The sequence below is a fragment of the Papio anubis genome, chromosome 1 (assembly GCF_008728515.1).
Source record: "Papio anubis isolate 15944 chromosome 1, Panubis1.0, whole genome shotgun sequence".
NCBI lineage: Eukaryota > Metazoa > Chordata > Mammalia > Primates > Cercopithecidae > Papio > Papio anubis.
In genome coordinates, this window is record NC_044976.1 from 190882302 (window position 1) to 190943274 (window position 60973).

Consider the following 60973-nt stretch of genomic DNA (forward strand, 5'->3'; position numbering starts at 1 on the left):
TTGTTTTTCCCATTTACTAAATGGTCACTCACAGGTAGCCTCTCCAATGTCACTTGGCCTAATCCATGAAAATCTGGGGTCCTGAGACTCTGAACTAAAATTAGAAGAAGAAAAAATATGAGACTTTCAGAGGAAATGGTATCAGCCAACCTGAGTCTTTTACTTGCTACGTGGTTTGGCTCATGCTTTGCAGTAGGGCTTAAGGTGATAACCTTCAAAGCTCCTCTCAGCTCTGAGGTTCACTAATGCTCAGCTCTCACATAGTCTGGAAAGGAAAGTCTTGGACATGGTAGAGTGGGCTGGGGTGGAGGCACAGGGCTTCTCTCAGAGGCAATGGGCATCTGTCTCTCTGGAGATCAGTTTATATTCACAAAGCACCAAGCAATACAGTGGAAACAAGACCGTTTGGTGTTTTTTTTTTTTTTTTTTTTTTTTTTTGAGATGAGTTTCGTTCTTGCTGTCCAGCCTGGAGTGCAATGGCATGATCTCAGCTCATTGCAACCTCTGCCTCCAGGGCTCAAGTGACTCTCCTACCTCGGCCTCCAGAGTAGCTGGGATTACAGGCACCACCACATCTGGCTATTTTTTGTATTTTTAGTAGAGACAGGGTTTCACCATGTTGACTAGGCTGGTCTTGAACTCCTGACTTCAGGTGATCCACCCACCTCAGCCTCCCAAAGTTCTGAGATTACAGGCGTGAGCCACCACACCCAGCCAACAAGACAGTTTTTAATGAACGTAAGTCATTTTCAGGCATTCAAAGATCAAGACCTTTTGGCAAAGTTGCCTTGGGCTCAACTCCATTATTTAGAATGATCTCCGGAGATATTTACTAAATATGGGGTTATCCCCTGCAATAACAGCTATACTTCTTTATTTTAATTTAGGGGTCTGAAGAAAGAAAGAGATGTGCTTTAACATTAGACTATCAAAATACTAATAATAGTTTCTATGACTCAGGCAATAATGTGCTAGGTAAAGCATTAGCTTATTTAAGGCTCATAATAACCCTATAAGGTGAGCACTGTTCTCTGTATTTGAACCTCATGGAAATTAACTTCCATGCCCAAGGTGGTTTTAGAAAATGGAGGGTCTAGGACATGGGCTCAAAACTTTCTGACAGTTGGTGGTCTTTTGCCTGCTACTCTGTATTATTTCCCCAAATGGTTAACCTTTTATTATTATACTGTCCTAACATTGACTCTAATTTATTGTCCTAACATTGACTTTAATATCTGCATTACTTACATCCATGACACAATTCTGCTTATTCAAGGTCAGGGTCAGTGATCTTTTCACCTCCTAAAACAACCCCTAGCATACTGCCTTCCCTGGCCTCACATGTTCCCCAGCTCTGAGTCAGGAGTGTTTCATCAATATCTATTGAGTGAAGGAATGAGTGAACGGCATGTAACAAGCCTTGGAAAGGTGCTGGAGCCTAAGGCAACAATATCTCTCAGTTTCTGTAATGGAAGTCTGCCGTGGGACTCCCCCAACACAAACAGGACACTTTCCCAAAGCAGCCAGGGGATTCAAATCCTTTAGTGCTAGGAATCCAGAAATCCTTCCCTGACAGCATAAACTTGCAGGCTTCTTGCACCTCTTTCTTCCAATGCCACAGGCTCTGAGCTTTATTGGCCTGCCAACAATTAGGCGCACACACACACACACACACACACACACACACACACACACACAAAATGGATCAAAGAGGAGGACATTGGCTTACATAGTTTGTCAGAATAACTTTGCTGTTTGTATTTACTATGCACAGTGTCAAAGTCTCTTCTACAAAATAGGGCATTTGCACCCTTGTAAACAGCCTCACTGAGAAGAGCGACAAAAGGGAGAGAGTTAATAGTGCTTTGTTGCAAAGCTGTCTTATCTTGTAAGCTATTCCCAGGAGGGCTGCTAGCATGGGATCAGAGGGGTAGACCATGTTTTTTTGGGGGGCGGGGGGGGTTTTGTTTTGTTTTGTTTTGTTTTTTTTGACGTTGGTTGGAATGAGAAACCTTTCCAGTCACTGTGTTCTGGAAAGAAAATATTTGATACAGAATAGTGTCCATGACATGTGATCCCTAAAAACTCCACTTGGACCAATGCTTGAATCATGTTTTCAATCAAGAATTGCTACCTTCAGTTCCCCCTGGCTTTCAACAGTGCAGACCCTGACCCAATAACGTCCTAAAAAGGCTTCTCCCTTTATATGGGTCTCTCTCCTTAGCACAGCTTATTTATTCTGTTTCCAATGTACCAGAAAAGAGATATGTTTTTCTGTTACTGAATGCATTAATCCAAGTATTTTTATTTGTCTTAGAGCAGAGCTGGCAGCTGGTTCTCACAGGAGAGGGGATTGGCAGCTAAATCGATTTTAAATTAGGCATTTGTCATTATTTAGCCTACTCACAAACCTTTAAAAAATCCCAAAACTTAAAGGTCAAAACTAACAGAACTAAGATCTGCCTGTTTTGTTGAATTAATAAAAAGAGTTGGTGGTTCTTTGCCTGCTAATCTATATTATTACCCAAAATAGTTAACCTTTTATTTATTATTTTTATTATCCTACATTTCCTCTACACTTTCAAATTGTATTTATGTCTTCTCTTTCTTCCCTTGTTTCATATTTTCCCCTGCTCACTGACTCATATCTTTCACTTTTTACATCCTCTGTGTTTTTGCTTACTCAATATTGTGTGTTCCAGATTAGCAGTAGGGTGGGAAGTCAGTGGAACATAATACACTGTGGAAAGGAGAGTGTTCATTTCCAATCTCTATCTGTATCATTGTTCACTTCTGTCTTAGTCTATTTTGTTTTGCCATAATAGAATATCTGAGATTGGATAATTTGTAAGGAAAAGAAGTCTATTTAGCTCCCTGTTCTGTAGGCTGGCAAGTTCAAGATTGAGTAGCTACATCTGGCGGCTTCTGATGAGAGCCTCACGCGGCATCATAGCATGGTGGAGAAGTGAAAGGGGAAACAAGCATGTGAAAGAGAACAAACACAAGAGGCAGCCTGGCCATATAACAGCACATTCTCAAGGGAGCTACTCCATTCCCATAAGAACTAACCCGGTCTCAAAATAAAGACATTAATCCAACTTAAGGACCTAATTACCTCGTAAAGGCATCGCCTCCCAACACCATGACATTGGGGGCAAAGCCTCAATATGACATTTGGTGAGGACAAATCATATTCACACTGTAGCAATGTCCACATAAGAAATTCCTCAGCAGCCTCCACCTGAGCACTAGCCTTTCTGTTGCTATTGCTTTCCTTCTTTATTTTCATTGTTTTCCTCTTTTTCTTTTCTCTTTTGCTCCTCTTCAATTGTCTCTGTTTCCATTCCAGAGGAAACAAAAATAACTATTATTTATTGAGTACTGAACATAAGCTAACCACATATTGCACACTTTTAAATTATGTCATTTATTAATAACTAGAATCCTAACAGTTAAGTGATTCTCTTACCATTGTATAGATAACAAATCAATGCCTTGCCCAAGCCAGTGAGAAAATGGAAGAAGGACCACACCCCAGCTTGCCCCAGTACATGTTGCCTTTAGAGATGAGTTCATTCTCCATTTTTCTGCTGACCTCAGGCCTGAAGGTTCCAGTCACCATAAGGGTGCTGGGTTCAGGCCATTTCATTTAAGATCTAGATTCCTGGGGCTTGAGACCTTGACATTTAGGCTCAAGTTTCCTTTATGTATGTTTCAGCAAGGATGCCCCAAGGCTAATGGGAGTGTAAGAGGAAGAAGGAGTCCTTTGGTTTTCTTTTATCAATTGTTATTCATTTAGATAATTTTTATTTTTTAACTAGAAGAAAAAAGATCTAGTGTTTGGTAGCATAATAGGGTGACTATAGTCAAAAACAAATTATTTGTATATTTCAAAATAACTAGAAAAGTGGAACTAGAATGGTCCTAACACACACAAAAAATGATAAATGCTTGAGGTGATGGATCAGTTACCCTGATTTGATCATTACATATGGTATGGTATGCTTGTATCAATGATTCACATATACTCCATAAATATGTACAACTATTATGTACATACAGAAGTACAACTATTATATACATACAGAAGTACAACTATTATATATATAAAAATAAAAATGTTTTAAAAAACCCAAAAAATGAAGTTTGCATTTATCACATTTTAATTCTACATTAGGATGTAACTCACTAAAAATGAAAATAAAAAATATTTTTCAGTAGGAAAACACATTAATTTTTTAAAAAGCCTAGTATAAAACCTAAGCATTGTGATCATCGTTGAAAACCATTTGATTGCCACAAATTCAAATGAAGTAGTGAATAAAAACCAAGTAGCATTTTATACCTTAAATAAATGAAAATAGGACCATTTCGAGTTTAAAGGCAATAGGTCAAACATTGTAGAAGGTGACAAGAGTTAAATCTTAGGTCTAGGAAATGGTTCAAGAACCTCTCTTCTTTTCACCATGAGAGCCTCAGAGAGAGACAAAGACATCTACACAAAGAACTATCTACTCAACCTCCTTTTAGAAAAGTTACATTGATAATAGCTTTACTTGTAAAGATTTGGTGATGACTTTGCCTATTATAGTATGATAGTCTGCAAAAATTAGATGGTAGAGTTTCCTTCCTAGCTTGAAGCAAGTTATTGTTCTTGATTTCAGTATTGATAAGGAGACTTAAATAGGAAAATGAATATTCCAATGACCTAATTGAATCTCAGATATTATTCATTTTTCTCTTCTATTAGTTTGGTGGGTCAAGTGAATGTGAGTAAAATAATGATAAATTTATTTTATAAACAAGGAAATATTCATTTGTATATCTTAACTTGGTTCTGAACCTTTTTGCTACTTCCACCAAAGTCAGCTTGATCAAGGATGGTTCATTTGAAGAGGTTCCATTTGAGGCAATATATATTTATCTGTGACCCACATGTCATCCTGTGAGAATTCCCCCATTTGGGGGAAATGCATATTTCCCGCTCCTGGTGTTTCCTCTTACATAAAGGGTATGCATTAATACAACACTTGTGGCCTCTCTCCATATTTTTGCTCACTCCTGGAAGGGCAGCAGTAGAGGGGCCAGGAAGTAGTAACTCAGCTGGTTGGTGCTCTTTAGGAGAATTGGGGATGCTTAGCCCTGTCTCTTCCTTTCTCCTTCTCAGAAAAGCAATGTTCACAGGGTATATGTATTTATCTCTTTATCTCTAGGAACCGGCTTTGTTCCTGCAGAATAGGAAAACTGGTCCCAGTCCAGTGCTGCAAATGAGTAAGTTGGTACAAGTTTAGGGTCAAGACCAACTATCTCATTTTGAGGTCGCGGTGAAAGGTGAAAATGTGACTTCCTTTGTTTAAAGATCAGGAAAAATATGCCATTAAAGGAACACATAAGGCTTTTCTTTTTTTCCGCTTTCACTCTCAACTTGTCATGGTGCTTTTTGTTTGCTATTCCTTGTCATTCTAAGTAAACTGAAAATTTTAAATAATTATTACCATGATTTTTTTCATTCATCTTTATATTCTACAGTAATAGTTTTAAGCAAAAATATCAGAGCATTTAACTCCTATGCAAAACCACAAAAATTCTCAATTTGTATTTATTGGCTTATTCTTGAAGGGTGCCTCAAGCCGGCCAGACGAGATAAACATTCCAACTAGCAATGGAGAATGCTAGCAAACTAGAAATAAAGGACATTTTCTCAACCCGATAAAGGTCATCTATTAAAAAAACAACAACACAACTAACATCATTCTCAATGGTGAAAGACTTAACGTTTTGCCCTTAAGATCACAAATAAGCAAAGAAAGCCTTCTCTCACCACTCCTTTCAACATTGTAATGGGGGTTTTAGCCAAGAGAATTAGGCAATAAAACAAAATAAAAGCCAACCAGACAGGAAAGAAAGAAGTTAAAAAAAAAAATCTCCATTTGCAGATTACATGGTCTTATATGTAGACAATCCTAAGGAATTCACCAAAAACAATTCGAACTAAGAAATGAGTTCAGCATGGTTTCAGGATATAAAATTAATATACAAAACAATTATATCTCTATACAGTAGCAATGAACAAATGGATATGAAATTAAGAAAACATTATTTTTGCAATAAGATTGAAAAGAATAAAACATTTAAGAATAAATTTAACAACAAAGTGCACGACTTGTACACCGTACATTGAAAACTGCAAAGCATGGTTGAAATAACTTGGAGATATAATAAGCAGGAAAACAGCAACAGCTTAGGTCTAATATCTCCCCTTCTCACCAGTCACTGGATTGATACATGAGGCCTTAGACAGGGGGTGAGGCCTGAGAAAACTGATCCAAGAACCTCCCCTTTCTACAAACCCACAGTCCTATCTCACAGCAGATGGGTTACTCCCAAAAATCTTTAAACCTTCGCACTGGGTCATGTTCAGTGTTTTGATTGGAGTCAGGGAATGATGGAGAGAGATTTGAGAGGTTCACCCCTCCTGAGATACGGCCTCCTGCTGGTCACCCACCATGCACACCAAGCTGCTGCCAGCTCAGGGTGGGAACAGTCACTGCCAAACCTCTCCGAAAGATGCCATGGATATATGCACTCACTCTTGATTCTTTCCAAGCTCACATCTAGGCCCCTGCCTGGGTAGAGGTTGGCAGTGGTTTTAGAGTGAGGAAAGAGAAGACAGGTGGGCGGGGAATTGGGAGCAGTCAGCTGAGAACTCATTCTGGCAAGGAGGCAGAAGTAAAGACTGGGTATGAGACAAGGCTCCAAGCCCCAGAGCATGGTTCTTTGTCACATTGAACTTCACTTGCAAAACACAAATTCAAAGATAAAATTGTTGAGAATTTTAACAATGTGACCACAGAACATTTAATCCCAACTGTGGGACTCTTAGCATGGGGCCTTATGCCACCTGAATGCATGTCCACAAAGCCAACTATGTCTAGGATTCAATACTAGGAAGTTCACTTGTCCATCAATTTAAGTTACTACTTTAACATTGGCTTTACCATTAATGGAGGTGATAGTTTTGCCCCCATTTGACTTGCCACTTTGTCAAATAAGACAAATCTCAATTAGTTCAGATTTCTGGCAGAGATGGGGACTCCTCAAAGATTCTAACTTCACCTACCCAATTTTTGCTTCTTGAAGGAAATCCAGAGAAAGCAACAATTAGGTCATATATATCTTAAGGTCGTGTTATATGCTTATAAGAGGTAGTATTAACTAGTAGTTAAAAACAAGGGCTTTGGAATCAAACCCAATTTAGTTTCAACTTCAAGTTCTATCCCTTTTAGTTAATGCTTCCTGGTGAATTATCTCCCTTCCTTTGCCCCATATATAAAATGTACATGACAGTAGTACTTACTTCTAAGTATTGTTGTGAAGATTAATGAGATAATGTAAGTAAAGCATTTGGCATACACAAGCAATCAGCAGTGCTTGTTTTATTATGTAATCAACTTAATATAAACTGTATTCTAGCCAGATTAAAGGTCTTTTAAGACATACTGTTTAATAAAAACCACAGAAGGGTAATATTGACATGTAAGGGAAAGAGTTCCAAACCATTTAATGTCACTAAATAATCAATACTTTGGATGTTCCCCTCCAAGTCCCCGGGCAACTCTCTAAATATTCATGATGAAGCATCATGAAGCAGAAAGTGCCTACCTGTAGCCATAAGTGTAACTAAATTCATTCATCAAAGACAATTTTAAAAGTGTTCAAGTCTATTGCCCACTTACGTTTAAAATTATATCCAATACTATAAAATAGATTAATATTTTTAAAGTTTAAATTACAATGATTTTTGCTAATGAGTTTATTTTTTTTCTCGTTTTTCTTTGTGTAAGCTGTCATCTAGAAGACCCAATTATTCCCAAAGAATTGTTTCCTCTGGTTCTTCCCAGGAAGCTAAGAAACATGTGTTTTAAGGGAAGTATTATTATGTAGTGATATTGTGTACAGTGGACTCTGAGGGCAGCATAGTCTGATACCAAGCCCAGCACTACCTCCTAGTTTTTCTGTGATACTAGACAAGTTCTTCAATGTTTCTGAACCTTATTTTCCTCATTCGTCAACTGAAAATCATAACAATAACTCACAGAGTTGTTAAGAAGAGTAAATGAAATTAAATATGTATATATCATTATGTATAGTATTATACATATTTATATAGTTTTATATATACACACATATGCTATTATTACTATTCCACTGCTTGTTTTCACTAATGTCTCAAGGTTTCTCTGTGCTTTAAAAAAACTGATTCCTACTAACACAAATTTTTGCCCAACATATGTACATTGTTGGAACAATAAGATTTGCAAAGTTGCTATCAAACTACTCAGGGATTTGTCATTCAACTGAGAACTTATATTGGGGGAGCTAGGGTATCAAATCTGTGTGCTGATTCTCTTGAGAGTTAACAGTGCCTTTTATGGTCATTTCCTATTGTTCTTAAAATTGTAATAGTGTTTAAAAATTTTGCCATGCAAAAATGTAGCTACTACCACAAGAAGTTAATGAAAATAACTACCATATGTTGTGCAGTTTTAATGTCTGACACCATATTGTGCTCTATACACATTTAAAATGACCCTATAAGAAAATGTTAGAATTTCCGTTATGAAGGCGATAAAATGAAGTTTTATTGGGGTTACAGAAACTGACGAAGGTTTCATGCCTGATAAGTGGTAGAATTCAGATGTGATCTTCTGACTTCCAGAATTTTCCATTGTTACATCAGAATCCTTCGTAGTATTTGAGGTGTGTAAAATATGTCAATTAATAGAGGTCAGCAAAGCTTATATTTTAAAAAACTTTAGCCAGTTGCAGTGGCTCACGCCTGTAATCCCAGCACTTTGGGAAGCCGAGGCAGGTGGATCATTTGAGGTCAGGAGTTCAAGACAAGCCTGGCCAATGTGGTGAAACCCTGTTTGTACTAGAAATACAAAAATTAGCCGGGCGGTTGTGGTGTGCACCTGTAATCCCAGCTACTTGGGAGTCAGGCAGGAGAATCACTTGAGCCTGGGAAGCGGAGGTTGTTGTGAGCCAAGATCGCGCCACTGCATTCCAGCCCGGGCGACAGAGTAAGACGCTGTCTCAAAACAACAACAACAACAAAAAAAAACTTTAAGAGCCCCTATATTATTAACATATATTTGAACAGCTGTGTGAAAAAGGGGAAACTTGTTACGTCCTGAGGCAACAGTATAAATATTGCTGGTATTTATCCTGATGAATATATATATATATATTCCACAATACCAAAAATATTATATGTGCAAATGTGTTTATATAGTGTTATTTAAATTTTTAAAGTACATATACATGCTAGGCACGCAAGGTTGACTTAACAGCTGGAAATAAATCAGTATAATACACCATAGTAATAAAGGACAAACACTTCATGTTCATTTCAGTATACTCAGAAAACGCAGCTGACAAAATCCAAGAAAACATGATAAATTCACTCAACAACCTAGGAATAGAAGGTAATTTTTGCTAACTGCATCAAAGGTAAAAAGAACTTTAAAAAGAACCGATAGCTACTCTCATACTTAATGGTGAGAGACTGAACGCTTTTCCGTCTAAGCAGGAAGAAGAGGGTATCTATTCTCACTATTTTCACTCAACATTGTGTTAGAGGTTCTAGACAAGGCAATTATGCAAGAAAAGAAATGAAAGACAATCAGATTAGAAAAATAAGTAAAACTACCTTTATTTGCAGATGACGTTATCTTACATATAGAAAATCATAAGGAATCCACAAAAAACTATTTAAAATAATAAGCAAGTTCAGCAATGTGGCAGGATACAAGATTGCTATTAAAAATCAATTTTATTTCTGTACACTACCAATGAACATTCTGAAAATAAAATTAAGAAAGCCATGTCATTTATAATTGGGGCAAAAGAATAAAATACTTAGGTAGACAAAAGGAACACATATATATTATCATATTTAATTCTCTCACTAAGCTTATTAGTTATATATTCTTTGCTTCATTTACAGTCAAAGAAACTAAAGCTTTTCAAAGTTACAGCCTCTGTTCAAGGTTACACAGCTGGTAAGAGACAGAGCTGGGCTTTGATCTTGGAAGATCCAGTACTGAAGCCACTGGGCTGTCAACTGCCATGGCAGCTTTCTTTTGGGAAAAACCCTGTTCATAGAAGTAGAGGATCTCACTAAGCCTACCCCACTTTCAGAACAGTTTACCCATCCATCAGATGTAGGGAAGAGATGCACTGAATGGTATCTAGTGTTTCTCTTAGTTCTGGGCTTTTGTTTATTGTTGTGAATAAAACTCAGGGAAGAAAAAAACAAAAATAAGTAAGAATTATGCAGAAAATATTAGACTTTCTTTATTTCTCCTTTTATCTTTAGGACTTTCAACCAGACTTAATCTTTGCTTTGTATTTTTATCTTGAGTATACTGATGTTTTCTTAAACAAGATTACCTACTTACCATGCTTGGGTGCTTATGCATTGAAGAAATATACTGTAGTGATTAAATATATAGGATATATATATATATCAAATGTTGATATATATTTATATATCAAAGTTTCTTGTACTATTTTTGAAATTTCTATTCTTGTTTCAAAGTCACATATTTAAAAGTCTATGTCCAGAAAAGCAATTTGAAATATTATGAATGTTTCAAAAATTATATTTACAAGACTAGCATAATAACAGAGGAAAATGAGTGTTATCATACTAGGTTTAAAAAGCAGTATACAAATTTTAATATGCAATATTACTATAATTATATACAAAAATGCAAAAACTAATGATAAATTTTTTAAAGTGAAAGGAAATAAAATGTGAACATCTCCAGATGTTATGGCTAATAGATAACTTATTTTATTCTACTTTTCTCTAACTTTCAAGTTTTATGCAATAAGCATGCATTTCCTTTTTTCCCTTTTGGGTTCACTTTTTCTTTTAATCAAGTTTACCCTTTAAAATTCTTTCAATAAAAATCTGTGGGTGCCCAAACAGACTTCATTTTATATACCTAAAAATATTTTTATTTTCCTCCTCATTCAAGAACAATAGTTCATATATATACACATATATATATACACACACACACATATATATAATTGGAAGGGGATGTTAATAGAGTACCTCAAAGTTTGTACTCCTTTGTGTTCTGCATATATTGTTGCAAATGAGAAACTTACTGTTAGATGTTCTGTCATTCCTTGGTAGATAGACTGTTCATTCTGCTCAATTTTTTTCTTTATTTTTTGATGATCTGAAGTTTTACTACAATATGTTTAGAATGTGAATTTATTTCTAGTTATCTTGCATAGCATTTGGTATTCACTTTAAATCTGGGGACTCTTCTTTAAGACTAAAAAGTTTTCTATGAATATGAATTCCTTTGAATATTGTTTTTCCATCTTTTCGTTATTCTCTACTTTTAGAAGTTTTAATAATGAGGCATCTAATTTTATCCTTTATTTATTCCTGTGCCACATTGAGAAAGTTTCCTGAGTAGTATCTTCCAATTCATTAATTTTCTCTCGTAACCTTACATGAGATATTTACTCATCTTTTTGATATTTTTGGTCTAATTATTATATTTTCAATTCCAATAATTCAATTTTCTTCTTTTATCTACCCATCTTTCAGTATTGTCTCTTGGTTTTTATTTCATGATTAATTATTCTATATTATAAGGTTATTATGCCTTCTGATATATGAGAATCTTAAACATATTATTTAAAAATCATTTTTAGATTGCTCTATTATATTCATTTACAGATGTTTCTAGACTTATGATGGGGTTACATCCCAAATAAACTCATCATAAATTTAAAATATCCTATGTCAAAAATACATTTAATATACCTAACCTACTGAACATCATAGCTCAACCTAGCCTACCTTCAATGTGCTCAGAACGCTTACATTAGCCTACCGTTGGGCAACATCATCTAACACAACGCCTATTTTATAATAAAATGTTGAATACTTTACATAGATGGGCATTTTGTAGACACAATGGGATGCAAAAATACAAAGCACAATATCAAAACGTGCTGCCAACACGGTACACTGTAGAGTAGTGGTTGTTTACCCTTGTGATGTTGTGGCTGCCTGGAAGCTGTGACTCACTGTCACTGCCCAGCATCACAAGAAAGTATTGCACTGCATATTGCTAGCCCAGGGAAAGATCAAAATTCAAGATTCAAAGTATGATTTCTACTGAATGTGTATTGCTTTACATCATCATGAAGTCAAAAAATTGTAAATCAAACCATCGTAAGTCAGAGACTGTCTGCAGTTGAGACAGAATTCATCATTTGATTACTGAATATGTTTGCTGCAAATATTAGTTTCTTCATGTGTTTTAAAATTTTAGTTTGTGAGTTTATCTTGAATAAAAGTTTGAATTTGTTTTGTTTCTTGAGGGCATTTTGTTTTGTTTTTAGTCTGCCACAAGATTTGTGCAGCCTTCTGTTTCTCACAGTGAGCCTGGCTCTCATGCTTTGCCACGTGTGGAACATGTTATGTTCCCCATTACCTCATGGGAGTCCAATTTCTTTCAGACCGTTTTTAGTTCCAGAGCCTGGCAGGCCCTTGTCTTCTTTGCTTGCTTATTGTTTTGCTCCTTATTGCCTATCGGATCAGCAAATATATTTAACATTGTTTTATTGTTTTAACCATGTCTACGCCTTTTAAATATACACAAATACAAACCTTTCACTGCTAAGTCTTTGAAGTAGAGAAGAAATTTAAAGTGTGACTTCAAAGCTCCATCCTGATTATAAGTGCATTTATTATTTTTCTTTCATTTTTAGTTTGTAATCATGAAATTTTAGAAATACATTAAGGTTCAGAAAATATTGTATTCTCCAGTATACCACCACCAAGATAAAACAGATGTTAACTTTTGGCCATGTTTGCTTTAGATCTTTATTTTTTGAAAAGTAAACTATTTCAAATTATTCTGAAATCCACTTGTTCTTTTCCTGTCTTCTCCCAAAGGTAATCGTTACTTTATATATCTTTATAATTCTTGTGTATTTAATATACATGTGTGAAACGTACATTCCTATATGTATACATACATGTCCCTATGTCTTTAACAAAGATGTAGTGTTGTTTTCCCATGTTTAAAAATTTTGCAAATAAAAGCATTTGATACAAATGTAAAAATAGATCTTATTGTGACTTGAGTTTTCAGTATCATACGTCAGGTTCATTTATGTTGACATTTATCTAATTAGATACTTTATATTACTACAATACATTACTCAATTGTATACATAGTTCACATTTCCCTAATGCAGAATAGTTAGGTTGTTTTGTTTTGCTGATGTTATAAACTGAGCTAAAACAATCATCCTAGAACTTGTCTCCTTGAACATATGTGTGAGAGCTTGTCTAGGAGAGAAACAAGAGAGACACAACTTAAATGAATGTTGCAGTTTCTTCTCAAGGTCATTGTAACAATGTGGAGTTCTACAGTCATGTGCTGGGGTTTCCATTTCTATACATCTTCACAATCATTTGGCGTTATCATACATTAATTTGGTCAATATGATGGTCATTTAATATTATCTACTTATTTGTAATTGTAATTTCCCTGATTTGTAATCAGGTTGAACTTTTCTAATACGTTTAATGGCCATTTAGGTTTCTTCTGTGAATTGTTTTTTCAAACCCATCACTCATTTTTTCTCTTAAATTTTAATTTTTTCTTTTTAATCTACATTAGTTAATTATATATTCTGAATACAAATACTTTGTCAATGTGACAGTCAGTAGGGCTACTTACGGATATCCAGTTCTCCTTCCTTTTTGGGCACATGAAAGATTTAATGTCCTGGTTCCCTTGGGAATAGATGGATCCATCTGACTAATTCTGCCACATGAATTATGCATAGAAGTGACATAGGTCAATTCCAGGTTAGAACATTTAACTGCCAGTGTGAATCCTTGAAATTTTTATTTCCCTCTTTTATGGTCTTAGCAATAACCAAAGTGTGGGTGCTCCATCAGCCTGGGTCTCTGTGTAAATTGAAGTGCCTACTGCTAACTCAGTGGGCATGTAGCACGACCAAGATATAAACTTGTATTGTTTTAAGCCACTGAAATGTTGGTGTTATGTCATAATCTAGCCTATCCTGATGAATAAAATTGGTTATATGTGTTGCAAATAACCTCTGTCCATTGGTTGTACACTTTATCTTTTATTTTAATGTAATTACATTTATCGATGTTTTATAATGTTTGCCTTTAATGTCTTATTTTGTAAATTCTTTTCTGTTGAAAGACATTTTAATCTAACATTTTTAAAGTTTTCATGTTTTGGAATATATTTTTGTGTGCAAAACAAAGTAAGACTAATTTTATTTTATTTTTATACATAGACGACTAATTTTATAAGGTCTATTTATGAAACAGCTAAAACTTTTTCCCCCACTGCTTTGTCTATTTGTCAATCCTGCATCATTACCTTGCCATCTTAGATTTTTTTTTTTAGTGGAAGTCTCTGAGTGATAAATTCTCTCTGTTTTTGACTGAGAATATTTTTATTTTGCTTTCACTCTTAAATGGATAATTTAGCCAGTATATAGAGTTTTAGATAGCAGTTATTTTCCATCAGTGCTTTAAAATATTATTACATTATCTTTTGACCTCAATTGTTCTTATGAAATAGTCTTTTCTCATTTCTATGGCTGTTACTTTATAGGTAATCTATCTTCTCAATCTGGTTGCTTCAAAGGTTTGGTCTTTAGTGTTCGGCAAATTCACTACAACATTCACAATTGTAGATTTATTTTTATTCCCCTGTTAAAATTTTTGTGAATCTTACATAGAAGGATTCATTTTAAAATTAATTCTAGAAAATTTAAAAACACCATCTCTTTTATATTTTCTCTTCACCATTTCCTTACTCTGTACTTCTAGACTCCAATCAAGTAAATGAGTCTTCTTGACTTATTTTTTATACATAATTTTTGTCTCATTATTTTTCATTCTGTGTCAAATTATTTTGAAATTTTCTTATTTCTGATGTTTACTAATTTCTCTTCAGATACTTCTGATCTACTGTTTAAACTATTTACTGAATATTTAATTATAACAACTTTAAAAAATTATTGAAGTAAACCATTTTTTAAAAATATTTCATTTTCATGTCTTATTCACTTATTTGATTTCATTTGGTATGCTTTTAGCATAATCATTTTAAATTCATATTTTTAATAAATTATCTCAGATTCTTGGAGATCCCTACCTTGCTTTTTGTCATATTTGCTAACTTTCACTCATGGCAGATTACTTCTTTCAATGCTTTATAATTTTTAACAGAAACTTTCCTTTAAATGAGGTAGATTTTTTTTTTTTCTCTGACAATCTTTTGTACCTATGGGTGAAATTCCAAATTAGTTTAATGTTTGCATCTCCCAGTGACCCAGGAGTATTACCAGACACAGGCCAATTTTACTGTTATTTTCTAAGCTTATGGTTTTCTAGATCAAGCAGGCCATGCAACTTTAAATCGCCAAAGAGAGTACCATATTTATAAATTATCAGAAGACATCCTTTTCATCATCCTCTAAAAACCCAGATAGTGGTATACAAGCTTCCTTGCCATGTCTGTATATCATTGGTAGGTAGGTTTTTTTTTTTTTTTTTCTTTCCATCTCACACGTTAATTAAAGATACAATCTTTTCAGATCCTAGATCTATATAGATGGTCTTTGTTCTAACTCTCTGCCTTCCATGCTCTCAAGGAATCACCATCTGTGTCTATAAGGCCAAAAGTAACTATGTCCCTAGTTTAATGACAAACACACCTCATATACACACATTCCACCATTTTTTCCTTCCCCACTTGTTTTCAGTCTCCTTTTTGAGTTTGGAACCTGACACTTGCCCATTCTCAGCTATGACTACAAAAGAATGTTTGCTATATTTTATCCAGCATTTCTAGATTTTTGTATGAGAAAGGTGTATAGACTACACAGTATATCAGTTTACTAGAACTGTAAGTATATTATCCAGCCATTTAAAAGGTATTTTTTTAAGTTGAGAAAAAGGAGAAATGTGCATGAATTTCATTTTGTGTTTATTCTAAAAATAAAGCAAAAGGGTAAAGCTTCCCTGGCCTACTTATTTCTGACCATATTTATTTTCCATAAAGTTTACACACACATAGCTAAGTTATTTCATTTCCTACTGTTAAAAGAATTTCCAAAGCTTTGAATTTACCACTGTAAAGACACTTTCTAGAATACCATCACTGAATATTGCTCTATGTTGATACCCTAAGGCTGCCTAAGTTAATACCTGCCTGTTACTAGTTATGTAATCTTAAACTAGTAATTTAATATAGGAATAAATACCATATCTACCCCAAAGAGTTGTTGAAAGGGATACATGAAATGAGAAAGTAATATACTTATTTCAGTGCCTGGTCATAGTAGGCTCTCTGCTGAGTTATATTATAAATAAATGATGACAATAATAACATTGAATATGTATTTGATCACCAAATTCCAGATGACCCTGAAGCACCAACCACATTTGGTTCAAAACAGATCTTTTGTGGCATCTAATTATCTACACATTTTAACAAAAATCCCAGCTGTCATTGTGAGGTATAAGAAGATCAAACTCTATGCTTTGGCATCCTTTCTAAGGCTAGGCTGAAACACTAAATTCTACCATTATGTATGTAACTCTGGAATTCTTTAAGTGTTTAAATTAATTAATGTAAGAGATAAACACTGAACATGGCACCTGGTGCTTTGTGGGCATAAGTCGGTTTTCTTCCTATCATTATTATTTCATGTCTTGCCACAAATCTAGAAGAAAAGAATGGAATGCCAAAGCTTGAGAAGTGTCTGCCATGTCAGTGTCAAGATTGCTGGATGACTGTTTATTGAATATGTAAGCGGAAAACTTCCTTGAACACCCCCACCCCCACTCCCCTTCCAGTTAATCAAATTTCAGCATTTGTTAAGTAGAGTTCCTGCACTGGTCTATGTCTTAAATTAAGTGTACAGAAGAAAGTTTATAAATAAATTCAAGCTATTCAAAAGTAATCACTATGAGTTATTTGATCATACAAAGAAATTATACTGATTTTCCAGAAAATGGTCACCACATTTTCTTGGCCATGCTACATACAGCACACTTGGAGATTGTTCACATGAAAGTCTTGGCTAGTAGCTTTTTTCATTGGCCTGGAACTGATTCTGACATCGGAAGAATTATAAACCAGGATTGTCCATGCGAGGCTACTCAGCATAACTAAGCAAAAGTACCTACTTTTCTAGATGACAAGGCCAAAAATCTTGGTCAATAATCTATGTTGATTTTACATTTTATCTCATGGATGATATTGATTTCAGTATGTTTTATTTCAAAATACTTTGTAAAGTTTCCATTTACATACCTGGTAAAACTGCCAATTTTTTTTTTTTTTTTTGCAATAGCAATCTCTAGGTACATTTGTGAAGGGAATAATGACAACTTACAGGAGTGTCATGTCCCAAATTAAATCTCATCACTTTTGAAAAAAATATATTGGGATAAAAGAAAGTTGTATAGAGTATGGAACCCAGATACAACCACAAAATGTTTTGGAATTCTTCTTGTACAGAGTCTGGATAAATCTGTTATCGAAAAGATTTTTTTTCTGCCCCCTGGGAAGTAGAGGTTTGACATAAAGTCTGAGGCAGTGCATCACTTTGAGCTGGAATAACCTTCCCAAGGAGGATTTCCTTAAGCAGATGAATAGAGAGGTTTGAGTCACTGTGACTGGAATGAATTAAACTGCTTTTCACAATAATGTAAAAGGTTAGAATTAAGAGATGACAATGTATTTCAGGAAATTGTTTCCTTTAGAGGAATATTTCTTTCCTACGTATATATTTAGATTACACTGCTCAGTCTTAGACTCACGAATGTCTGTGATGCTAAATTGTCCTTCCCACATTGCTGGCCATGAGCGATCAGGCCTAGAGAAAGTTAAAATTTCGGTTTGCCCTTTATTACTTGTAAGCTGTCTTGCCTTCCCTAGGAACTTAGTACGAGCAGCCACTCCAACTACATCAAATCTCTAATATATATGACCCTATATTAAAATATTTGCATAATTTATTCTACCCTTGTCTTTCTTAACACTTCCATTGACTTTTCCTCTGTTTCGTTAACACCAGCTGCTGTAACGCCAAAAGTAATAGAAATATACTACATAAAACCTGCAATAAGTCTTCCTAATCACTGGCCAGTTCTCCTCCACATTGTGATTTAAGGACCCAAGATGCTTTTGTCTTGTGGTTCTGTCATCCTCAACATGTGGCTTCATTTGCATCAAACTGTTCAAGGAAAAAATCATGGAGTTTGAAGCACAGGAAATTTTTACAGGGCAGATATTTCAGTAGTACATATTACTTCTGCTCAGATTACACTGGTTAAAGCTAGTCACATTACATGGATTTAATAGAGGCTGGAAAATGTATTCTTACTACATGCCCAGGATGGAACATAAGTGAGTTTGGCAAAGAACTGACCAGTAATAAATCACACTCTCTTTGTTTCTTCATCAGTCTAATATTTTTTTTAGTTGAAAGGTTACAGTTGTCCTTAGGAAGCTACAGTTCTACTAATTTCTAACTAATTGCAACCTGAGGGAAGTGAGAGATTTTTATATTCTAGAAGTCAGAGGAGTTAATTTGCATGCAGTAGTGCTTAAACTCCATGTGTGTTCTAGTCTTTACAGTCACTTGCTGTGGATCAGGAGGAGCCAAGACCAAAAAATACAAAGACAGACATGGAAGCTCGATCTTCACCATATGTTAGTGGAGGAATGAAAAAGGGACGCAGACCAGGATTGCTAAAGTCCAACAAGGACTTGGCTGTTGATTTTCCACCCATGGGTATGAAAAATAGATTCAAAAATAGGTCCAATTGAATCCATACAAACAAACCTCAATTATCTCCATATAGACTTAGATGAACACTTCTTTTTTTTTTTTTTTTTTTTTTTTTTACCAAAAACGATGTGTTTAGTATACACAAATAGCTATACTTGGGGCATGGTGATCAAGTAACAAGACTGATTTATTACTTTGCAGTCATAGCACATTAAAAATATATTGCCAGAGGGATAATGGTCCCACATACGAAAAATGTCTATGGGGAAAAGGCTGTGATTTATTGCAAAGCACAATATATAGCAAATTCCAAAGAAGGGCAAACACTTTTTAAAAACAAATTTTTAAATTTAATGGCTTAAGCCAAAGTCTCAGTTACTTTCTGGAGAATTCAGAATTAGGTGTAGAAGACTGCTTTTCCTTTTTTCTCTTCTTTTTTTCCTTTTTGTGATGTTTCCCTTTTTTTGATTTGCTCTTTTTTTCTTTTTTCTTTTCTTTCTTCTGGTATTTTTGTTTCTTTTGTTTTGAAGTGTCCTCTTCAGTGGAACTGGATGAGTAAGACCTTTTCCTTTTTTTTTTCAATTTGATTTTTTCTTTGCTTTTTTCTTTTTTCTTTTCCTCTTCTTCATTTATTCTTTTTTCCTGTAATGCCTGCAATTTATTCAGTTCTTCATTCTCTTCATCACTATCTTCACTACTTGTACTGCTGACATCCAAAACTATGTCCCTTTTAGGGTCTACTCGGAGAAAATTGCGGCATTCAAAAGTCAGGTGACCAGGGTAGCCACATTTTTTACAGCCTGCTCTGACACTGTCCTTGTTGCAACCTGGGACTGCCATGACGGTGGTCAGATGAACACTTCTAATATTTACAAATTAGCAGAAACTTATTCTGGATCTCTGTAAATATCTACTCTAGGACATTTTTTTTTTTCCTGCAAAAGTCAGTTTTCAGAGGGTATGCAACTGGATTGATGTGACTTCCTGTCAATATAATTGAGTTAATTGAGCCTAGATCATATAAATTTCAGAGCACAGATAGGATGGTATGGCATTGCAGTATTGAAGATTCGAAAGGTCACCCTAATTGAGGATTCATTGACTAAAGGTGTATCCAATTGGTGCTATCTGACATTGTTTTTTTCAGCTACACTTCCTGACACCTCTCCAGAAGTACAAAAATAAAGATGCAATATGCCCTCACTTTCCTGACATACATTAATTGTGTATAGAGACAGATACTAAACATTTTAAATGACCAAGAGAGGTTAATTTATATATTTGGGCTGAGATTTAATGTTTAGCTTCTTAAATTCAACAAAACACTTTTCCAGGCTCTTTGGAGATGTAAAGAAGGAATGACAATAAATGACTTAGCCTAGATAGTTTTAGTGATGTTGTAGGAGGAGATAAGCAATACATATGTTTAACTATAATATATGAAATCATAGTAGTACTGAAGCAGAAATATAAACAAGATATAATGGCAACACAGAAGATGAATGCATTAATTCTATTTTGGCAGTATCTTAAAGGGCTCATAAGAAAGATATTTAAGTTAAATCTTGGAGGAAGATTGGATTACAGATGCTAGAATGATGCAAGAAAATTTATGTGAGCAAAAGTGCAGAAATAAGGTCATATGGTTAGGGAGTAGAGCATAATCTGATTTCACTGGAAGGAATTCGTTCATTATTCGATAAATATTTATTGAGTGCTTATTATGTGCCAGATACTATTATAGGCACTTATGATACATCAGTGAACAAAAACAGATTAAAACATAACAAAAGAAAAACCCTGACTTGGATCCTCTTATGAGAAGGAGGAGCATAGAGAATGTAAGAGACCATAAGATATGAGGAAAAAGATTGAGGCCATTATATTGAGCACCTTAAATTATTTCCTAATAAGCTAAAGAAGCTGAGTTTAGAATGTGGATTTGGAAGTCCTCGCATACATGTGAGAACAAAAGTCTCTGGGGATAAATTGGGTTTCCTAGAGAGAGAAGAGACCTGAGGAGAGAATTTTGAAGAATGGCAACAGTAAATCAGGAAGGCAGAGAAAGAGCTGGTACAGCAGACTGCAAAGGAATTTTCAGAACATAAGGTTTCTGAAGGAAAGGAGAGCACTTTTCTTTGCACCACTGAATCTCCAGTGTCTAACACAGCCCTCTCAACAGAGCAGGTGCTCTTTTATCTTTTAAATCCATGCGTTATTGAAAGATGCCAGGAGATAGCATTAGGGAGGAAAAACTTTAAAAAGTGAGCAGAAAAATCTTCCCAATTGTTCAATCAGATAAGTAATTATGCTGGTTATTCTCTTTGCCCCTGGCAATCCTTTATCTGTCTCCTGAACCCCCTAGAGGACTGACCTCTACAAACTGTGTTACTTGAGCTTCCTGCCCTCTATCTTAAGATTGGGTTAACCAATGGGAGACACCAACAGGACATCATGGGTAATAGAAATGATTAGTAAGGGAATTTCTTCTGCTCCCCCTCCCTGGTGGTCCATAGTTTTGACAGAAGCCGATTTTCCTCTACTAAGACCACAGCTCATATCAGGCAACTACAGCTCTTGCTCATTTCTGGTAACACTTCTTTCTCCACTTGCCTTCCCGCTCTTGCTGGTCTCTGGATACCTCGTCACTCTGCTTGGCTTCTGTAACCTCCCACCGGGTTATTTCACCTCACCAACATTCACGTTATAAAATTAAACCCTTTGAATGTGCCATTTCCTACTAGACCATGACTGATGGAGTCATTAAAATCTTTTAAGAGATCATTCATAACACTTCAGGGATACTGTAAAGGATTAATTAGGTGGGGGAATCTAAATTCAGGTAGGATATGTCAGTTAATAGTGGGAAAGTAGAGGCTGTGCGTAGAGACTTCTCTTGAGTAATATAAAAATGAATGGAAGGAGAAATGGCATGATGTAAAGAAGAAAGGGCCAGGGAAGATTTTTCATGTATCTATTTATTTAGGATGAGGCAAAATTCAGCCTATAAATGTGTTCAACAGAATGCACCAATAGAAAATGAAAGAGTAGGAATTTAAGGCTCAGAAATAATAACCACTGGAGCCCTATCTCAGAGAAGTCAGGTTTAACACCCGCTAAAACCTGTGAAAGAAGTAGGGACACTTTTTCTGGAACAGAAATGAAAAATGTAAGGTTGGTGGAAGACAGAAATAGAAGTAGTGATAGAAAACAAGAAAGCTGAGGGAGGTTATATCTGACGGTCCCTCTTTTCTGGGCAATACATGATGAAGCAGTGTTTGCTAATACAGTCATAGGAAACCACATATGATTTCAGATAAACAGAAAAAGGGAGTAAGTTTGAGTTGTGAGTTTAACTTTATGAAATGGGTGTTGAGAAAGAGATTTTCAGAACTCTGCAATTTCATCTTTTATCTTGCAATGAGTAGGATAGATGAGAAAAGAAGAAACCACTGTATTTGTAGAAATTGCAATAGTCTAGAGCAAGAGTGAATGAGGGTCTGACCTGAGCAGAGAAGAGTGGGGCTAAATAAGAGGATGCAGCAGAGAGTCTCTTAATGCATTTACTGTATGCACCGTGCCCAGTTTTATATAAGGCACAATGGAGACTCTACAAAGAGCAGACAACATACTTCCTACCTCAAAGGAGCTCACAAGCTAGCTGGAAAAGCAGAGATATATAGCAAGGACTGGAGTATCGAAACACTATCAAACTAGGGGTCAGGCCCAGATTTCTAAACCCTGCCTGTCACTAACTCAATATCAGATGATGCATCAGGTGATTTGATTTGTCATCTGCACCTCAGCTTCTTTATTTGACCAATGAAGAAGTTAAAAATTGATGGTTTCTTTGTTTTTTAAATACCACTCTTCAATGAAAGGAACCAGGGTTCCTTGGAGAAATTCCTAATGTGAGGGCTGGGGCAGGTAAAATAGAAGCTGGAGGATCTTGCAGTGCCAAAAGGAAGAAAGTGCTCAACACACAAATAGATGGGGGCATGTCAAAGGAAATCAGAAGCCAACCCAAAGGCAATCCCAATGGCCAAACTTGAAGTAACTTGTTCAACAAAATAAATAACATGGCATTAGATTATAACCCAAAATATGAAATACTAGTTGGCTATCCTTATCTGAAATGCTTGAGACCAGAAGTTCTTAAAATTTCAGATTTTCTCAGATTTTTGGAAATTTGCATATATATAATGAGATATTTTAGGGATGAGACCCAAGTGTAAACATGCAATGCATTTATGCTTTTTCTACACATAGCCTAAAGGTAATTTTATACAATATTTTAAATAATTTTGGGCATGAAACAAAGTTCTGACTGCATTTTGACTGCAACCCATCACATGAAGTCAGGTGTAGCCTTCTTTCCTTGGGGCATCATGTCAGTGCTCCAAAAGTTTGGGACTTTGGAGCATTTCAGATTTTGGATTTTCAGATTAGGGAAGATCAATCTGTGACTCTATATGAGTGCACACCAATATCAATAAATGACTGAATAAAAAAAAATGAAGAGAAAAGTTAAATCTTTCTTACAGAAGAATTTCAAATAATATATGTAACTACACCCCCCACTAAAAAAAGGTGAAACTTGACACCCCTCTACACATACCCTGAGAGTAGACTAGGCTTAACGACTCAACCCCAAGCAACAGAATAGGGAAAGGGAAAAATAGTAACTTTACACTTTTCTCCTTTACAGGAGAAAGCTGGCCAACATGACATTAACCAAGTGATGAGGGTTAATAGCCCTAGAAATGTCATGTGATTATCATATACCCTCAATAGAATATGATGAGGAGGGCATTTCACCTCTGTGGTCTTCTTCCCAGAAACCCATAATCCCAGTCTAATTACGAGAAAGACATCAGACAAACTCAGATTGGAGAACATTCTACAGGATATCTGGCCAGCACTCCTCAGGACTACCAAGGTCGTTTAAAAAAAAAAAAAAAAAAGGAAACACTGAGAAACTGTCACAGACCAGAAGAGACTGGGGAGAGATGACAACTAAATGCACTGTGCTACCTTGGGTCAAATCCTGGACTAGAAAGAGGACATTAATGAAAAAACAGATGAAAACCAAATAAATCCTGAAATTCAGTTAATTTTAAAAAAAAAATTGATGGTCTCTAAAGTCTCTTCCAGCTGGTAGCTATAATAATAGCATTTATTATCTAATTGCTTCAAAACTGTTCATATTGCTTACAAAGTGCTAAGAGCACATGAAGTAAGGGAACTATTAAAGTAGAATGCAAGGCTTTAATCAGCTTTTTCCTCCCTCTCTCTTCTGACTTCCTGTAGTTGTGTGTTTCAGTGATGTAGTGTATGATTAGTTCATTTTTGAGGCAATAGTGTAATAGTGAAAGTCTGCTGTCTCTTGTTACTTTCCCAAGTCAGTGCCCATCCTCTTTTCATAGTAAGAATTGCCTCTAGTGAACCAGCAGGTTTCCATCCATTTGCAGTCCTGAGCCATGGGGCTCCCGTGCTGTGCTATCATGCTCTTACACGGTTGCTATGGTGATGGTCATGGTGGCAGGCCTACCTTTGGCTCATTTGATTTTCCTGGACAGTTTCTTTGCTTAAAAAAAAAAAAAAAAACATACACACACACACACACACAGTTTATGAAGCCCCAATGTGAAATCATGTTGGCTGTGATTCATGACATTTTCCTGAGACTTTATAATGTTTCTTTTTTCTAAATAAGCAATTTCAGGTCAGGTAAAAATGTGAGTAAATCATGCCTGGCTCGTGTTCCAGATGTATCAATTTCTGTTCATTCCCCTTTTTCCCCCTCATGGCTTTGGGACAATAAAAATAAGCAATGCCTCCACTCTGGAGCCTCTCTGAGTATGCAATATATAAATGGTATACCGTGCAGGGAGCAATATTTCCTTACCTTGGTCATTACCAACCTTAGCGTTTTCTCTGGCAATTATCTGAAACAGAGCAATAATGTGGAGTAATGATCTTGGCACACTTGAGACCCTGGGAGGATCAAAGAGGCTGATGTGACAGTTCATGAAACAGGGAGGAAGCAAACCGTCCCCCACTGCCAACACTAACACAGCTATGTGCTTGAGAGTCTGGGAGAGCCCAGTTGCCAAGTGTCTGCCTGCATTTTCTTTGAGGGGGCCAGCCCCAGAGCAGGTCAGGAAAATTGTGGCTTTTATCAAGCAGACACTGTGGCTCTCTTTGAGGATGGCCAAAGACTCACTCACTGCTAGTAACTGCAACACATGTGGTCTTTTAAAGAGAGGACATGAATATTTTCATTAACTGGGAAACAAGGTGCCCACATGAGACTTCATTTATTTGGGAGACTTAGGGCAAGGCTGAAAGGGGCAGGATGTTTATAAAGAAATTAACAGTGAGGGCTCTGGAGACAGACTGCCTGGGTTTTAATCCTGGCCCTTTAAGTTACCATTCTGTACAAGTTACATTTCTGTACAACGTAAGCAAATTCTAACCTCTCTGCCTAAGCTCCCTATCAGTAAAATGAAAGTAATGGTAATACCCACGTCACAGGCTGTCCTGGCGATTAACATGTGAGAAGTACCGAGAACACTGCTTGACACATGGTAAGTACTCAATAAATGTCAACTGCTATCGTTATTTTCAGGATAGGAGGGTGGTATCCAAATCCTGGGCTTACACAAGGGGTTTTTCATTGAGAGAAGTCCACAAAGGTAGAAAAGGTAGTCCTTGGTGAGCCTTAAATGGACTTGGCCAAAGAAGTTTACATTTTTATGTAGCCTGGGTGACAGAGCGAGACTCTGTCTCAAAAAAAAAAAAAAAAAAAAAAAGAAAGAAAGAAAGAAAGAAAAGAAAAGAAAAGAAAAGAAAAGAGAAGAAAAGAAAAAAGAAATGGGGCCTTCTGAGGAAGAAACTGGTAGTGCTATGGATTTTGAATTAGAGGGATGCTGCAGAAACAGACCCTGAGAAAATATCCTGCTTTATGTCGAGCTCTTCCCCATAGAACACAGAAAGATTTTTCTATCATTATTGTGTCCAGCATATAAGTATTAAAAACTAAAACATCTTGGTAATTTAACAAAATTTCTTAACAAAACACTAATTCCTCAGAGTTTTACAAGTACAGAGTACCTTTATATAGAGCATATTATAATGAAGCTCATAATAATTTTCATAACAAATGTGATTTGGCAACTGAGAATTCTCTTTTAAGAAGATTCTGTTTTCCTAGTTCCATGTACTTTTTTAATGGTAGAGCTGACATTTGGATCTGTGCAACTATGTGTAAAATAGATCTTACACATTTTGGCCAAAAGACCAAGTTATTCCAATTACACAAATGTATGAGAAGAAAGTCCAGTATAAATAGCTTTTTCAAATACTCCTCGAAATTAAATTCAAAATGTTACTCCAAGTGTAAGTCACAAATTCTACAAATAGAATGATTTGCAGAGGCCCAAATATTCCATTTACATTATATTTGGAACACTAAGCAACTTGAATTTAGGTCCATTTTTTTCTCTGTGTGTTTGTGTGTGTGTGTGTGTGTGTGTGTGTGTGTTTTATACTTTAAGTTCTGGGATACTTGTGCAGAATGCGCAGGTTTGTTACATAGGTATACACATGACATGGTGGTTTGCTGCACCATCAACCCATCATCTACATTAGGTATTTCTCCTAATGCTATCCCTCCCCCAGCCCCACACCTCCTGACAGGCCCTGGTGTGTGATGTTCTCCTCCCTGTGTCCATGTTTTCTCATTGTTCAACTCCCACTTATGAGTGAGAATATGTGGTGTTTGGTTTTCTGTTCCTGTGTTAGTTTGCTGAGAATGATGGTTTCCAGCTTCATCCATGTCCCTTCAAAGGACATGATCTCATCCTTTTTATGGCTGCATAGTATTCCATGGCATATATGTGCCACATTTTCTTTATCCAGTCTATCATTGATGGCATTTGGGTTGGCTCCAACTCTTTGCTATTGTGAACAGTGTGGCAATAAACATATGTGTGCATGTGTCCTTATAGTAGAATGATTTATAATCCTTTGGGTATATACCCAGTAACGGGATTGCTGGGTCAAATGGTATTTCTGGTTGTAGATCTTTGAGGAGTCACCAAACTGTCTTCCACAATGGTTGAAATAATTTATACTCCCACCAACAGTGTAAAAGTGTTCCAATTTCTTCATATCTTCTCCAGCATCTGTTGTTTCCTGACTTTTTAATGATCGCCATTCTAACTGGCATGGGATGGTATCTCATTGTGGTTTGGATTTGCATTTCTCTAATGACCAGTGATGATCAGCTTTTTTTCATAGTTTGTTGGCCACATAAATTTGTTCTTTTGAGAAGTATTTGTTTATGTCTATTGCCCAATTTTTGATGGGGTTGTTTGCTTTTTTCTTGTAAATTTGTTAAAGTTCCTTGTAGATTCTGGATATTAGCCCTTTGTCAAACAGATAGATTGCAAAAATGTTCTTCCATTCTGTAGGTTGCCTGTTCAATCTGATGATAGTTTCTTTTGCTGTGCAGAATTCTTTAGTTTAATGAGATCTCATTTGTCAATTTTGGCTTTTGTTGCCATTGCTTTTGGTGTTTTAGTCATGATGTCTTTGCCCATGCCTATGTCCTGAATGGTGTTGCCTAGGTTTTCTTCTAGAGTTTTTATGGTTTCAGGTCTTACATTTAAGTCATTAACCCATCTTGAGTTAATTTTTATATAAGGTGTAAGGAATGGGTCCAGTTTCAGTATTTTGCATATGTCTAGACAGTTTTCCCAACACCATTTATTAAATAGGGAATCCTATCTCCATTGCTTGTTTTTGTCTGATTTGTCAAAGAGCAGATGGTTGTAGATATTTGGCATTATTTCTGAGGTCTCTATTCTGTTCCATCGGTCTATATATCTGTCTTGGTACCAGTACCATGCTGTTTTGGTTACGGTAGCTTGTAGTGTCATTTGAAGTCCGGTAGCATGATGCCTCCAGTTTTGTTCTTGCTAAGGATTGTCTTGGCTATAAAGGCCATTTTTTGGTTCCATATGAAATTTAAAGTAGTTTTTTTTTTTCTACTTCTGTGAAAAAAGTCAATGGTAGCTTGATGGGAATATCTTTGAATCTATAAATTACTTTGGAAAGTATGGCCATTTTCACAATATTGATTCTTCCTATCCATGAGCATGGAATGTTTTCCCACTTGTTTGTGTCCTCTCTGATTTCCTTGACCAGTGGTTTATAATTCTCCTTGAAGAGATCCTTCACATCCCTTGTAAGCTGTATTCCTAGGTACTTTATTCTCTTTGTAGTAATTGTGAATAGGAGTACACTCATGATCTGGCTCTCTGTTATTGGTGTATAGGCATGCTTGTGATTTTTGCACATTGATTTTGTATCTTGAGACTTTGCTAAAGTCGCTTATCAGTTTAAGGAGAGTTTAAGCTGAGACAATGGGGTTTTCTAAATATATAATCATGTCATCTGCAAACAGAGACAATTTGACTTCCTCTCTTCCTATCTGAATACACTTTCTTTCTTTCCATTGCCTGATTGCCCTGGCCAGAATTTCCAATACTTTATTGAATAGGAGTGGTGAGAGAGAGCATCCTTGTCTTGGGCTGGTTTTCAAAAGGAATGCTTCCAGCTGTTGCCCATTCAGTATGATATTGGCTGTGGGTTTGTCATAAATATCTCTTATTATTTTGAGATATGTTCCATCAATACCTAGTTTATTGAGAGATTTTAGCATGAAGGCGTGTTGAATTTTATTGAAGGCCTTTTTTTGCATCTATTGAGATAATCATGTGGTTTTTGTCACTGGTTCTGTTTATGTGACGGCTTACATTTATTAATTTGCATATGTTGAACTGGTCTTGCATCCCAGGTGTAAAGCTGACTTGATCGTGGTGGATAAGCTTTTTGTTGTGCTGCTGAATTCAGTTTGCCATTATTTTATTGAAGATGTTTGCATCGATGTTCATCAGGAATATTGGCCTGAAATTTTCTTTTTTTGTTGTGTCTCTGCCAGGTTGTGGTATCAGGATGGTGCTGGCCTCATAAAATGAGTTAGGGAGGATTCTCTCTTTTTCTATTGTTTGGAATAGTTTCAGAAGGAATGGTACCAACTCCTCTTTGTACCTCTAGTAGAATTCGGCTGTGAATCTGTCTGTTCCTGGGCTTTTCTTGTTTGGTAAGCTATTAATTACTGCCTCAATTTCAGAACTTGTTATTTGTCTATTCAGGCATTTGACTTCTTCCTGGTTTAGTCTTTGGAGGGTGTATGCTTCCAGGAATGTATCCATTTCTTCCAGATTTTCTAGTTTATTTGCATAGAGGTGTTTATAGTATTCTCTGATGGTATTTTGTATTTCTGTGGGATCAGTGGTGATATCCCCTTTATCATTTTTTTATTGTGTCCATTTGATTTTTCTCTTTTCTTCTTTATTAGTCTGGATAGCAGTCTGTCTATTTTGTTAATCTTTTCAAAACACCAGCTTCTAGATTCATTGATTTCTTGCAGGGTTTTTTGTGCCTCTATCTCCTTCAATTCTGCTCCGATCTTAGTTATTTCTTGACTTCTTCTAGCTTTTGAATTTGTTTGCTCTTGCTTCTCTAGTTCTTTTAATTGTGATGTTAGGGTATGGGTTTTAGATCTTTCCAGCTTTCTGATGTGGGCATTTAGTGCTATAAATTTCCCTCAAAACACTGCTTTAACTGTGTCCCAAAAATTCTGGTATGTTGTGTCTTTGTTCTCATTGGTTTCAAAGAATTTATTTATTTCTGCCTTAATTTCGTTATTTACCCAGTAGTCATTCAGGAGCAGGTTGTCCAGTTTCCATGTAGTTGTGTGGTTTTGAGTGTGTTTGTTAACCCTGAGTTCTAATTTGATTGCACTGTGGTCTGAGAGACTGTTTGTTATGATTTCCTTTCTTTTGCATTTACTGAGGAGTGTTTTACTTCCAATTATGTGGTCAATTTTAGAATACGTGTGATGTGGTGCTGAGAAGAATATATATTCTGTTTATTTGGGGTGGACAGTTCTGTAGATGTCTATTAGGTCCGTTTGGTCCAGAGTTGAGTTCAAGTCCTGAATATCCTTGTTAATTTTCTGTCTCATTGATCTGTCTAATACTGACAGTGGGGTGTTAAAGTCTCCCACTATTATTGTGTCTAAGTCCCTTTGTACGTCTCTAAGAACTTGCTTTATGAATCTGGGTGCTCCTGTATTGGGTGCATATATATTTAGGATTGTTAGATCTTCTTGTTGCATAGATCCCTTTACCATTATGTTATGTCCTTCTTTGTCTCTTTTGATCTTTGTTGGTTTAAAGTCTGTTTTATCAGAGACTAGAATTGCAACCCCTGCTCTTTTTGCTTTACATGTTCTTGGTAAATATTTCTCCATCCCTTTATTTTGAGCTTATGTGTGTCTCTGCATGTGAGATGGGTCTCCTGAATACAGCATACTGATGGGTCTTGATGCCTTGTCCAACTGCCAGTCTGTGTCTTTTAATTGAGGCATTTAGCCCATTTACATTTAAGGTTAATATTGTTTTCTGTGAATCTGATCCTGTCATTATGATGCCAGCTGGTTATTTCATGTGTTAAAAGCTGCTTTAAATTTTGTATTTTTACTTTTTACTGATACATAATATTTTACATTTTAAGGAAGGTGGATGTGATGTTTTGTTACATGCATAGGTTGTGTAATGATCAAGTTGGGATATTTGAGGTATTTATCACTTTGATTATTAATTTTTTCTATGTGTTGGGAACAATTCAAGCTACTCTCTTCTAGCTATTTTGAAATACGTAATACATTGTTGTAACTATAGTCACTCTACTTTGCTGTTGAACAATAGAAGTTGTACCTTTTATCTAACTGTATGTTTGTACCTGTTAACCTACCTCTCTTCATCCCTGCTTCACCTACCCACCCTTCCCAGACTCTAGTATTTAGCATCTGTTTTTAAAAGCCCTTCCCATCTTTTCTCTCTCTCCTATCCCTTTTTCCTTCCTTCTTTCCATCAATAAAGATGTAATAAGTATCTTCTCTCTGCTAGATACTGTACCAGATGCTTCCATATTTGTTTTCATCAGCCCAGTTTTTTTGGTTTGTTTGTTTTCCTATTAAAGCTTCACTGTCAATGATGATAGTAAAAAGCCCCGAATAAAGCACCATAACAGTTGTTTCATGAAGTTCTCTTATACAGGCTCACACTTTATAAGAAAAGTACTATTGCAATGCTTCTTGGGAGATTCTCCAAGCATTCTTTGAGGCCTTCATGATCTCCCTTTTCAGTGAACAAAGTCCCCTCCAAGAAGAGACACCTTTGGTGTCAACTAAGATTCTTAAGAATTGGATCCTGGTTGTGATTCCTATGTGACCTGAAGGTAAGCCAGTAACTCAATTTATGTCATATTTGGTTTCTTAAACTAATATTTTATGAATACTTGCCACATAGTGCAAAATAAATAAAGTGTGTATATGGACAAATCATTTGATTTTGGATTCTTTAATAAAAATAACAGAAAGGCAATAAAGTCAAGATTGAAAAAAGTTGTTCTTTTAGTGTTGAATTCACTTCTTCCTTCATTGAGTTTTTCCACATCCTTAAGGAGCTTAGAGTAACTTTAAAAAACAAACAACTAAGTGACTGGAAAGTAGACATTAAGAAAGAGTGGTGCAAATTCTGTGCATCCTATGATTTAACTAAAGAGATCATCTCATAGTAGAGCAACACTGAAAACTTCTGCAGAGACAATGTGGTGCAGTGGAGAGAGCACTAACTTCAGTGCCAGCTGTGAGACCTTGAACTTGTTGGACCTCAGTTTCCACCTCTACAAAACAAGGAAGTTACAGTAAAATATCTATAAGATCTTCTCTGCACAAAATGCCTAGGATTCTCAGGACCACTTAGCAATAGCCTTCAGTATAAATTTCCAACCATTAATTTGAAAGTTCTTAGAATTTAAAATAGTCACAATCTCTGCAGTTCTGCTCTAGTCCACTTCAAACTCACACCTTTTGATGGGTTAGCCAGAGAACATAGTGTTTTCTCAGAGTTCTTTGTTCTGCATAGCGTTATGCTCCAGTTCTACTGCCTCTGGTTTACTTATTGCACATTGTACTAAAATTTGGCATCCAACTGTTTAATAAAACTCATTGCACCACAGTTGAAGGGTCCAGATTATTTACTACCTAGGGTCTTCTTAAATTTATTCCCACATAATAAGAGTGTGATAACAGCTGAAAAAACATTTCTAAAATCTGTATTCTTTTTCCTGGAGGCAGTTGAACTCAGCTTTCAAGGTTTGACCATCTTATCAGTCATCAAAGAAATGTATGGCCAGGATCAAGTATATGGCTATTCTTGAACACTGCCATCACTTGTATCTAGGTGAAATTGAGTTGAATGAGCAAAGGAGTCTGAATAATACTTTTTTTCACAGCGTTAAGATTTAAGATAATTTTTATAAAGTACTTGATATATGGGAGACACACAGTAGGTCATAGTCATTATCAAGGGATATATTGATTTATTGAGCTCAATTCTCACCAAATCTCATTCCCACATAAAGCTCTTGCTAAACAGAAACCTGCACTTTCCCATAACTATCATGCTTTCTTTTGCCTCTGAGCCATTTCTTCTGCCTGTTCCAATGCCTCATCCCACTCTTTTTAACTGATGAATTCCTATTCAACATTTGGAATCTCAAGATCCATTCATAAATTCAACAGTATTTATTAGGGACCTGCTATGTCCAAGAAACTGTTCTTGATGTTGTGGATATAACAGGGAACAAAACTCATTTGTGTTTTCTCCTAACATGTCTTGTAATTACCAGCATGCTCATTTTTATCCCCACTGAACTGTACACTTGCTGGGAGTGAAGACAATGTCTCTCTTAAAAATGCAGCACTGAACAAAAGTCTGGCACAAAATAGCTGCTCAATAAACACTGAGCAAATAATATTAAGAATAAGAAATGAGAATACATAGAAAGATGAATGGGACAATACCTTGGTGGTGTTATTAGACTACTAATTACAACAGTAGCATATGAAGACACTATTCAGGCTGTGATCAACTGAACCCTAAAAACCTTTCTGATATTCACCTTAACTTTATTCTCAAAAATCACAAAACAAATGTATTAGTCCATTCTCACAGTGCTATCAAGATACTACCCAAGGCTGGATAATTTATCAACAGAGGAGTTTTAATTGATTGACAGTTCCACCTGGCTGGGAGGCCTCATGAAACTTACAATCATGGCGGAAAGAGAAGCAGATACCTTCTCTACAAGGCGGCAGGAGAGAGAAAAAGCATATGTAGGAGGAAATGTTAAACACTTATAGAACTATCAGATCCTGCGAGAACTCACTATCACAAGAACAGCATGGGGGAAACTGCCCCCATGACCCAATCACCTCCCACCAGGTCTCGTCCTTGACACATGGGGATTATGGGATTATAATTCAAGATGAGATTTGGATGAGGACACAAAGCCAAACCATTTCAACAAAGGAGAATTATACATCTGTTTTAGTCTAGGTACAAGTTTATATTTTTCTAGAATTTTTATCCTTTTACCACAGAGGGAATATTTTTTTAAACAAGCTTTTAAGAAAGCCACTAAGGCAAGAGAGAAAAACGAACAGGACAGTTCCAAAGGAGCTGAGATATAGACTAATGGGTCTTGCAGGGTATTTTCAAAAAACTAGTCAAGAGGGTGGCACTTGTGGAAAAGGAGCATGAAAGGAATATCATGGAAAAGGAAGAAAACCTAAAACAGCAGAAAGAAAAAACTTTTATTTAAAAAAAAGAAGCACTATGGAGGAAAGACATCAACAATTACAAACATGAAAACAGCAAAAACAGTAAAAGTAGTAAATGCGATTACAGATTATACATACAATTGTTTTATTTGATTTACTCAGCAGCTCTGTGGGTTCTGTAAGAGAGGAATCATCCTCCCCATTTCACAGATAAGGAAACCAAGGTGCAGAGACTTGCCTAATTACATAGCCAGTAGTCGAAGTTCTCTGACTTATGATCTAAGAATATTCTCACATAGAAAAGGGGAAAGATAAGATTAAAAAAATCAAAGATAAGAATGAAGAGAAGGCAGTGATTAATAAACGCTTGTTGCATGAGTGGGACAGAGATATATAACAGGAAAGACTGAAAATACAAATTTCAACTTCAATGGAGAATATTTCTCTGGGGTCCCTAAACATTTTCAAGACTTTGGCTCCTGATTCCTACAGATATCATTGTGGATATGATGTAACTAAGTAGAAGAAATCCCTATTCTTGTTTATAAATTAAGAGATTAATTAATAAATAGTAACTCAATTATTATTTGTTTACCACAGTATCAGTCAGGGTTGAGGCAGGAAAGAGATGGCTCACTCAAAGGGTAAAGAGCATTTAATGAAGGGATTATTTACACATTTGCAGGGAGGGAGAATAACTAAGGGACTGTTCATAGTGGGAAGTGGTCTTTACTCTTGCACCCCGAGGGCAATGAATGAGAGGGAGCACAGATCCCAGCAGGCGCTGCAGCCATGAGACAGGGCTGCTTGACAAGAGCTGAGGTCTCTGGGTCTCTGATAAGAGAATGCAGCCATGATGATGAGAGCAGAGAGAAGGATGCCGTGCCAAATACCTTCTTTTCCAAAAAAAGATAAAATCAAGAAAGAAAGATAGGAATAAAGGGAAGAGATGAAAGACTGTACTACATCAACAAAATGTGAAAAAGGAGGAAAAAGCATCTTTCTTAAGGTGTGGGAATTTAGAAAATGGGGAAATATATACAAACTTTAGTTATATTTTCCAGTTTTGTCCATTCATTCTGCAACAGTGTAATGATTCTACTACACTGCAGTCATTCAGAAATCTTGGGGTTAATGGGACAATAACACAGAATCCCTGCCCCCAAAGAAATCAGTCCACTAGGATACACATGCAAGTGAACAACAGCAACAAAACCAAAATAATATAATGTTATAAAAGATCACACAATTCCATGGTGCAAAGACAGCAAGGTGCAAAGACAGGTGCTATTCTTGGTATAGCTGGAGAAGATTTGCAAGTGAGAGGGACATCTGAATGGCATTTTAAATCAGCAGTTTTGCAAGACCAGGGAAATAAAGGCATCTCAAGTATGGGGAGTGGCTTGTGTCCAACTGTGGAAACTCTAAAGGACCTGATGATTTAAGGAGCTGCAACAATTCAGCCTGGCTTGAGTTTGGGGTGGTTGTGGGGGAGTATTATACTAAAGACCATTAACTTGACTCTAAATAGCAGTTGCAGACTTTAAAGCAAGAAAGTGATATGGTTACATTTATGTATTAGAAAGACCATTACTGAAGTATTGTTTCCAATTTAAGGAATGGAAGGGGTGGGGAGGAGGAACAGTCAAGTATAAATTTATTTCCTCTAAATTTCTATCTTTCTGTCAGTCACTTTTTTTCATTTTTATTGTATTTGCTTGGTTTTTTTAAAAAGGGGGGCGCATTTTAATCTGAGATAAGAAGAAGAGAAGTGCAGAGTGAAAGATGGGATTTATTTTCACATTGGTGTCATTGCCTTGCAGACATTCTGGTAAGGTCCTGCAGGTAAAGGAGCTGTCCTACTCAACGACTGACCTTGGTAGGACCTTGGCCACTGATCTGCATTCAGGGAATTTCACTTCTCTTTCCCTTCTAGATGTGGCCAGTCCATCACCAAAGCCAGGAAAGAGATATGGGAAGGAAGCTTCATCCCCTACCCAGTGCATCATTATTGGCAACAGTAAGAAGCAGAGCTGGGAATTTGAGAAGCAAACCAATGCCTTCTGCTTCTCTTCATTATTCCTGACAACAGATGGAAAAGAGGCAAACTCTCACCTTCTGTGGTTGCTTCTGATACTCATCCGGGAACCTCATTCTCAGTAGCTACAGATTTCCCTAATCACTCATCTTAACTTAACTTGACACTGCATTTTAGTACCTTTCATGAGAAGGGTCTTGGGAGGCCGTAAACCTACGTTGCTGGGAAAAGAATGTACTGCATTAAACAGAGCAGGAGAGGAGCTGCAGATTTCCAGCTCTCACAGCTTGTTCGCTTGTGGAGACTAGGCTGCAACATGCTCTTGAAATCACTGGGGTGGGCCTTGTTTCTGAGGAAATAAAGAGGCCCCAGAACCTCCCAAGTGAGCGAAGAATGATTTCCAGATACTCAAATGGAGTGGCCTTCTGGCTACATGAGCTGGATGTGCTTGGCAGTCTTTCCATCTGGCTGGCCAGTATCCTGAGGTTAGCAAAGCAGAAGGGAAATCTTTGGGGAGCTAAAAGACATGTGCACGTGCCAGTATTTTTGACAAATGCTCAGTTAATTGTTTTCTATGATTCTTCTCCCGAGACACAAACTGTGTGGACCAGGCATCAAGAACTATCCCCATCCCACCACCCCAGATCCCAAGGGAAACTTCATAATTACACACATTTGGGCCAAGCATGTACCCCACAGGAAATGGACAGATCAGCCCCTAGGGATGAAAGAATGATGCAGGGCATGGGAAAGCAGAGAAATCTCCTGAGTGAGAAAGAAGACAAATTCACATAAGCCTGAGAGCTTATATACCAGTAGGAGAAACTCGGAATTTCTTGTCAGGATACTAAGGAAATGGTGGTCAGAAGAGGCCTGGGTAAGTTGATGAAAAATCTGTATTGTTCTATATCTGGTAAACAATTTAGTATTTGGAAACCACAACATTCCAGGATGGAACTCAATTTTGGATCAGTTACTGGAAATAGTGGCATATACAATGGGTTCCAAAACAGATTATGCATAAGTAGAGATGAATCAGGGGTCTAAACTTTAAAATCCACGATCTTCATGAATGTTTTTTTCCAGATCTAGTCCTTTTACGATTTTGTCTCTTTTTTGTTCTACAGCTTTTTCTAGTTATATTTAGCTCCTGCCATTTATTCATCAAATATTTTGTAGTTGAGCACTGTGTAGGATGCTTATGTACTCTGCTCTTGTTGAGTTAGAAAGCTTTAGAAGATATAATTCTCTGAATGAATGTTAACTGGATGAAAATCTCACCTGTACACACCGATGTTGCTTATCAGAGCAACAGAATGGAATAGTAAAGAGCCCCAGTTCTACTACCGACACTGCTGGAGAATTGGCTTCTGCAGAAGATAACTCAATTTCAACTTACAGTATTTTTGTCAAATGTTTTGAATCAAGAGATTTCTGCACTAGGTATAAAATCTAACCTCTCTATATATGTTTTTAAAGTAATTTTTGTTTGCTTCCACTAAAGGTAGATTTTACAAGCAATGACAACATAACACATCAAGTCAATTTAAAGATCTGCAATCTAAATAAGTTTCTTTAAGACAACTAAGATAATGAGTTACTTATTTAAGGATTGATTATCCATTCTCTTTGGAATTCAAAATTTTCAGAGAGAATAGAAATTCCTCAAAAAAAAAGTTGAATTTAAAAGGCATTGAAATCATAAAGATGAAACAGATATGTAGTTGGTTAATAGATTTTACATGCCTGAGAAAATCTGTAAATAACTTCAACAAAATGTTTACTGAAAGAACAAGAGTACAAGAGAAGCAAGTATCAACAACAATGGCAAATCTAAAAAAAAAAAAAAAAAAACTTGAACAAAAAATTTGTCATCAGGAAATAAATGAGTCAGATGAGAAGCAGTATTGGTAAATTCAAGTTTAAACATTTGACCAAGACATTCAACATAAGAAGTAGAAGTCGAATAAAATGAAATAAAGGCAAGAAAAAAAAAGTTTGAGGCAAAGGCAAGTAAAGGAAAGAGATTGAACTCATTTTTGCTTTAAAAAAATATTTTAAAAATAAAAACTTTATGATTGTTTAAAATCACATTAACTTATTTTAGAAAAAAAAAAAATGCTTTATTTTGTTTTGGCTTGGTTTTCAACCAGGAGATAGCCCAGTCTGTGTGAAATAGAAATATCAACCAGAAAGTTTTGTTGGATTAAAAATATATCACTACAGCTCTGAAATTAGTATAAGGCTAATTAGTATAAGGCTATGTGCATAGAGTGCCCTTTAATAAGCAGTAGTAAAACATTTTAGAATGCTTTGTTTGAAAAATAAAAAAATCCCTCAATGAAGCCTCTTCCAGACATGTGTCATGGGTTTTTTGTTGCTGAATTCTTCCATATTAACAAACTAAGTTGCTCTTCCTTTCATTCCTTTGGCCACAGGACAGATGAAATTCACCAAAGTCTCTACCACAGACATTCTCAGATGGTCCTAATAAAAAGAAGAAACCCAAACCAGAACTGGTGGTCCACATTGTGAGAGTTGCTGAATATCATCACAAAGCAATAATTATCCAACAGCATGCTTGGTGGCTCAACATTCTGAAAGGCAAATGTCAAGGGCATATAGTCTCAACCATATTGCTAATGGGAGCTCATGTTTTTTGTGTTGGGTGGTCTTGTGTTCTGCCTGGTGGTCTTTCTTCTGCCTGCTACGACAGCACTAATGATTTCATGTACACAATATTCACTTGTCTCCCTGTAGTAGTGCATGACAAGTCATAAAAGACAGACTGCCCAGAAATGACACTGCAGTATTCCAGACATTTTCTCTCTTGGTGGTGACAGTTCCAAATCAAGCTGGCTCAGTGCTTTTAAGTCAAAGCATTTGTCTAAGTGGTGGTTCAAAACACAGTCTTAGATCTGGAAAATCAAACTAGGCTCTTCTCACTTCTCGCATCACTGCTGGTAATAAATATTCAACTGCTGAACCACAGATAGCAGATTATGACAGATGACACAGAATAGAATCCAACTCTTTCTTTCTTAACTGTGAAGAACTCATCTTTTGGTTAGAGAGATTTCACTACCTTTTAATAAGCATAAGTAGATCATTTTACAGACTTTCTTCCACACTCACTCAGGATTTTTTTCCCAAATTCCCACAAAGAGTAGCAAGGGAAGCTTCATAGCTGCATAGAATATTAATATAATTTCTGTTCAGAGGATCAAAGTATCACATACTTAAAAATCAATCCAGGCAGTTATCCCAGCTTTAACTCTAAAGAATATATTAGAACATTCTTTATCAGAAGTTGACCTACAATTCTGGATAGGGCAATCAGACCAAGAATTTACTCTCCATAGACTTGGGGCCATCAATTAGATTAGGTTTGGGGAATTCAGTGCTCTCCCCATAAACCACCCATCCCAAGTGATCTTCCTGCAAAATCCTACACTCACTACCTCTACCATTCACTGGCCACTTTATTACTTTTGGCCTTTTATTGTGGTTACATTTTCATAATAATTCTTTTGTTGAATGAACATAAATTGAGTCTCTATTAAACCTTTTTAAGACCTAGAAAAAGCTTCTAAAACAGAGTGATACTTGAGCTGGCCATTCTAAGTGCTTCTATCACATCCTTAAGAAATATTTGAGGCAGAACCTGCCACGCTACATTGTAATCATTTTGCTTCATTGACTGTTTCTCCTTCTTTATTATAGGTTCCTTGAAAACAGATACCAGACATATTTATCTTCTCATACGAGTGCCTAAACTCTGTGCCTGGTTCATAGCACAGGGTCGATACACGTTTTCATGAGTAGATTAAACTTGGCCCATTGGAGGGGAGAGAGTGATTACAAGGACAAATAAGATTTAGTTTTATCCCTCAAGGTCTTTCTAAGTTAGCACATGGCTAGGTACAGAGTAGATGCTCAATAAATGCTGGTTGGTTAGTCAATTCTCAGACAGTTATTTTCCTTCAGATAGAAAGACAAGGTTACCAAAATGAATATATACCAGCAAAGTCAGTTATGGTTTTATTTTGAAATATCAATACCTTTCCTCGCTTCACTCAGGACCCCAAGTACTAATGAACAAGAAAGAAACAAAGCATAGGGATTCCTTATCATACCAAACATAATATCAGAAGCCAAAACTGAGACACATAGTCTTACACCAGTAGAGGATTTTTTTTTTTTTTTTTTTTTTTTTTTTTTTAAAGACATAGTTTCTCTCCTGTTGGCCAGGCTGGAGTGCAATGGTGCAGTCTCAGCTCACTGCAAACTCCTCCTCCTGGGTTCAAGCCGTTCTCCCGTCTCATTCTCCTGCCTCAGCCTCCAAGTAGCTGGGATTACAGGCACATGCCACCCACACCCGGCTAATTTTGTATTTTTAGTTGAGATGAGGTTTCTCTATGTTTGTCAAGCTGGTCTCAAATCCTGACCTCAGGTAATCCACCTGCCTCAGCCTCCCAAAGTGCTGGGATTACAGGCGTGAGCCACCACACCCAGCCCCGAGGATATTTTAAAATAGAACCATTCTGGATCAACCAAGGTGTTTGGTTCTTAGTACTTTTGGTCTGTAATATGCCTCAAGAATTTCCAGTTAGACCTTGACAATTATATGAGAAAATAAATATAAAAATACTTTAAAACTGTATAACACACAATGAAAAGATAAGTGCTATAAATAGAACATGTATTTCTGCATTAAAAATACATGGACCAATTTGGTAAGTGCACACATGAAGAAATAGTGATTTGAGACATTCCCTAATTCACTTATACTCTTTTTTTATTAAGTAACTTAAAGCACAGGATCTATTGTAAAGTCAGAACTAAAGAGGACCAGAGAAGAAGAGGAAGTAGGTGACAGAAGAGTAGAATATTGTAAGAGGAAGGGACTTGGTACAGAATTACACAGCCCAATAGAGAAAATTAGAAACTTATTCAACATCTATTAAACAGACTTTAACTGAGTATCACTGAGTGTCTCTGAGGTCCCAGGCATGAAGCTAAGAGCTGTGAAGTGCATCAAGATGAATAAAATTCAGACTAGTGAAAGAAAGCTTATAGTCTGCCGGTTGGGGTGGGGGCCTGGGGGAAGGGAAAAAAAGACAAGTATGTATACAAATATATCAGAAGGCAGAAGTAATTATAGCTGGAGGAGAAGTTCAGATAGAGTGCTGTCGTAATTTAAAGGAAGAAAACATCTCTTCATTAAAGGATGCTTCAGGGTAATTTCATAGAAGGGATGTTATGTAAGCTCAGTCTGAGGTACAAGAAATTCAAGAGCTAGGTAAAGGATGAAGAACACTACATTTGGAATTCACACTATAAGAAAAGCAAAGAGGTAGGAAACTTACTAGCTATGTTTAATAAGCATCAGGTACTCCATTTCATCTAAAGTTTAAGGTATGCTTCAGGACATAGTGAGAAATGAGGCTGAAGAGTAGACTGTGGCTAGGTTATAGACAGCAGCCTAGAATACTAAGCCAAAGGATTTGGGCTTTATTCAGCCATCTTTGGGAGCTACTCAAGGTATGATGGGATCATAGCTGTATTTTTGAAGCTTAATCTGGACACAATAAAGTAATAACAAAATAATAAAATAACAAGTTAGGTGAAAAAAGATTGGAAGTGGGAGATAAATTTAGATGTTATTAAAAATGCCAGTACAAAACGTAATAAACATCTTCAAGAAGGTGACTGCTATAATGTTCTGATATTTGCCATGGTCTACTCAGGCTGATGCAACAAAATACCATAAACTGAGTGGCTTACAAATAACATAAATGTATTTCTCACAGGTCTGAAGGCTGAGATGTTCAAAATCAAGGTGCTGTCAGATTTGGTGTCTAGTGAGGCCTGCCTTCTGGTTCATAGATAGTGCCTTCTCACTGCGTCTTCACATGATGGAAGGAACAAGGCAGCTCTCTAGAACCTCTTTTATGAGGGCACTAATCTCGTTCATTAGGACAGAGTCTAATCATCCCCCAGTTAGGCCAACCTCCTACCATCACCTTGGGGGTTAATATTTCAACATATAAATGTTGAGGGGACATGAATACCCAGACCACACCAATAATATTAAATGTGATAAATACTGCTGTCTTGTATAGTCAATGTAGGAATGAGCCATGAAAGATTAGAAGGGAGGCCAGTATGAATTGGGGCTGAGGTGAGGAATGACACCTGAAGGAATTTAGTGTCAGGTATGAACAAACACCATAGGAGCAAGATGCTTGCAATCTTAAGTCATACATAGGGTCTCATGACAGAATTAGGAAGGAGAGAGATGAGACACGATGGCAAAACAGAAGCCTTCAGCAATCATCCCTCCCATGGAAACACAAAATTGAATAACTGTTCACACAAGAAAGCACCTTCATAAGAACCAAAAATCAGGTGAGTGATCATGGTATCTGATTTTAACATCAAAGCAAGGAGACACTGAAGAGAGTAGGCAAGAGTCTTGAATTGCTGACACCACCCCTCCCCTATTCTCCTGCAGCAGATATGTGGCACAGATTGAGAATCTGTGTGCTTGCAGGAGGGAGAGTGCAGTGATTGTTGTACTTTGCATTGGAACTCAGTGCTGTCCTGTCACAGAAAGCAACATTGGGCAGAATACAACCAGCACTCAAGAAGAATGCATTTAGACCAACCTTAGCCAGAGGGGAATCACCCATCCCAGCAGTGGGAACCTGATTTCTGGCAAGTCCCACCACTGAGGGCTAAAGTGTGCTGCAGTTTTAAATAGACTTAAAAGGCTGCCTAGGCCACAAGTACTGCAATTCCTGGGCAAGTCCTTGTGCTGTGCTGAGCTTAGAACCAGTGGACTTAGGATGCATGCAGTCCTACTGAGACACCAGCCAAGATGGCTAAGAGTTTTCTTGCATCACCCCTTCCCAACCCCAGGCAGAACAGCTTGCAGCTCCAGGAGGAGCTCCTTCCCTCTGCTTAAAGAGAGGAGAGAGGAGAGTAAAGAAGACTTTGCTTTGCAACCTGGATACTAGCTCAGCCACACTAGAACACCCAGCAAAGTCTTGAGGCCTCCATTCTAGGCCCTAGCTCCTGGTTGACATCTTTAGACACACCAAGGGCCAAAAGGGAAGGACCTAGTCCTGGCAGGGTTCATCATCAACACTCCACTTTCAGCAATGGACAAATCATCCAGACAGAAAATCAACAAAGATACACTAGACTTAATCTGCACTATAGACCAAATGGACCTAATAGATATTTACAGAACATTTCATATTATGGCTACAGAATACATATTCTTCTCCTTAGCACATGAATCATTCTCAAGGATAGATAATATGTTAGTCCACAAAACAACTCTTAAAAATTTTTTTAAAAATTGAAATAATATCAAGTACTTTCTCTGACCACAATAGAATAAAACTAGAAATCAATAACAAGAGGAACTTTGGAAACCACAGAAACACATAGAAATTAAACAATATACTTCTGAGTGGCCAGTAGGTTAATGAAAAAATTAAGAAGGAAATTTTAAAAATTCTTGAAACAAATGAAAATGGAAACACAACATAACAAAATGTATGGGATACAGCGAAAGCAATAATAAGAGGAAAATTTATAGCAATAAACACATACATCAAAATAGCAGAAAAACTTCAAATAATTCCATTTACAATAGCTAAAAATGAGATACCTAGGAGTAAACTTAACCAAAGAAGTGAAATATCTTTACAATGAAAAGTACAAAACATTGATGCAAGAAGTTGACAAGGGCACAAAAAATTGAAAGATATTTGATGTTCATGGACTAGAAGAATAAATATTGTTAAATTGTTCATTCTACCCAAAGCATTCTATAGATTCCATGTAGTCTCTATCAAAATACCAATGACATTCTTCACAGAAATAGAAAACACAATTCTAAATTTTACACAAGACCATGAAAGACTCAGAACAGCCAAAGCCATCCTAAGCAAAAATAAACAAACCGGAGAAATTACGTTACCTGACTTCATATTATACTACAGAGCTACAGTAATCAAAACAGCATGGTACTGGCATAAAAACAGACACACAGACCAATGAAAAAGAATAAAAAACTCAGAAATAATTCACACATCTACAGTGAATTTTCAACAAAGGTGCCAAGTACAAACAATGGCGAAAGAGCAGGCTCTTCAATAAATGAAGCTGGAAAAACTGGATATCCACATGCAGAAGAATGAACTTGATCCCTATCTCTCACCATCTACAAAAGTAAAATCAAAAATGGATTAAAGACTTAAACCTAAGACCTGAAACTATAAAACTACTACAAGAAAACACTGGGGAAGCTCTTCAGGACATTGATCTGGGGAAAAATTTTCTTGAGTAATATCTCCAAAGTACAGGCAATAAAAGCATAAATGAGCAAATAGGATTACATCAAGTTAAAAAGTTTCTTCACAGCAAGGGTACAATCAACAAAGTGAAGAGACAACCTACAGAATGGGAGAAAATATTTATAAACTACTCATCTGACAAGGAATTAATAACTAGAATATATAAGGACCTCAAACAACTCAATAGGAAAAAATGTAACAATGCGATAAAAAAATGAGCAAAATATCTGAATAGACTTTTTGAAAAGAAAACATACAAATGGCAAACAGGTATATGAAAAGGTGCTCAACATCACTGATCATCAGAGAAACACAAATCAAAATTATGATGAGATATTATTTCACTCAAGTTAAAATGGTTTTTATCCAAAAGACTAGCAATAATAAATACTGGCAAGTATCTGAAGAAAGGGGAACCCTCATACACCAATGGTGGGAATGCAACTTAATAAAACCCCTATGAAGAACAGTGTGGAGGTTCCTTAAAAATAGAACTACCATGTGACCCAGCAATTTCACTACTATTTATGCAAAAGACATGAAATCAAAAGTCAAAGAGACATCTGTCATTGCATATTTATTGCAGCACTACTCACAATAGCCAAGATTTGGAAGCAATTTAAATGTCCACCAACAGATAAATGGATAAAGAAAATGTGATACACACACACACACACACACACACACACACACACACACACACAAAGGAATACTATTCAGCCATTCAAAAGAATGAGATCCTGTCATTTACAACAATATGGATGGAAATGGAGGACATTTTGTTAAGTGAGAAAAGCCAGGTACAGAAAGACAAAATGTGCATGTTCTCACTGATTTGTGGGATCTAAAAATTAAAACGATTGAACTGATGGAGATAGAGAGTATAAAGATGGTTACCAGACACTGGGAATGGTAGTTAGGGGGTGATATGGTTTGTCTGTGTCCTCACCAAAATCTCATCTTGAATTGTAGTTCCCATAATCCCCATATGTGGTGAGAGGGACCCACTGAGAGGTAACTGATTCATGGGGTCAGTTACCTCCATGCTTTTCTTGTGTTAGTGAGTGAGTTCTCATGAGATCTGACAGTTTTACAAGGGGCTTTTCCCCTTTTGCTTGGTACTTCTCCTTGCTGCCACAATGTGAAGGAGGAGGTATTTGCTTCCCCATCTGCCATGATTGTAAGTTTCCTGAGGCCTCCCAGCCCTGTGGAACTGTGGGTCAATTAAACCTCTTTCCTCATTAAATTATCCAGTGTCAGGTATTTCTTTATAGCAGCATGAGAATGGACTAATACTAGTAAATTGGTACTAGGTAATGGGGTGTTGCTCTAAAGAGACCCAAAAATGTGGAAGCAACTTTGGAACTGGCTAATGAGCAGAGGTTGAAACAATTTGTAGGGCTCAGAAGAAGACAGCAAAATGTGGGAAAGTTTAAAACTTCTTAGAGACTTGGAAGGCTCAGAAGACAGGAAGATGTGGAAAAGTTTGGACATTCCTAGGGACTTTTTGAATGGCTTTGACCAAAATGCTGATAGTAATATGGACAAGGAAGTTCAGGCTGAGGTGGTCTCAGATGGAGATGAGGGACTTCTTGGGAACTGGAATAAAGGTCACACTTGTTATGCAAAGAGTCTGTCAGGATTTTTCCCCTGCCCTAGAGATCTGTGGAACTTTGAACTTGAGAGAGATGATGTAGGGTATCTGATGGAAGAAATTTCTAAGCGGCAAAGCATTCAAGAGGAAGCACAGCATAAAAGTTTGAAAAATTTGTAGGCTGACAATGCAGTTGAAAAGAAAAATCCATTTTTTCTGGGAAGAAATTGAAGTCAGCAGCAGAAATTTACATAAGTAATGAAAAGCCAAACGCTAATGCCAAGACAATGGGAAAAAATGCCTTCAGGGCATGTCAGAGACCTTGGCAGCAGCCCCTTCCATCATAGGCCTGGAGACCTAGGAGGGAAAAATGATTTCCTGGGCTGGCTCCAAGGCCCCCCTGCTATATGCAGCCTGGGGACATAGTGCCCTTCATCCTGGGCACTCCAGCCATGCCTAAAAGGGGCCAAGGTACAGCTCAGGCCATGTTCTCAGAGGGTACAAGCCCCAAGCCTTGACAGCGTGAGAAGAGACTAATATAGGGGGTCAGTGGAATAGAGAAGGTTAGTGGTTACAAAAATATAGTTAGATAGAATGAATAAGATCTAGTATTTAACAGCACAAAAGGGTGACTACAGTCAACAATAATTATTGTACATTTTAAAATAACTAAAAGAGTATAATTGAGTATAATTGGACTGTAACATGAAGAGATGATAAGTGCTTAAGGTGATAGACATCCCATTTACCCTGATGTAATCATTACACATTGTATGCCTGTATTATACACTTAAGCACATTGTATCTTATATTAGAAGGTAATAAGTTATATTTAATAGATAAAATAGAACAGTCAGAGGGACCACATAGATGGAGTTGGGTTTGAGGCAATTTACCATTTTAAAAAGGAGATCAGAGTAGGCCTGGTTGAAAAGGTGTGATTTGAGCAAAGGCTTGAGAGGGAGGACCAGTTATCCATGAGAGTATTTGAGAAACAAATGCCTCAGATGTAAATGCTAGTCCAATTGCCTTAAGGTAGAATGTTCTTGCTGTATTGTAGGAAAAAAATGAGACCAATATGGCTAATGAAGTAAATGAGGGGGATAATATTAGAGGATGAGATGAAAGAATGGGATCATGAAGGGTCTTTTGGCCATTGTAAAGACTGACTTTTTCATTGAGTAGTATGTGAAGTGAGTGGAGGATTCCAGCTCAAAAAGTAACATGATCTGACTTGTATTTTAAGAGCATCACTCTGGTTGCTAAATATGAAATCGCAGAGATCATTTTGGAGTCAAGTGTAGTACTCCAAGTGAGGGACGATAATGTCTTGGCACAAATTAGTTGTAACAGAGTTAGCGAGAAGCGATCTGATTCCAAATCAATTCTGATCCTAGAGCCAACAGGATTTCATGGTGAATAAGATATGGAATGAAAGAAGAGAGGAGTCAAGGATGACTCAATATTGTTAGTCTAAGCAACCGGAATGATAGAGCTGCCAAAAATTTAGGTGGAGAAGATTACAAATAGGGCAGGTTTGGGAAGGTGATTAGGAGTTCAATTTTATACATATTATGAGCATATGGAAATAATACAGAGACATTTGAAATTTAAGAGAGAAAGTTAGTGAGATAAATTTTGGAGTCTAGTATACTCATAATAGTAAAAGTATGAGACTGGATAAGTTTACCAAGGGAATGAATGTGGATAGAGAAGAGAATCCAGATTGTTGCAATATTAATAGTTCTGGAAAAAGAGGAGGAACCAGCAAAAGAGACTGAGTGTAACCAGGAAGGCAAAAGGAGGATCAATTGAGTATGTTGTTCTGGAAGCCAAGGGAGCAGGGGGTACTGAGGAAGAAGGATAATCAACTGTGTCAAATGGCATTGCTATATCAAATAAAATGGGCACTGAGAATGACCATTGGATTTATCAGAAAGGTCATCAGTGACTTTGGCCACTGAAGTAGTTTTCATGGAGTCGTGAAAGCAAAAAGCTGAATGGAGTAAAATTATGACAGAATGAGAGGGAAAATACTAGAGACAGCAAGCATATACAACTCTTTGGAGAAATTGTTTTTGTAAAGAGGAACAGGAAATTATGTGCTAGTAGGAGAGAAAAGTCGAGTAAAAAGTGAATTTTAGAATTTTTTTGTTCCTTTGTATTATGGACTGAACCGTGTTCCCCAAAATTCATAGGAGGTACATATGGCAACCTAGTACCTAGGAATATGACTGTGTTCAGAGATATGGCCCTTAAAGGAGAAATTAAAATGAGGTTGTTAGGGTGGGCATAATTCAATCTGACTGGTGTCTTTATTAGAAGAGGAGATTAGGGCATACAGAGATGCACACACAGAGAAGAAAGACTAAAACACAGTGAGAAGACAGCCATCTACAAGCCAAGGAGACAGACCTCGGGAAACCGAACCTGTCAACTCTTTGATCTTGGACCTCTAGACTTCAGAACTGTAAGTAATGAATTTTTGTTGTTTAAGCCACCCAGTCTGTGACATTTTGCTTTGGCAGTCCAAGCAAACTCACATAGTCTTTTTCTTTTCTTATTTTTTTTTTTTTTTCAGATAGAAGAAATAAAAGCAAGTGTGTGTGTTTAGGAAAAAACAGAGGGAAAAAATATAATTTAGAGGAGAGAGGAGAGAACTAATGGAAAAAATGTTCATTGAGAAGGAGAAAATGGCTGGGCTCTGTCTCTACTATTCATTTTTTTAGAGCTCCTCTTAGTCTGAGGCCTCAGTCAAACTGTAAAATAAATCTTTCCAGATTTTTTAAAACAGATATTGTAGTAGAATCAGTAAACTTAATAAGGAAGAAGAAGAGATTCTACCAAATCTGAATTTCTAGAAGACTTGTGGATCCTTTAAGATGAATGGATCAGAAAAAGAGAAATTGCTTTTAAGTAAAGGAGAAAGAATCAAGGAGACAGGAAAAAAGAAATGAGATGATTTTCACTTTCTCAATGAGTAGTCTCAATTTGGTAAGACACCTAGAGAGAGATGTTCTTGTGGCTGTTAAAACTGTTGAGAAAAATTTAGCAAAATGCAAAGAAAGAGATGAAGTAAGTCTACAAGCAAGTTGTTTCTTAAAGATTATATTTTTCATAAACAGTTTGCTTACTATGAATAGTTCCTGCTGGCACCACCACCACTGACTTTTCCTAAGGACATGCAGGAGTTATCAAAATAAAGTCATTAGCTGAAAAACAGTGGCTTAATAAATGGAAAGGTGGTCAATAAGAATTTCCAGGAAAAGGGATGGGGAGACAAAAATGGCTATTCAGTCTCAGCGTCTTCAAGACGTTTAACTACGGGCTTAGGATGGCATATAAGATAAAGGTATCAACACTGGGATTAAAGAGCTGGGGTGAAGAAACACAAATCATCTTACTATCAAATCGCATAGTATTCCTGGAAATTAGAAAATCTACGAAAACTAGTTCCATTGTGTGATGGCAGGAGAATCTTGGCATAATGAAGCTAAGAGATTGGATTCACAATAAATGTATTTTGAATTGGTTCAGCCTGTCACAATGAGTTAATACCGAAAGAAGGACTGGCACCCAGGACTCCTGGCTCCTAGCCAGGAATCTACCCACAAAACTATATTTCCCATGTTTTTATTTTTCATCTTGAGTTTATTCTCAATGTCTCTTGCGTGCGCCCTCTCCCTCTTTTCTCCTCCCCCTCCTGTTTTCTCTCACATTCCATAGATGACCCTTGTCCATGTCCTCCATAAATCACTCTATAATGGTGCCCCTTTGCTGGTCTCTTCTTTAAGTACTCAAAGAAAGAATATGGCAGAGAACCAGGTCTAAACGTTAAGGGAGATAATTGAAGGTCATTCAGCTGAAAATAAATCATATTTATCCATGGCTTTCTTTACCAGAGCATCTGGTTTCCGTTAGCCAGCATGGTGTCCTCTGGTTCTGACTGTGGTGGCCGACAGTAACCACATTTCTTGCTAAAAAAGAAAAAAAGTGCCTTTACATCTGTTCCCGAGATGTTTTAAACTCTTCCGTGTACAAAACTGTGCTCTGAAGTTACATCAACACAGACTAAAACTTCACCATGTTAGGTACTGGTGACTTTGAGTGTGATCCTGGGCATCCTGTCTATTACTTTCTTTTTCTATCAAAATCAATCATAGAATTAGATTAGGAAAGCTAAAGTCAACTAGTTTATCTTACTAACTCCTGCCAGAACTTCACACTTCTAAGCGGGTTTGGATTTATTCTACTGTAAATATATTTTCTGTTCTTATCTCTATGGATGGATTAAGCTATCAGAGATAGGCAGGTAATCTTTTTTATTTTTATTTGTGTGTGTGTGTGTGTGTGTGTGTGTGTGTGTGTGTGTGTGTGTGTGTCTGTTACATTAGCAATAGGAACTCAATATCTATGTAATCCATAATCTCTCTCAGCCTGCCTGTTAATAAATGCTCCTCTATTATTACCTATTAGCCATCTTTCAAGAAAAGTATTGATTAAAAGGACAAGACAAGAAAAAGAAAAAAAATGAGAAATAAACATTTCTTACCACAGGCTAATTCAGGAAAAACTCAAAGTGCATAAATGTTGGGAAAACAGAATTCTGAAGTAATCAGAATCAATAGTAGATTAATTTTGACCTTATCTTAAGATGAATGATATTGCAACTATTTTATTTATTTATTTATTTTATTATACTTTAAGTTCTAGAGTACATGTGCACAACATGCAGGTTTGTTACATATGTACACATGTGCCATGTTGGTGTGCTGCACCCGTTAACTCGTCATTTACATTAGGTATATCTCCTAATGCTATCCTTCCCCCTCCCCCCACCCCACGACAGGCCCCAGCATGTGATGTTCCCCATCCTGTGTCCAAGTGTTCTCATTGTTCAATTCCCACCTATGAGTGAGAACATGTGGTGTTTGGTTTTCTGTCCTTGTGATAATTTGCTCAGAATGATGGTTTCCAGCTTCATCCATGTCCCTACAAAGGACATGAACTCATCTTTTTTTATAGCTGCATAGTATTCCATGCTGTATATGTGCCACATTTTCTTAATCCAGTCTATCATTGATGGGCATTTGGGTTGGTTCCAAGTCTTTGCTATTATGAATAGGGCTGCAACAAACATATGTGTGCATGCATGTGTCTTTATAGCAGCATGATTTATATTCCTTTGGGTGTATACCCAGTAATGGGATTGCTGGGTCAAATGGTATTTCTAGTTCTAGATCCTTGAGGAATTGCCACACTGTCTTCCACAATGTTTGAACTAGTTTACAGTCCCACCAACAGTGTAAAAGTGTTCCTATTTCTCCACATCCTCTACAGCACCTGTGGTTTCCTGACTTTTTAATGTTCACCATTCTAACTGGTATGAGATGGTATCTCATTGCTCTTTTGATTTGCATTTCTCTGATGGCCAGTGGTGTTGAGCATTTTTTCATGTGTCTGTTGGCTGCATAAATGTCTTCTTTTAAGAAGTGTCTGTTCATATCCTTTGCCCACTTTTTGATGGGGTTGATTTTTTCTTGTAAATTTGCTTAAGTTGTTTGTGGATTCTAGATATTAGCCCTTTGTCAGATGGGTAGATTGTCATGGGCAAAGACCTCGTGACTAAAACACCAAAAGCAATGGCAACAAAAGCCAAAATTGACAAATGGGATCTAATTAAGCTAAAGAGCTTCTGCACAGCAAAAGAAACTACCATCAGAGTGAACAGGCAACCTACAGAATGGGAGAAAATTGATGTTGCAACTATTAATAGTAATAGCTGAAATGTATCGAGTGCTTTCTATGTACTATGCCTAATGCTTTAGGTCCATTATCCCATTTATTCTTCACAACAAATCTATGAGGTAAATAATATTCTTATGCCCATTTTATAGAAAATAAAATTGAGGCTTATAATGATATATTTGTGGCTTATAATATATATTTCCAAAAGGAAATAGATGGCTTCCTAAAAGTAGGTTAATTAGAGGAAAGTTTGTTAAAATGACTATTTACCAAAAATGTAGGCAGGGTGTAACTAAATCATAAGGAATAGTGCAGTACCTTTTTATAAGCACTGCTCATTCTATGGCCTGCTGTCAACAAATATATGATAGTACCAATGCTTATAAAAGGGTGCTTCATTATGCCTTCTTATTTTGTTGAGGCCATTGTCATCCCCAAACCTGGAAGAAGGATAGGAATAATTACTGGAAGCCAGAAAGAGAGCTAAGTCAGAAGGGCACCTTGGCAGGATCCCTCTTTGTAGATGGATGCAGGCAGCCTATAGAAAATGGAAGGGAATGAATGTCTTCTTTTGAGAAATGTCTGTTCATATCCTTTGCCTACTTTTTGATGGGGTTGTTTGTTTTTTTCTTGTAAATTTGTTTGAGTTCTTTGTAGGTTCTGGATATTAGCCCTTTGTCAGATGAGTAGATTGCAAAAATTTTCTCCCATTCTGTAGGTTGCCTGTTCACTCTGATGGTAGTTTCTTTTGCTGTGCAGAAGCTCTTTAGTTTAATTACATCCCATTTGTCAATTTTGGCTTTTGCTGCCGTTGTTTTTGGTGTTTTAGACATGAAGTCTTTGCCCATGCCTATGTCCTGAATGGTACTACCTAGGTTTTCCTCTAGGGTTTTTATGGTATTAGGTCTAACATTTAAGTCTCTAATCCATCTTGAATTAATTTTTGTATAAGGAGTAAGGAAAGGATCCAGTTTCAGCTTTCTACTTATGGCTAGCCAATTTTCCCAGCACCATTTATTAAATAGGGAATCCTTTCCCCATTTCTTGTTTCTCTCAGGTTTGTCAAAGATCAGATGGCAAACACATGAAAAAATGCTCATCATCACTCACCATCAGAGAAATGCAAATCAAAACCACAATGAGATACCATCTCACACCAGTTAGAATGGCGATCATTAAAAGTCAGGAAACAACAGGTGCTGGAGGAGGATAATGGAGAAATAGGAACACTTTTACACTGTTGGTGGGATTGTAAAACTAGTTCAACCATTATGGAAAACAGTATATGGCGATTCCTCAGGGATCTAGGAACTAGAAGTACCATATGACCCAGCCATCCCATTACTGGTGTTAAAGGATTATAAATCGTAACTTGCTATAAAGACACATGCACCGTGCTTTTATTGCGGCACTATTCTAATAGCAAAGACTTGGAATCAGCAGTATGCATCAGTGACAGACTGGATTAAGAAAATGTGGCACATATACACCGTAGATACTATGCAGCTATAAAGGATGATTTATTGATCCTTGGCAAGGAACATCACAGCGACCACTTAGCTGCTATTACAGAACGAAGCAAACACCGCATGTTCTCCCACTCATGAAGTGAGTGAAACAATGAGATCACTAGACTTCGGAAAGAACATCACACGAGGAAGCACATAATGAGGAGGGAGAGAGGAGGACTACGTGGGGAGTTATACAAATGTAAATGACGAGGATTGATGAGTGCAGCTTTGCTTTAACATGGCACAAAATACTACATATGTAACAAACCTGCACATTATGTACCTAGGAAACAAGTAAAAATATAAATTAAAAAGAAAGAAGTCAGACCAAAAAAAAAAAAAAAAAAAAAAAAAGAAAATGGAAGGGAGAAGTGGAGAAATAAGCATCTCCATTTTCATTCTCTTCCTATGCTCTAATTTCCTGCTGAAGCTTCCTATTAACTAAAATCTACCAGAAGTCCCAGATCAAGGCAGCATGTGGATTAAATGCACAGAGGTCAGACTACTGGGACAGAGAGCAAGGTGGAGAGAGTGGAGAATGGATCTAGATGGTTACAATCACTTTGCAAGGTCACGGTGATGGATTGGGTCACTAACTGGATCAAAGTCACTAAGTAATGGGGCAAAAGTTCAAATTCATGGTTGTCTGACTTTAGAGCCTAGGCTTTTAATCACTATGCCCTACTGCTAGGGCCTTCAAATGGCAAAAAGAAGGGAGATCATTCCAGGGAGCATAAAGATTATGAGAGGTAGAGAGGCAGGAGTGTGCAAGGCAATGACATTTACTAGATGTGCAACTTCCAACAAAGACTTCTCTGAATCTGTTTTCTCATCTATACAATGGCCTATATCACAAGATGTAGTCTTTTTCTCTCAATGAAGCTAATATAGTCAATTTCTTTATAACTACTCTGACACAGCCTTGAATAGAAATGAATTACCCAACCTCATGCTCAGAGACAGGATCTCTGCTCTGTCAGAGCTTAGTACATAGTGAAAAACTGTGTACTCTGTAAGCTACACATTATTAACCCAGGGTCAGAAAGAAAGTGGCCATGAAAATTTCCAGTATTTTCTCTTACTCTTTTTACTTCACATAATAGAGGTACCCACTCATTTCTCCAAACATTACTTAAGAAAATCTGTTTCCATAGCAATAGAAAAATTAGGAAACCTGATTTGATTTACTAAAGTTTCTTCATTCTGTAAAAGGAGTCACTTTAACATAAAGATCAATAGCAGTAACTTTACAGAGGATTATTTCTGCTGACAACAAATGTGTATGATAGTAGCAGTGCTTATAAAAGTACATATGGTTCCAAGTCCCTGTTGGATCTAAAGATATGTCTTAGAGTAGCTTACAAAATTTTCAGGAATTTCCTGTGCCAAAAACAAAGGTGATAAAAAGGACTGCAAATTGAAGAGAAAGCCAAGAGAGCCAGGGTCAAATAGAAAATGCAGATCAGGAGAAGTTTGGAAAGAAGTCCAAGGTTGTAGCAGAGGGCTTTGGTTTCATTGACATATGATGCAACAGAGCATCAGACTGAGTGAAAAACCAAATTGTCAACGTTTCAATACAAGGACAGGAAGATATCATCTAGTTTGTTTCCTGGAAATAAAAAGAAAGAGAAATGGAAAACATGGAAAAAATAAGAGATTTAAAAGATCAATTCAGAAGATCCAACATCCAACAAAATAGATTTGGGAAGAGAGAATAGAATAAACAGAAAAATAATCAGACCGATAAAACAATACAGTTTGCCCATAGCAAAGAACAAATACAAAATGGATGGTTCTATAAAATGAAAGTAATATAAATGAACAAAGACCCAAACTCAGGAAAATCATTATAAAAATTTAAAACATAAAAAATAAAAAGCCGATCATAAAAGTCTCCAGAGATAAATGCAGACATCTTGTCAGTAAAACTATATAGTACTAGAGAACAAGCTCTTTGAGTTCAAGGATCCAATTTTTAAATCTAGAATCTCATAGCTAGCCAGATTATCTATCAATATGAGGAGCAGAATAAATATATTTTAAGAAAGGAAAAGACTCCAAAATTGGATCTCACATTCACCCTTTCCTAGACCGTCACTTACTGGAATAAACCAAGAAAGAGGAAGACATGGGATCCAACCAATTGTGTATCCAATGCAGGAAGACATAACATGGACCCCTGTGAGATAGCAATGTAACTAGTCCAGCCAATTAGGCAAGAATTCCCTGGGGAAGGTCTCTGGTCAAAGAGGGGGATGGCGGGTAGTAAGAAGCATTGATTGATAGCTGTTTTTGTTTTTGTTTTTGTTTTTAAAGGGTGAGGAAAATTAAATAGAATAAATATTAAAATGTAAGTCTCAGAAAACTAAGACTATGAACTATGACTAAGACTATGAACAATATAAAACACATACATACAAAGCAAATAAGAAACTTCAAAATAAATGTTAAATGAGAACTATATAAGAAAGGCATAATCCAAATAGAAATGCAACCAAGGCCAGGCGCGGTGGCTCATGCCTGTAATCCCAGCACTTTGGGAGGCCAAGGGGGGCGGATCACGAGGTCAGGAGATCGAGACCACCCTGGCTAGCATGGTGAAACCCCGTCTCTACTCCACATACAAAAAATTAGCCAGGCGTGGTGGCGGGCGCCTGTAGTCCCAGCTCTTCAGGAGGCTGAGGCAGGAGAATGGCGTGAACCCGGGAGGCAGAGCTTGCAGTGAGCCAAGATCGTGCCACTGCACTCCAGCCTGGGCGACAGAGCAAGACTCCGTCTCAAAAAAAAAAAAAAGAAAAAAAGAAAAGAAAAAAAAAATGCAACCAAATAGAGGCATGATTTTCACCTGGAGGTATGGATCAGGGAAGATGTGGAGACAGGGAGGCCAGTTATGAAGCTATATCAGTTATCCAATTGAGAGGTAATGGTGGTCTGATCCAAGGTCATGGCAGTGGGATAGAGATAAGTGGGCAGATTTTAGAAATATTTAGACAAATTGGGAGGTCGATATCAGAGAAGGAAGTGTTAAGAAGTCACCATGGTTTTGATTTAGAAATCTGAGCATAAAATAGTACCATTCACTGAGATTGGGAACACTAAAGGAGAGAAAGGGTTGGAAAGTACAATGCTAAGAACATGTGAGTCTGAAATGCTGAAGGAACATCCACAAGAAAAATGACACATTAATAGCTGGGTATATTCTCTGGGGCTCTGGAGAACAATCTGATGTAACATGTGATATCCTAACCAACGGGAAAGGTTGGGTTAATAGTTAATGGCTGAAGGTTCTCTGAGCCAGACAAGCAAAATATCAATTTTAAAACTTCTAGGGCAAGTAATTTAGAATAGTAAGCAATAAAACATATGCAGAACCTTCCTAGAGCTATGTTCCATGTAGTTTTGATCCATACAGGTGCTGAATTTAAAAGAATGCATTTCATCCAACCACAATAATTTCAGAATAACAAGTATTTTACTTGTGTTTTCAAAAATTCCATGAAGTTGACACATATTCCTTTAAGAATAGTTACTTATTTCTGGACCCAATCCATATTTCTCACAGACTACAGCCAATCTCCTTAAACATCCCTAAAAAACTCATCCAGTTTTTATCTTGTACCTCTTGTTTTCCCCCACACCACCTCCCCACCGCCCCCCACCTACCACTTTTTTCTCAACCCTCCATCACAAAATCCCAAAAATTATTCAAGCAAATCAGGACTATAGTTGTAGAGTGGGGAAAAGAAATAGCCAGAAGTCAGCCAAGCTTGAGTCCTTTTTAGTGTTAGGGACAAAAATCTCATTCTGTATGCATTATTTCTAAATAATGTCCCAGCACTATTAAGCATTCAAAGTGGTTCATAGAAAAGTGCTTTCCAAAAGAGATCCAGCTTCCTGTCTACCAACAGGCCTCACAGGTGATACAATTCTAAATTTGGCCTTTACCTTGTCAATGTATCTCCACCGTCATCTGTCCTGAGAAGTCTGTCTCAAACTCACAGGAGATTGAAGTTTAACAATTCAATTAGACTGCTTCTCCTCCCACTCATCTTGAGAGATATTCCTTCCAGAGTATAGAATAATGATGTTTCCCCATTCAGGGTACCACCTTCTCATTAGCAGAACAGTTCATAATAAAAATGCTACTGACTGGCCGGGCACAGTGGCTCATGCCTATAATCCCAGCACACTGGTAGGCCAAAGAGAGAGGATTGGAGTTTGAGACCAGCCTGGGCAACATAGCAAAATTCTGTCTCTACAAAAAATTTTTAAAATGAATAAGCCAGGTATGGTGGCATGTAACTGTAGTCCTAGGTATTCGGGTGGCTGAGGTGGAAGGATTGCCTGACCCGGGTGTTTGAGGCTGCGGTGAGCTATGATCATGCTGCTGTACTCCAGCCCAGGTGACAGAGTGAGACCTTTTTTAAAAAATTGCTATTTGGCTGCCAGGCGTGGTGGCTCATGCCTGTAATCCCAGTTCTTTGGGAGGTCAAGGAGGGCGGATCACGAGGTCAGGAGATCGAGACCATCCAAGCTAACACGGTGAAACCCCGTCTTACTAAAAATACAAAAAATTAGCTGGGCGCGGTGGCGGGAGCCTGTAGTCCCAGCTACTCCGGAGACTGAGGCAGGAGAATGGCGTGAACCCGGGAGACGGAGCTTGCAGTAAGCCGAGATCGCGCCACTGCACTCCAGTCTGGGCGACAGAGTAAGACTCCGCCTCAAAAAAAAAAAAAAAAAAAAAAAAAAAAAAAGATCAAGACCATCCTGGCCAACATGGTGAAACCCTGTCTCTACTAAAAATACAAAAAATTAGCTGGGCATGGTGGCGAGCACTGTAGTCCCAGCTTCGAACTGAAGCGGGAGAATAAGTAAACTCAGGAGGCGGGCTGCAATGAGCGAGGATAGTGCCACAGCCTAGGCTGACCAAGCCAGACTCAGATCTCAAAAAAAAAAAAAAAAAAAAAAAAGAAAAGAAAAAAAGAAAGAAAAAAAAAACAAAAAAATGCCATTTGGCAAGCAGAGAATAAAAACAAATGGAAATACATATGATCTTAAGGAAAGTTTCATATTTATGCTACAGGTGGTGCTGTGGGTGAAGGATCACTGCCTCACAATACCCTGAATTGAGTGGAGTCTGTGTGTGCCCTACTTCCCAGTCTCCAGGCTGCTCAACCGTAGTTCTCTCTTCTATTTATCCAGACTGACTGTCTTCTGTGTCCTCAACTTTTTCTCCATGTAAAGTACAATACAATTGGGTTTCAATTACTAAATTAAAATCACATTCTGGAACTGCCTGCTTGAAATTACACCCAGGTGACCTTAACTGGAGTTTTGTATGTTCCCAAACACTTCAGCCACATATTTACAGTCTCCATACTTACTCCCACAGATGGCGAACTTCCCCCATTTCCAATGTAAGAGGAAGCATCTCACTGCTGTCCCCATTGCATTGCTGCCATTCAACAGAACAAAAATCTATTAATATCTCTCAGGCATGTTGAATCAATCTCCCCCCTCTCTCAATTTGTTTCAAATCTATGCTTCTAGTTACTTGGAAGTCATGGAAATGTAAAAATAAAGAACTTTTCATTTGTATGTATCAGGGTCACCAGTCAAAGCAGATACTAGTTAAAATGTTTGGAGAGGGCCAAAGTCTGATTTGGGTATTAGTTGGAGCTCTCTAGTAGATGCTTTCATAGATTTTCCCCTTATTTTGCAAATATTACTTTGACGCAGCACAAATAGAATTCATGTTTCACAATTCACACAACTGATTGACTTGTTTCATGCTCTATAATAATTCCAGCTGCTATTTTACCTTTTATCCTTTCTCTCACAGTGTTAGCCTATCACTTGAGCATTTTGGAGGAGGGGTGGGACTGTGTTAGAACACATCTGGCATGTAGTCAACCTGATTATTCAATATGGCGGGATAATCATTGGCTTCCTGTGCCCTCTGGCTGGACACTTCCTGCCAATCTTCTCCAGGTCTCACAGCGCTCCCTCCTTGTCAGTGGCAGAGACACAGATGTGTTTAGAGGCGGAAACACAGAAATAATCATTTAGTTTGATGACACAAAGGCTGAGTGAAAAATAATTCACCTGGACAGATAAGAAATGAGGTAGAAATGGGGAGAAGTTTTTTAAGACAGAGAAGAGGAAAGGGGTATATAATGGATTCTTCGTTTCATATTCTGGCTCTTTCATGCCTCCCATTTAAGATATCAGCAACAAATTTCACTTAGGCTTCTGGCATCATTTTTGCTTAGAGTCTTGGGTCCTGGATGGAAGTCTGGAAAAGCTATTTAGATGTTAGCTCTTCCTCCAGCACTCCCACATGCACACAGAGAAACCCATATCCAGACATGATGGCACACCCACAGAGAAGCCACATGTGCACCTAAGAACACATGGACAGGCAGACAATAAAAACGCCCAATTGCAGCAGAACCACCGAAGCTACAGATGCCTCATTCTGCAGACACCACATGTGCTTGCATTCTCACACCCACACAGACACAAAGACCCATATACAGATGCCACAGCCACACCCACAACCCTTATTTACTCAGCTATGACTTTCCCCTACATGCCTTATTTGAACACAAAACTGTCTCTAATTAGAATTTCTCAAATCCATCTTTGACTAATTGAAGTAATTGACTAATTGCTGTCTATGCAGCATCATGAAAACTCAATTCCTGAATTGCTCAAAATAACTGAGTGAAAGAGAAATAAGACACTGCTCACTAGGCAGCTGGGGAAACTAAACTTTGGGAAGCTAGGTGGAAGGGCTGTCAGGACTAATAAGTGCCCCACTGAGATTTCCAGTAGACAAACATCTGGATGATCTGGAAATAGTGACAATGCAGTAGTTACTAAGGAGATGATCACTGACACTAAACAGAGAAATAAAGTGTGACCCACTGTGGAAAGAAAACGAACTTTAAAATCAAACAGATTCAGATTCAAATCTAGCAATGCCGTTTACTAACTGTAAACTTGGGCAGGTTATATTTAATCTCTGAGTATCGATTTACACAACAATAAAATCTACTTTCCAGTACTCTTGTCAGACTTAAATGTAAAGATATACATAATGTGGTTCTTGCAGTGTTTAGCTTCATAAACATGTTTGCTTTTTGTTATTAAAGCTGTTCACGGCCGGGCGCGGTGGCTCACGCCTGTAATCCCAGCACTTTGGGAGGCCGAGGCAGGTGGATCACGAGGTCAGGAGATCGAGACCATCCTGGCTAACATGGTGAAACCCATCTCTACTAAAACTACAAAAACTTAGCCGGGCATGGTGGTGGGCACCTGTAGTCCCAGCTACTCGGGAGGCTGAGGCAGGAGAATGGCGTGAACCCGGGAGGCGGAGCTTGCAGTGATCCCAGACAGTGGCACTGCACCCCAGCCTGGGTGAAAGAGCGAGACTCCGTCTCAAAAAAAAAAGTTGTTCACAAAATTTCCTATGCACTGTCTAGGCAAAGGCAAGGCTTTACTTTTCAGACTCTCTAAACCAAAATAAGATAATATGCTCACTCTTTCCTCAGAGTAAAGTACCACTGGTAGGTAATATTTGATAGGGAAATAAATGAATGAATAAATAGCTGAATGTATAGAAGGATAGAACAATGAATGGGTGGATAGATAGATAATGGATGGATGAAGGTGACTTTTATTGTACATTGTTCTTCTTAAAATTACCAATATTGAGCACTGGATCTAGATTCAGTGGTCCTAGTGCTGTAAATTTCTCAGTCTAGGAAAGATGCCTAGACAGAAAAATTCTAATAAAATGAGAGAAGTATTGCAAGGTTTTATTATAGGAGAGGAAAAAAGGTAACTTCTGGGGAGCAAGGGAATAATCCGAGAAAGTTCTTCAAAGCAGTGATATGTAATATAGGTCCTGAAGAATATGTAAGAGCTTATTGGACAGCAAATGAGGATAAATGCTGTATTTATTTATTTATTTATCTATTTTCAGACGGAGTCTCACTCTGTCGCCCAGGCTGGAGTGCAGTGGCACGATCTCAGCTC

At 37.1% G+C, this 60973-nt stretch overlaps 1 protein-coding gene across 1 annotated transcript; it reads right to left on the bottom strand.

The window, feature by feature from the left end:
* Positions 1-19034: 19034 nt before the first annotated feature.
* LOC101014338 (protein SREK1IP1) lies at positions 19035-23189 on the bottom strand. The gene has a single exon (XM_003893548.5). The coding sequence runs from the start codon at positions 19741-19743 to the stop codon at positions 19279-19281; it is 465 nt and encodes a 154-aa protein (XP_003893597.1). The 5' UTR covers positions 19744-23189; the 3' UTR covers positions 19035-19278.
* Between the last annotated feature and the right edge of the window lie 37784 nt (positions 23190-60973).

Bases quoted from the DNA above. Each gene is read 5' to 3' on its own strand.
- LOC101014338 (XM_003893548.5), bottom strand. From the start codon at position 19,743: ATGGCAGTCCCAGGTTGCAACAAGGACAGTGTCAGAGCAGGCTGTAAA.